Source organism: Myxocyprinus asiaticus, chromosome 8 (assembly GCF_019703515.2).
Source record: "Myxocyprinus asiaticus isolate MX2 ecotype Aquarium Trade chromosome 8, UBuf_Myxa_2, whole genome shotgun sequence".
NCBI lineage: Eukaryota > Metazoa > Chordata > Actinopteri > Cypriniformes > Catostomidae > Myxocyprinus > Myxocyprinus asiaticus.
The window spans coordinates 10,019,999-10,092,087 of NC_059351.1; the positions used below are offsets into that span (position 1 = coordinate 10,019,999).

The 72,089-nt window shown below is 39.2% G+C and overlaps 1 protein-coding gene across 2 annotated transcripts; it reads right to left on the bottom strand.

Moving 5' to 3' along the window:
* Nucleotides 1–386: 386 nt before the first annotated feature.
* On the bottom strand, nucleotides 387–10,958 carry LOC127445407 (nocturnin-like). 2 transcript variants are annotated; one of them, XM_051705459.1, is made up of 3 exons: nucleotides 10,799–10,958; nucleotides 4,213–4,488; nucleotides 387–2,183 (listed from the first exon to the last, which is right to left on the bottom strand). In XM_051705459.1, the coding sequence occupies exons 2-3, from the start codon at nucleotides 4,478–4,480 to the stop codon at nucleotides 1,324–1,326; spliced, it is 1,128 nt and encodes a 375-aa protein (XP_051561419.1). In that variant the 5' UTR covers nucleotides 4,481–4,488; nucleotides 10,799–10,958; the 3' UTR covers nucleotides 387–1,323. The 2 variants fall into 2 exon arrangements, with proteins under 2 accessions (XP_051561419.1, XP_051561418.1); XM_051705458.1 differs by lacking the exon at nucleotides 10,799–10,958 and adding an exon at nucleotides 6,936–10,750.
* Between the last annotated feature and the right edge of the window lie 61,131 nt (nucleotides 10,959–72,089).

The following is a 72,089-nucleotide window of genomic DNA, read 5'->3' on the forward strand; positions in this document are numbered from 1 at the left end:
TTATGTGGGTCTTCTTTTTCTTTACAGTAAGACAGCACCACAAAATCATTTCAACGCTTTCTTATACTGTAGTAGCTTTCTAATAGTCATTAAGTATGTTATACTCTATGATTAAACTATAATATAATATTTTCAATGTGTATTGGAATAGTGGGCTAGCTCTTAGAATGTGTTTTATACTTCAAAGCATAATGGCAGTTTTGAAGAATCTCAATAGCAGGGGTGCACAATCCTAAAACTTTTAAGCAAGTTTGTTAGAGCAGGGCACTTCTTGGGCTGTAGGAAGGCCTACACAGTGAGTGTAATAAAGCGAGGACTGGTGGGTCTATGTATAAGCTAGGGTTAGTGATTGCATTTATTATTGTTAGCCTTCTTGAAGTGGATAATGGAGGACTTTATTCAAAATGAGAAGCTCAGGAGACAGATATTTAGTTCTTGGCATCCATATTAACAACCTGTAATTATTGATAATTTAGACTCTGGTTAAACTAGCCATGAAATAACAATTGAGTATTGTGAACATAGGAAAAGATTCATAAATTAATTAGTAATGCATCATTGTTTAAAGAAATAAAAACCTTCTGTCTGAGTGCATGACAGACAGACACAATCTTTACTTAAATACCTGTTTTCAGATCATGACACCTTCTCAAAAGTACTTTATTTTTTTTTTAACAGTCTGGAAATAACAGAAACACCTATATTATTATGTACAAGTTGGCATATTTCGAACAAGCAATATCTGGAGTAAGTGAATTTCTTGGGAGTAATTTTTAGGAATAAAAATTGATAATTTTTGCTTGTAGACCTATGCACATCAACTGCAGTACATTTAATAAAACAACTTAAGTGTCAAACATCATTCCATAGCCCTAGAAATTAATTTGAAAAAAAAAAAAGAAAAATTCATGTTTACAGTAATGCACCCTCAACAGAAATCTAGGGGCATAGACGTTCTGGTTAGGGTTAACCCTAACCTGCAAACTTGAGTCATGTTAAAACCTACAATGTTTCAGTCCTGTGGTTATACTTTCAAAACTGTATGTCTATTTTAACATTCAGTCTAGTGCAGTACCTTGCCCCCATAGTGCATTACTTTAAAAGTGGTTTTTGTTTGATCTTACAAACTTAGAAATGAATGAAAAAGGTTTTCTGTGGAACAGCAGACCACAGATGCTGTAACTTCTATTGCATCCAGAACATTCCTTCGAGGATGTCCAAACTGAATCACTGATTATTCATGAAACAACAAAAAGAGTATTTAGAAATCTTGTGCCAACACAAGTCTTAACTTGTTTTACGAGATTACCAGTACACCTCTGGTTATTGGGAAGCAAGTGGTAGATCTTTGAAGTTAAAGTCACAGACAAGCGAGAGGTGATCTGAGGGGTAGTTATAGGAAGGCAGCCTGTTTGGGCCAATTTGTTCGGCTGTAGGAAAGTCCAGTACCGCATTTACATTAAACGCTCTATGTGAATACCACACATAATCCAGTGTGTGGCAACTCTCCCCACTAGGACGGATCTTCCATGTTGTGTAAGGCGGCTCAGTTTTTCCATCCATACTCAGACGCTTGTATGCACTGTCCAGTCCAAGACTAGATGTTGCAAAATTTCTATAGACGTCCTCCGATGGCTCAGCATTAAAATCGCCACATACAATCAGTGGAAGGTCAGTCTCTGCATTTTTCTCTGTCTCTAATCTCTGTGCAATGTTCTGCAAGTTCCGCAACAGATCTGAACCTTGTGCACTGCGTAGAACCTCCCAACCACTCCGTGCCTTCAGATGCGTTGATGCAACACAGAACGCCCGTCCTGTTGCTCTGCAATGCAGTGTAGTGATGACTGCAACCTGATTGGTCTTTAGCATCATAGCAGACAATCGTAGGTGCGTTGTGTTTATTAATTGGAAGCGTTTGCGGTTGAAGAACAGAGCGCAGCCATCAGGGCCATTGTTGTTCTCGACATCCAGACAGGGGGACCATGGTTTTGGGCAAAAGCTGCTCTGGTAACCCAAACTAGCCAGAACAGGCTGAAACATGTCAAAGTAGTGATCAACTTCCTGTAGGCACAGGATGTCAGGTCTGTACGTTAGGATCTCCTCCAGGATCAAATACTTCCTTTCAGCCCAGTTCAGAGCATCCATGGGACACTGCACAAAACTGTCCATGCCTTCACCTAATGCTGCAAAGAGACAGATGGAGGTATGGTGAGAAGTTGGAGAAGGTTTTATATAATCTATCATTATTTCCATAATTTGTCCTAATTGAAGCAATGCTGAACATCTTGAACTTTATAAAAACAATTTGGTGCTTGGCTGTAAAAAAGGGTCTGTTACTAGTTATGAAGATCTATGAGAGAAGCTCATTCACAGTGGCTCGAATGTTCACGGGAAAACTTGTATTGTTTAGCGCCAAAAACAATGCAAGTCCTTGCGTGAACATGCATGGCACTGTGAGTGAGCTTCTCTCATGAACTCATTAACGCGCAACAGAGGTCAAGATTTTTCATTGAAAAATTACTTAAAGGGATAGTTCACCCAAAAATTAAAATTCTCTTATCATTTACTCACCCTCATGCGATCCCAGATGTTTCTTTCTTCAGCAGAACACAAACAAAGATGTTTAGAAAAATATCTCAGCTCTGTAGGTCCATACAATGCAAGTGAATAGTGATCAGACCTTTGTAGCTCCAGAAATCACATAAAGGAAACAAAAAAGTAATCCATATGACTCCAGTGGTTAAATCAGTATCTTCAGAAGCAATATAATAGGTGTGGGTGAGAAACAGGACAATATTTAAGTCCCTTTTTTACTCTAAATCTCCACTTTAACTTTTAAATATGAAAGTGAAACTTAACAGGCACCACATGTGACTTTCAGATGTAAAAGTGAAAATTGAGATTTAGAAAAAAGGACTTACATTTGTATCTGTTTCTCAACCACACCTATTATATCGCATCAGACTTATGGATTACTTCTGTTTCCTTTGTGATTTTTTGGAGCTACAAAGGTCTGGTCACCATTCACTTGCATTGTATGGACCTACAGAGCTGAGATATTCTTCTAAAAATCTTTGTTTGTGTTCTGCTAAAGAAAGAAAGTCATACACATCTGGGATGGCATGAGGGTGAGTAAATGCTGAGAGAATTAAAATTTTTGGGTGAACTATCCCTTTAAGCTTTGAGGTTAGTCACAATCAACTGCAATAGAGCACAACAGTCTGGTTCCGGAGGTAAAACCAGTCTATGGAGAATGTAATTTTCTCCATAGACTAATTGATTTTTAACGATTTAACGAACCTTTAAAGAAAGACTTACTGTGAGCTCCGAGGTTGTAAATCGATGGTATATGCTTCTGCTGAAGCCTTCATTCCATGTTATTTCAAATTTGTAAAAACGGCATGTAATAGTGGAATTCCTGATTAAAGACTACACTACCCATATTGTTGAGGAGCAAATACCCACCAATCAAGAGAGTCAAGGTAAAAAAAAAAAAAAAACATGGCAAAAGAGCCTGAACCTCCCACTTTCATGACGCACTATGAATGACGCAATTGAGTCAGTCTCCCTACACTCTCAAACTACGTCTATATTTGTATATATCTGAATATTTTGCAACATAATTACAATATATTTTTTTCAATACTTAATTTCAATAAGTAATTAACAACTTCAAATCAATTTTTTATTTTTTTTGTTTTTACATCATTTTGAATTTGATAACATCAGTCACAATGCTTCATGGGATTGCAATTAATGCCCTCATGAAAGACGTAAAGCACACAGGCTTGTACCTTTGCCTTATTGTCAGATTTTCAAATACTGTACTTTTTTGCTTCATATCAAAGTTTATGCTGTGATTCACCTCAGAGCTGGTTGGTTTGGTTCATGGCTTAGAATTCTTTAATGAAGGATTTTATGTAATCTCTATGGAAAAAAATAACTGGAAATATACTTCCAGAGCCAAGACAGCTAAAAAGAAAATTGGGCAGGCACTGTTGCGCTCTATTGTGTTGAACAGACCTACTGGGATACTCATTAAAAAGCTTTCTTTTTTGGCATAAGAAAGCAGGTCATACTGGTTTGGAAAGATATAAGGGTGAGTGAATTACAACAGAATTTTTATTTTAAGGTGAACTATTCATTTAAGCATGAGTCATATGTAGGTTTTTTAGGTTAGGGTTAGTGATGTATACAGAGTCAGGTTTATACCTTGTGCTAGAACATTCCACTGCATTACTCTGATTGCCGTCTGCCCGGAGTCTTCATGCTCAGTCTGAACAAAAGCTCTGTGCAGCCGGGCTGGCCGGTTTTTCAGAACCTCTTTGCATTCTTGCAACAGCTCCAAAGCATCCACCGGGTCCTGATCTAGATCCAGGTAATTATCCGGATTGTATCCGGATTCATGGGGATGAGGGAGAGCAGGGCTGCTGACAGTCTTAGCCAGGGCACTGTACAGACTGCTAGTGCTGCTGCCCATGGAACATGCTAAAACAAACAAGCTGTCACATTAGGATCTCTCATGAACCCTACCAGGCATATCCTCACAAAAATTCATATTAATGCCTTTTTTTTGCAAATAAAAAAGTTGCTGTTAAATTATTTCAACTTGCGTGACTAGATAGTATGCGACCATCCGAATGGAAGTGATGTATTACAATCAAAACAACGAACACAATGTTTCACAAACTAATTGCAAGTTCGCTTCGACTGCCACTTAGTGGGGAATTGCAAACATCATATCTGAAGGTAATAGACAGTGACAACATGGCAGTATTTAAGCCATCTTTTCACTGGATACCACAGACGACAGTCCGGAAGTCATTCATTTCCACTGGAAATGCATGGAGTTCTGACAATTTGTGAATGTAGAATTTTTTCTTCGTATTTTAGCTCTGGATGCATTAAAATATTTCAACTCGAGTATACTGTATGCAACCGCCCAATCGGATGTGATGCATTCTTTTAAAACTATGAGCGCAAAGTGAGAATTACCAGTGGTATTTGTCTTAAAACTTTATTCTAATTGCCTGCCTTCAGCAGATTGGCCGGTTATGAATGTAGAAGACGGAAAAGATCATTTATGGTGCAAGTATACAACAAAAGGAATTTGTAATTAAATGTGTGATTAAATGTGTAGGGCTATATGTCATTTATTTCTGTAGATGCAAAACCTTCATAATTAAACTATATCTATTAATTTGTACTCTTTAATCACTAATTTAATAATATAATTACAATATAATTATATTGTTATTATTATTATTAATTGGCATGATATAGTTATCAGTGCGTTTCAAGAGTGCCTTCTCCTTTGCAACAAATACAATCCATTGCAAGCACAATTAAAGTTCCTCACGATTCAGATTCTCACTAGGAGGCAAAATGAGACAGTCGTTTGCAAAAGTTGGAGACAGTGAAATGGCGGCTTTACTCAATAGAATCTGACTAGATCAGGAGATGGTCATGCGAGTTCCACCATTTTCACTACCATTGGTAGTCACCACATATAGTCATTGCTCAATTGTATGTAGATAAACTCTGCTCGCCAATGTCAGCTAAAATCGGCAGCTCTCACTGGAAAAAAAAAGGCAACTGATTGTTTAGTCGCTGCAAATTGCTGTCAGAGTGAATGCACCTTTACAATGAGCAGTCGTGCTGAACTGAGACTCTGGGCTAACTTAGGCTTTGCCATCTAATTCCACTTTACTTGATTCTTTCCTGTGTCCTGTCCTCTTCAAATACGGCATGCAAACAAACGGTTAATCCATTTAAAGTTGAGAGCACCACGCAGCACCGATCAGACAGGAGTAGTTAAAACACATCACACTCTGAGCTGAGAGGCGCTCATGCATGTAATAGCTCAGTTGATCTCAAGGTCTCAGTTACATACCATTGCAGACTTTATTTCAATTCAAAAGAATGTCCTGGTTGGTTACACCAGAGGTCTGTGTGTCTAGAGGTCCCTGGTATGACTATCTTGGCCTTAAAGTATTAATCAACCAACCCAACAGTCATTGATTAGCTTTTAACTTAATTGCCTCTCAGCTGCATAGATCACTGAGATTTTTGCTGCTTTCTGTTGCTAAATGATTTAATGCCTGGTGAAACATGATCAGACAGAAAGTCGGCATGTTGTTTCTGAGAGTTCCGGTACCCTAGTTTCGGCCAAATTATGGCAACTAATGGACAAACACCATCTCCAATCACACATTTTTGCATCGACTCCAACAAGGTTACCTTCTCCTGTGGCACAACCGGATGCACAACGCGTCAACAGTGTGGAAGACCCCAGTTCAGATCCCACGTTGAAACCAGGAAGTAATTGCATTTGCATAATCAGTGATGACCACAATACGGAGGGAGCATTTTTCTCTCTAACTTTACATTTTTACTCCACTTATGGTTAGGTTTTGGTTTTGGGTTGGGGGGGGGGGGGGGGTATAGTTTGTAAAATATGCACTCCTCTTTACTGTATTACAGCCTTTACAGCTGAAAACAACTTGCTTCACAACTCGATTTTGCCACCCCTTTCAGGCATTTCACCTGAAAAATTGAGCTCACATGTGCCCATACGCCTAACAACAGTTACCAGTGTTTCAAATTTCGGTAAGCACAGACCTACTGTGTCTGATTTCACTGTGAGATCAGTCTGGAATCTGAAAATATCCATGACTAATTTACTTAAAGAACAAAAGCAAACCTGCTTTCAGGTCAGCACTTACAATTGTTACTACTTTAAATAATGCATATCACTGGGTGACTATACAACTAAACAAATCTAAAAATATTCACTTATCACAAAATAATGATTTTATCCTAAGTCCTTCAAACACATTAAGAGTTTAAGAATCAATATCAATAAACAATACCTTAACCAATTATTCAAGAGTTACAAAGTTTATAACAAAGAAAGAAAAATGTGCTTATCTTACCAACAACTTCCATGACTTTAGATACAGATTTACTTTGTGTGTATGCTGCGAGATTGTACGAGTGGTGTTTCCAACACCAATTCACTACTGGCTGTATGTGTGTGTTAAACTGCTCTTAAAAGACTGAGATTACAGTTTTGATACGTCAGGGACCATATGGACACCCGCAGGTTAGGCGGTTGTTAAAGTGTACATAATGCAACCATTTCACCACATGTGCTTTTATGCACGTCATACAGTCACACTATACTTCTAACCTACTAACATCATTAACAGCACACAAAGACATACGCACACTCTCTTGACCAACAAACCACACTTTTTAATGATAACACATTTCATAGATGGTGTAAGTCTTTAATCGTAAGTGACATCTAACTTGTGCTGCATGGCATTCAGGAAGCCACTTTTGTAACTACTTATGTTACAACATAATTGGTTTGTATCGTCACAACAACCTGAAGCTAAAATTGGCTACAAGCACTTTTGATATTACTTGGTAGGTTATCATCCTAACATGATTGTGGTCCATGGTCAACATATTATAAAATGCATTATTACATTATATTGGTTGATACTAAGGTACTGACATAGTTGTTTTGTACATGTACTATGATAGAATCCTGTCCATTGCCATGGAAAACCTGAAAATATCTAGGAATTTAAAAATTGTGAGTGACTATAAAGCATTTAAATGCTTCTAGTTGCTCTTTTTAAGTGCAATCTCTATAAAATGATTAAAAAAATACAATTCTTATCCAGTAATCACAAAAAATCATGGGAATTAATTGGTGTAGGTACCCTGTATTGTAATAGTAAAGTACCATGGTATTACCTGACACCATCACTGTACCTTTTTTGTAAGGGAAGTGACATTATCCAATATTGGAGGAAACAACTGTGCTAATATACCTCAAAGTTCATGTGGTTTGTATACTGCTCTGCAGAATGGAAATAATGGCCAACCTAATGGCTAAAATATGCACAACAGAATGTTCAATTACAGATAGTAACATCCTGCACTAATATCATGGCAATGAAATCAATGCATCTTCTAACAATCCCTCCATTGCTTTCTGCTTTCAACTAGAAGTTTGGGGTCATGTTTAAAAGTCACGGATCAAAAATAGCTTCAACAAAAACAGTGTGAGGGTAAATTAGAGCTGTAGTGGTACATCAAAGTGATTCTAAAAGGTTAATGTGGTACTGTAAGGGTAAGGTAACCCTAACATTTAACTTGAACTATGACATTTTTTTATTGTGTCTTAGTTGTCCAAACATGACCTGCATGATTTACCTCAGGTAGGGTGGGATGTAGACGAAAACAAAATTGGCCCGTGGCCCTTGCTAGTCTTAATTCGCCCATGAGTGAAAGTGTCCAGGGGCCGGTTGTACCAGCTATACTTAAGATACAACTTAGCCTAGTTGTGGCGTAAATGGGCACTAAGTCACAATTTATGCACTACTAAATATTGGAGTGTTGCACCATTAGACTTGAAATTAAAGGTAGACTGTAACCCTACATATAAACTAAATATTTATGGAAGCATCCAACCAGAAGTAACAGCTGGAATAAAAAAAGCAGACTGATATTTTATGACATCAATGAGTTCATGTTTTGCATGACAAGTTTGACATACAGTATGATGTTGACATTTACACTCGACGAAAAAAAGCCAACTTACTTTTAAGCAGCTCTTCAGCATGAAACCGTTCTAAAGGTGCTGTTTTCAGGGTGTGTCGCCCAGTGTCAAGTTTCAACACATTCAAAATATATACAGGATATATGACTTAGTTACAAACTAACTAGTAAACTCAGCAAAAAAAAGAATCGTCCCAGGACACTGTATTTTAAAGATTATTTTGTAAAAATCCAAATAACTTTTACAGATTTTTATTGTAAAGGGTTTAAACAATGTTTTCCATGCTTGTTCAATGAACTATAAACAATTAATGAACATGCACCTGTGGAACGGTCGTTAAGACAATAATAGCTTACAGATGGTAGGCAATTAAGGTCACAGTTATAAAAACTTAGGACACTAAAGAGACCTTTCTACTGACTCCAAAAAACACCAAAAGAAAAATGCCCAGGGTCCCTGCTCATCTGTGTGAACGTGCCTTAGGCATGCTGCATGGAGGCATGAGGACTGCAGATGTGGCCAGGGCAATAAATTGCAATGTAAGTACTGTGAGATGCCTAAGACAGCGCTACAGGGAGACAGGAAGGACAGCTGATCATCCTCGCAGTGGCAGACCACATGTAACAACACCTGCACAGGATCGGTACATCCGAACATCACACCCGCAGGACAGGTACAGGATGGCAACAACAACTGCCCGAGTTACACCAGGAATGCACAATCCCTCCATCAGTGCTCATACTGTCTGCAATAGGCTGAGAGAGGCTGGACTGAGGGCTTGTAGGCCTGTTGTAAGGCAGGTCCTTACCAGACATCACCGGCAACAACATCACCTATGGGCACAAACCCACCTTCGCTGGACCAGACAGGACTGGCAAAAAGTGCTCTTCACTGATGAGTCACGGTTTTGTCTCACCAGGGGTGATGGTCGGACTCGCGTTTATCATCGAAGGAATGAGCGTTACACCGAGGCCTGTACTCTGGAGCGGGATCGATTTGGAGGTGGAGGGTCCATCATGGTCTGGGGCGGTGTGTCACAGCATCATTGGACTGAGCTTGTTGTCATGGCAGGCGATCTCAATGCTCAATCTCCTCCCTCATGTGGTACCCTTCCTGCAGGCTCAATGTTACATAACCCTCCAGCATGACAATGCCACCAGCCATACTGCTCGTTCTGTGCGTGATTTCTTTTTATGTTCATACAAATATTTACACATGTTAAGTTTGCTGAAAATAAAAGCGGTTGAAAGTGAGAGGACATTTCTTTTTTTGTTGAGTTTAGTTACTAAGCCCTTAGTGTGAACTTTACGTCCCAACTTACGTAAGACCTTAGCTTTTAACAGCTGGTTCAACCCTACCCAGGGTGGTTAGTGAGATTAAGCAAGTAGTATATGGCTGGTCACGTGATCCTAACATGGCAGCCCCCTTGAAGGGACCCTCTCCATGTAAAATAATCCAACTTTTATAAAGCTACTGAAATGACTGGAGTCTTCATCTTATGTGAGTGTTCATGATTTTACACAAACGTTTCAAAATTACAGTTCATTTCTTTAGGAGTAAAACTTTTTTTAATAAGTAAAAAAATACCGTGTGCTCCTTTAAAATGGTTTGTTGCCCGGCTATACTTAGAGATTTCCGATCTATTTTTTAAATTTATTTATTTTTTATAAACCAACAGGCAAAACCAAATAATATTTAAGTATTATTATGTAGGCTAATATTCATTATTACTACTACATATGTAATATGTACTATTTCAGTTATAAAATATGCATAATATCAACTATAATAAGAATATTGTATCGGCTGTGTATCGTTCAAAATGTCTATATCAGGTATACCTGTAAAATGTATTCGTAGCAGACTCATTTGAATTCACGTGTTGTTTTTGATGATCGTTACGTGTAAATGATGTTCATCGACAACAACTGAATTGAGTTGAACGTATATAATAACATATTCTCCGTACTAGAGTCCATTTCTTAAACAGGCCATCACGCAAGCTAGTGGAGCACACACAGCACTTTTACACGATTTGTGATTATGGTTCATTACTTGGTCGTATGGAGAACAGACTGCATTGAGTTTAACTTGCGATCCACCGGACCGATGTGTGAAACAAACAACAAACAAACGGAGAAAAGTGATAAAACGCGACACGACAGCGTAGATATATAAAAGGCAAGTGTTGCTATATGCACAGCCTATTTTGTTACTCACCGGATTGGCGTCAAATAATGAATGCTCCTCTTGTCCGTCAGTTATTGCGTGTATCGATGCAATCTGCCTCAGTGTACGACCATAACTGACCTTCGCAAATGTACACACCGCGCTAACAGAACAGCTGTGAACCAAAGCAAGCAAGGTCACAAGACGGGCTCATTCCTATTCAGTTGAGTTCCATTGCCATCTAACGGAGTGATGCGGTATTGAAAATGCTTTCCACAAGGGGGCACTTTACGTTTTCAAAAACGCAGAATCCTTCATATTATTATTTTGATCTCTCTGGGGACATTTAAACATGAAAAATTAGGTTATCCTAAATATATTAATTCCAAGGATTGCCACATGAGACACAAAAAGACATTCACCCCTGCAATCTCAAGAAATGTTTATGCCCTATCATGTAATCACAGACGACTGTAATTAGTCCACCCCGTCCATCGCCGAGAAAAGCAACTTGTGCCACGTGACCATGCGCTACTCACGTTCGCTTTAGCAGTGGGTTGGATAAATGCTTGCACTACAAAATGTTAATAGCACTACAAAATGTTAATAGCCATTAAATTAATAACACATGACGTATAGTAAATATTATAATAAAACAAGTAATTTCAATATGCTCTTTTTCTGATCGTTGACATCGAGGGCCGCATTCAAACCTTTCTTTTTTCTTAGTGCGCTAGATTAGAAAACATGTTTGTTTAAATTTGTTAATGTAAAGAATACCTGATATGACCTAAGTGAAAATCCTCCGAAATTTCTATGATTTTTATTTATTTATTTATTTATTTATTTATTTATTTATTATTATTAATTTTTATTTTATTTTATTGAAAATTCACATCCAGGACCAGTAGTACAAACAAAACAAAACAACTGTGACTGGTCCATCCTGATCAGCGCTGACTGAGGTAGACAATAATTTACACCTGAATCATGACAGAGCAATTGAAATAGCTTGTGAATTTAAAATACACAGTGAAGAGTTAAAGTGATAGTTCAACCATTACATAATTTACATCCCACATACCAGATATGTATGACTTTTTTTTTTCTTCTACTAAATACAAAGGCTTTTAAAAGAATATTTCAGCTATGTTGGTCCTCACAATGCAAGTAAATGGTGACCAGAACTTTGAAGCTCCAAAATGCACATAAAGGCAGTAGCCTATCAAAGTAAGCCATAATATCCAGTGGTTAAATCCATATCTTCTGAAGTGATATGATAGGTGTTTGTGAGAAACAGATCAATATTTAAGTCATTTTTATCATAAATTCTCCTATCTGCCCAGTAGGGGGCAATATGCATTAAGACTGTGAATCACCAAAAACAGAAGACGTGAAACTGAAGTGGAGATTGACATGGGCTGTTTCTCAACATGAGTTCTTTTGTGTTCTTACATTCTTGTGGACTTGATCTACTTCATCATCCACTGCCGAAGTTCGATTCCAATCCTCAAGAACGCAAATACCGAGGATGCAGGAAATTACCCGGATGTGTCCTTGATTTCAAGGATAATTTTATATATATTAATAAACACATGGAGAAAACAAGTGTTTACAGACTTTATTTTTTTAACGTGTCACTAGTGCTGCAAAACCTTGCTGGTGTGATGATATTAATGCTGTCACTGGTGTGATAATGCCAGTAGTTCTCCCACTGGATTCAAATGTGCTGTGACGGTTAATTGCCCAACAGGAAAATCACAGCACATCTCAAAGCTCGCAATAGATGCGTTCTGCATCCTCCTGTCCTTCCGAGTTAGTTCTTCCAAGGTAGCTTGGCAAGACAAGTCTTCATAAGAACGCAAGTCTGTTCTCTGCGTTCTTAGAATTGAGAAACACCCTGAGTCTCAATATGAAGGATTCTGCATTGTTGAACTGTCAAGTGCCCCTATTTGGATCATATCACTTCAGAAGACATTGATTTAACCACTGGAGTCATCTGGAGTACTTTTATGTTGCCCTTATGTGGATTTTAGAGCTTCAACATTTTGGCACCCATTCACTTACATTGTATGGACCTACAGAGCTGAGAAAATCTCTGTTTGTATTCAGCAGATGAAAGAAAGTCTTACACATCTGGGATGGCATGAGGGTGAGCAAATGATGAGAGAATTTTCATTTTTGGGTGAATTATCCCTTTAATCACTGGAGTCAAATGGATTACTTTTATGCTGTCTTTATGTCCTTTTTGGACCTTCACCTTACACTTGCATTGTTAGGACCTTCAGAGCTGAAATATTCTTCTAAAAATCTTCATTTGTGTTCTGCAGAAGAAAGAAAGTCATACATATCTGGGATAACATGAGGGTGAGTATACGATAAGATAATTAAAATTAAAATTTTTCTGTGAACTATCCTTTAAATAAGTGAATTATTCAGACCCGCCTTACTTGAAAGAATGGTAGGTCAGCACCGCTAGTATTCTGACTTAGTTGAAGCCTTCAGCAAAGCCTCGCAACTACCTCATCGCTCCAGTGATTGTGCCATAGAACTACTACCTGGTTCCTCACCTCCACGAGGCAGAATCTTCCCCTTGTCTAAACCTGAGTCCGAGGCCATGAAGTCATACATTGAGGAGGAACTAGCCAAGGGATTTATTAGACCCTCAACTTCACCTACATCAGCCGGATTCTTCATGAGTAAAAAAAGAGGGCTTCGCCCATGCACTGATTATCATGGTCTCAATGAAATCACTGTAAAGTTTCGTTACCATCTGCCATTGGTTCCAGCTGCCCTTGAACAACTCCGCACTGCCAAGTATTTCACCAAACTCTATCTTCGCAGTGCTTACAATCTCATCTGTATTCGTGAGGTGGACGAGTGGAAGACAGCTTTCTCAACCAGCACAGGCCACTATGAACACAGGGTCATGCCTTTCGGATTAGCCAACAGTCTTTCAGTGTTCCAGGCATTTAATGATGTCTTCCATGATCTACTGAATCAAGGGGTAATCGTATACATCGACATCCTAATATAACTCTTACGAGGAGCATGTCAAACATGTCTGGGCTGTTCTACAACACCTTATCGCCCATCAACTGTACGCCAAGGCTGAGAAATGTGAGTTCCATCAGACCTCAGTGTCATTTCTGGGATATGTCATCAGCCCAGAGTGTGTTGCAATGGATGATAACAAGGTGAGAGCAGTTTTGAAATGGCCACAACCTACCATGTTAAAAGAATTGCAACGTTTCCTGGGTTTAGCCAATTTATACAGGTGCTTCATAAGAGGTTTCAGTACTGTGGCCGTGCCTTTGACGTCTATGCTTAAGAAGAAAAGCTCACGGCTCTGCCTCCCGATTGTCCACCTGACAAAACATATGTTCCAGTCCTACTTCGTGAGAAGGTTATCCAGAGGGTCCACTCTTCGCTCAGCTCTGGTCATCCGGGCATCACTGCTACTCTCCAGTTGGTACGCAACCGGTACCAAGTCTCCAGATGCTCTCCAATCCTTCAAAGATCTCAAAGCTCGTTTCACCACTGCTCCCATTCTTCACCATCCAGATCCTGATTGCCCATTCATTGTCGAAGTAGATGCATCTAACACTGGTATCGGAGCCATCCTCTCTCAGCGGTACGGTACACCTCAAACTCTTCCCCTGTGCCTTTTACTCACGCAAACTCTGCTCCGCTGAACAGAACTATGATGTCGGGAACCGAGAACTACTAGCCATGAAAGCAGCACTCGATGAGTGGCTTCATTGGTTGGAGGGAGCCAGACACCCTTTTCTCATCCTAATGGATCATCGGAACCTAGAGTACTTACACACAGCCAAGAGACTCAACCCAAGACAAGCAAGATGGGCGTTGTTCTTTACTCACTTCAACTTCACAGTCATATATCGTCTAGGCTCTAAGATGTCAAGGCCGACGCCCTCTCACGCCAGTTTGAATACTCGCTTCAAACTCCTACTGAAGAACCCATCTTACCACCCACACTGATCATCGCTCCGGTACGATGGGACATCATGACAGATAACTAATGCTCATTCCAACGATCCACTGCCTCCCGATTGTCCACCTGACAAAACATATGTTCCAGTCCTACTTCGTGAGAAGGTTATCCAGAGGGTCCACTCTTCGCTCAGCTCTGGTCATCCGGGCATCACTGCTACTCTCCAGTTGGTACGCAACCGGTTCTGGTGGTCCACATTGCAGGCAGACACCATCCGTGAGGTCCAGAACTGTTCCATATGCAACATCAACAAGTCATCTTGACAAGTCCCAGCTGGGTTACTGCAGCCTCTACCCATACCTCAATGTCCTTGGTCTCATATCGCCATAGACTTCGTCATGGATCTTCCTCTCTCTCAGGGCACACTACCATTCTCATGGTAGTAGAGCGCTCCTCCAAGGCTTGCTGCTTAATTCCGCTACCCAGGTTACCTACTGTCTTTGAAACCGCTGAGCATCTATGTAATTATGTATTCAGATTTTATGGCCTACCTAAAGACATAGTTTCAGTCCAAGGGCCTCAGTTCACCTCCCACCTATGGACAGCTTTCTTTTGACAACTCAACATTAATGTCAGCCTAACCTCTGGGAACCATCCACAATCCAATGGCCAGACGAAACGCATGAATCAAGAGTTGACCCACTTCCTCAGAACCTACTGCAGTCAGAACCAATCTGACTGGAGCCGCTATCTACTTTGGGCTGAATATGCCCAGAATTCCCTCCGCAAACCATCAACTGGCATGACTCCCTTCCAGTGTGTTCTTGGGTTTCAGCCTCCCCTGTTTCCTTGGTAAGGGGAGCCCACAGACCTTCTTGCTGTCAACGACTGGCTCCTCAGAAGCGAGGCCAACTGGGATCAAGCTCATGTCCATCTTCAACGGGCTGTCAGGAGACAAGAGGAACAAGCCAATCGTCATCGTCGTCCCAATCCTGAATACAACCCCAGTCAATGGGTCTGGCTTTCCACCCATGATCTCAGACTTCATCTACCCTGCAAAAAACTCAGTCCCAGGTACGTTGGTCCTTTCAAAGTGCTTAGACAAATAACTCCTGTATCATACCGCTTTGCCTTGCCTCCCACCTACCGCATCTCTCCCACTTTCCATGTCTCATTGCTCAAGCCCGCTGTTCGGCCAAGAGGGGAGGAGGAGACTGGGGACCAGGGCCCCCCACCCATCATCGTGGATGGCGAGGAGGCATATCGGGTACGAGATCTCTTGGATTCCAGGTGCCGGGGCTGGACACTGCAATACCTCCTCGACTGGGAGGGGTACAGTGTGGAGGAACGGTCCTGGGTCAGTTCTGAAGATATTCTTGACCCCACACTCATTGCAGAGTTTCATAGGACTCACCCGCTTAGACCGGCCCCTCGATCCCGTGGAAGACCCCGGCATCGCTAGCCTTCTCGCTTCAGGAGCCGCTGTGGGGGGGGGATCTGTCACGAATCCTGCCTCTGTAGTTCCTCCCACTCACCACCTGAGGGCTCCATCACCTGAATATTGACTTTTACACTCTGAACTCCATTTCCCATAATCCCTGTACCTGGCACTGATTACCTGCTCACCTGTTCCTCATCTACTCAGCTATTTAAGTCTCACTTGCTATCATTGCGAAGTCTTGTTTTGCCCTGGCTGACATTTCTGAGCTTTCTCTGAGTTTATTGTATTTCCTGTGTATGATCCTGGACTGTTTACCCTGTTTTGACCCGTTGCTGCCTGCCTATTACTGCCTTGTTTACCTGGATATAACCTGTGATTGTCTGCCACCTGCCCTGACCTCTTGCCTGTTTATTGACAACCTCTCTGGATTACCTTGGATATTACTGTTACTGGTGATTGACCCTTGCCTATCTGTATTACTACGTTTATTGTTATTAAAGCTGCACATGGATCTCAACTCCGTTGACTCATCATTACAGCTCTTAGTGACTTAGTGCCCATTTACGCCACAACTAGGCTAAATTGTAACATGCGTATAGCTGGTGCAACCAGCCCCAGGGAACTGGCGAATGCACTCATCCCAGACTGACACAGGATATAGCTGCTGAAAGTGTTCATTGGTACACACACACAAAAGCACTCCAGTCAAATCACTTTATGTATATCACAGTCATTTGAGATTACAAGATAGGGCATTTTATTTAATTTTCTAGAGATTGCTGATGTGGATTTCCATGTGTATGTCAAGTACTAATCCTTGGAACTAGTATATTTAAATAAGCATACTTTTAAAGGGGTCATGACATGAATACAATTTTCCTTAATCTTTTGACATTTAAGAGGTCATTGTACTGTAAAAACAAACTTTAAGTTTCAGAACTCAAAACTTCCTCCTCACAGCATAAAGCATTTGTTGAAACCAAGCCAAAACGACTCATTCACTTTCCCCCATATTGTGATGTTATACTGTGGTAGAAATTAGCATCTGACCGCCTCCACAACATATCAACACCTACTTTACCTTATCACTTCCCTAGCCCTCCCAGTAGCGGTGAGATGGCAAGAGCCAATCACAACAGTGGCCGTTTACTGTCAAGTCTTAAAGGAGAAGCAGCACCAAAACCAAGTGTTTTTGACAGAGGGTGGAAAATGATCATGTTTTACAAAGATATGTCTGTTTTTGTGCAAAAAACTTTACTAGTATTATAAGTGAACTTCAGTATACATATTAAAATAATAAAAAAGGCAAGTCATGACTTTTGTCAGATTTTGCTGTCTGAGGTCTGCAACAAAACCCCTGTATCGCTGCCAAATCGGCGCTCTCTACAATGAAATTATTGCCAATTAATCAGGGGCAGGTATACGATTTCTGAAGCCCCAAGCAACCGACCAACCCGGGGCCCCATTTTGAAAATTTCTGCTTAAAAAAGTACATAAAATTTATTTTAAAACATAATTATAAATTCATCCTGTCAGCCGTTGCAGCCAAGTACATTCAAAATGTTTAATGAAATAAAAATCTAGTTGAAAATGATTAGTGCATGTCTTCCAGTTTTTCCACAATACAGTGATAAAAAAGCAATGTTTACCTACATATCTTTTTACAAAACACTTTTTTTTTTGCTTTTTTAATGAACAGGGTGTGCAAAACCTACTACTTCACTCACTAACATTTTGCAATTCAGTTGTTCTTTAATATTATTTTAACCCCAATTTTTTTTTATTGTTGTCCAGTTTGTCATTATAATATGATACAGTATTATATTATTACTTTAAGGATTTGTTGTATACAATAGTAATATATTTACTAGTATTTACTAGTATTTAATTTAATAGTATTTAGTCTTATTTACTTTACTTTCACCTGGAGCTCATATTGTTACGCTGTAGTGTATTGTTCACCATGTTGCAAAAGGCTGTATTTTATGTACGCATCATAGGCAACATTTGTAACAGTAACAGTAAACATACAAGGCACGGCGTTCCCTCAACACACTAGAGCAGAAGGAAAAAAAAAAAACATTGTTCATGCGCATCTGTGAGTGAGAGCGAGTGGGCAAAACAAGTTTGGAAGGACTGGATATTTTTCATAAATTACAAATCGAACTCCTACTTGAAAAACTGACCCGAACCCAGCGGACCTCTAACGTGAACTGTTCTGAGAGCACTGACAACAGCATATTTGCGTGTGTACCCCGAACAACATGTCGCCCCTCAAATGTTTTTTGTGGAGCTTTCCCCTGCCAGGGCCCCTCTGACGTCCGGGGCCCCACGCAATTGTGTGGTTTGCGTGGTAGTTAAAACTGCTACTGCACTTAATCTTGTAGAGTGAGCGATGCAGTGACAACAGTGAACTGCTCCAGCCAATCACATCTTATCATGCATTTTTATGTACACAATGGACTTGTAATGAGAGCGTGGCTTAAGTTTCAATCCTTTTTGGACTTTAAAAGAAGTTTTGAGTTCTGAAATTTACAGTATTAGAGTTACAGTATGAACTCTGTAAAAAAAATAAAAAAATAAAAAATATATATATATATATATATATATATATATATATATATATATATATATATATATATTTCCTCCATTCCTTTTTGACAGAAGTCCATTTAGATCTTAAAACGTTCTATTGGAGACAGCACAGCAGCACAGAGAAAGATGTAGAGAGGGCGAAAGATGGAAATTAACTGAAAACTATTGCTTTAAGAATTTGCTCAGAGAATTTTTTAAGACCCACATCTAGGCAAATCTACATTCAGCTCAATCAGAGTATACCAGAAGTTTAAAAAAGTATTTGTGTAGTTTTTCTTTCTCTCTTCAGGCACAGACGTCTTTCATCCCCATTCTCTTCTTTTCCAGTGTGTCTCTCTCTTCTTGTCCCTCACAAATTGAAACAGAGTGCGGGGGGCATCAGGTCATCTGGATAGAGTGATAGTGGATCATGGAGGATCTGTAAGATCACAGATTACCTCTACCTGCAGAGTGCACTGCACCCTTATTAACTCTGTCTATGTTTTACTCTGTCCATGCTGGTTAACTCAAGTTCCTCTCCTCTATAGCCACAGCATTATAAGTAGTTCACTTTATCCCAGTGGGAAGGCCAGACATCTATTGGACTATTGTTGAATTAGGATACAAAAAAATCTGTGTCTACTCTCTAGTTTATTGTGAATATTATGAAGAGTGCAAGAAAAAAAAATAAAAAAGAATGTGAAAGTGGAGATTTATAGTAAAAAAATGACTTAAATATGTATCTGTTTTACCCACTCCTATTATGTCACTTCTGAAGACATGGATTTAACCACTGGAGTTGTATGGATTACTTTTATACTGCCTTTATGTGCATTTTGGAGCTTCAGAGTTTGGAGCTATAATGTACGTATGTTACAACTTGCCTAGTTGTGGCGTAAATGGGCACTGAGTCACAATTTATGCACTACTAAATATGTGAGCGTTGCACCATTAAATTTAGGTAGGACCTAACCCTACGTATAAACTAAATATTTACGGAAGCCTCTGACTTGGAGTGGATGGAATAAAAAAGCAGACTCATTTAATGACATCAATGAGCTCATGTTTTGGTTGACAGGCTTCAGTCCTTTCGACATATATGATGATGTTGGCATTTACACTCGTTTACATTTACGGGAGAAAACATTATGTAAAAAACGTACTTCTTCAGCATGAAACCGACCTTTCCTTTGTACTCCACCTGGTGTCAAGCTTCAACATATATACGAAATAGATATTCAAATTAATAAATGTCTATTTTTTCAGCCTGTTGTATTAGTACTTATTTATTGCCCCTTATTCATTTTAGATACAGTTATTAAATATTGTTATTTATATAGGCTAAATATATCATTAATGAAATCTTGTTTTGTTACGTATTATATTTTAATGGGGATATAATTTATTACAGCTTACAGTTATGTGAGCAAACAAGGTTTGAACAACCGTAACAAGATCAAACTAAAATTCATGGCTTTTTAACACTTCTGTGTCAAATTTGAAGGCTGTTTATTGGATCAGTTAAGGTAAACGGCATATTATGTGACTACGCATCACTTTACGGAGAGCGTACGACCTACTAGCTAAGTCTTGCCTTAAGAACAGGTGGTGCAACCAAAATTAAGCACTGACTTAGTTACAAACTAACTAGTAGCTGCTAATGAAGGTAGGCCTTAAAATACATCCACAGGTACACCTCCAATTGACTCCAATTAGCCAATTAGCCTATCATAAGCTAATTGGCTGATTGCCTAAAGGCTTGACATCATTTTCTGGAATTTTCCAAGCTGCTTAAAGGCACAGTTAACTTCTGACCCACTGGAATTGTGATATAGTCAATTAAAAGTGAAACAATCTGTCTGTGAACAATTGTTGGAAAAATCACTCGTGTCACGCACAAAGTAGATGTCCTAAACGACTCGCCAAAACTATAGTTTGCTATATGAAATCTGTGCAGTGGTTAAAAAATTTGTTTTAATGACTTCAACTAAGTGTATGTAAACTTCTGACTTTGACTGTATATTCCATGGTGCATGAATACGGTACTGCAGGTTGTACCATGTTAATACTATCATCTGGTACCATCACTGTACGATGGTACTGCCACAGCAGGCTACTTTTTTGAAACAGAATTTTGAGAACCTTAACTAATGCTGTCATTTGAATATAATCTTGAGTAATGCCTTGTCAAAGTGCTTTATTCATGAGTATTAACTAGTATATAAATGTTAACATTCATTTAACCTGTTATATTTTTAATCTTTATCATATACAGTACTGTGCAAAAGTTTTAGGCACTTGTGAAAAATGTTGCATAGTGAGGATTTCTTCAAAAATGCTGCCATAATTTGTTTTAATTTTTCAATTAACATCATCCAAAGTCTAGTAAACATAAAAAAAGCTAAATCAATATTGGGTATGACCAACTTTGCCTTCAAAACAGCACCAATTCTCCTAGAGACACCTGGACACAGTATTTCTTGGTTGTTGGCAGATAGGATGTTTCTTGGAGAATTCGCCACAGTTCTTCTATCTATTTAGGCTGTCTCAAATCTCTTCATGCAATCCCAGACTGACACGATGTTCAGTGGGGGTCACTGTGGGGCCATGGCATCTGTTGCAGGGCTACATGTTCTTCTATTCTATTCTATTTGCAGAAGGAATGTTTGGGAGTCTAAAATGTATATTACCTAATGACACACTACAGCAGGGATAGGCAACTTTGAAGGGGGCGAGGGCCAAAATTTTTTCTCCATTCTACCAAGGGGCCGGATTACAAATCTGAACTCTAACAATGTTCACCCCTTTACTCAATTTCCTCATTATTGTGGGTAATCTATGCACAACTAATGCAATGTTCTTTTAAAGATTTTGTTACCTATATTAAAATGTTTATTTAACAATATATATAAAAACTAATCTAATTATTTTGTAACTTGCATTTTTACTAAAACATGCCATTCACATGTACAAATTAATGTTCAATTGACAAGCAATATACTTCAGACTTACATTTTCAAGAAAATTTATCTCATTTGCATTGTCTACATTTGCAACAGACAAACACTGAAATGAACAGACAACATTTTCAAACCCACCTCATAAAACAGCTTATAGGTATTAGTTAAAATCTAAATATTATCATCAATAACAATACTGGAGCTAAAGATATAAATAACCATCTTAAGACAAATGTTTTTGTTAAACATCTAACAAGACTTTTGGACAGTACTGTACATATTCATCCTAATAAATAGAAAAGATTAATAGAGTCTCTTGTAAGAAAAAGTTTTACTGAGTGTTTGATACTGTTGATTACACACTGATGTATATTGTCCTTCTTCTGTGCTTTACCAAATCCATGATGTTGATTGTATTCAAGAAGGCGAGCCTGTCCCATGCTCAAGTCTAGTCTGTGATGAAAGACTCTTCCTATCTGGCCTGAAAATCTTCCTTTCTGCTGTGGAGAAATTTAGCTTTTCCCTCTGATTCAACCTAAAAGTAAGTGCACTAATTACATTAAATACCTGGTTAGTAGGACAATATAATTGTCATAGTCATTGTGGTTTGTGTTGTATGTTGAATGTAAAGGACACCACAAGCAGAGTCAGTACTAGGATGCGGTCTTTAGGGGTTGCATTATGATCTCTAGGGGGCACAACAGGTAGTTAGTGGAAGTGTATGTTTTTATACTCAGTTTTTCAAAAAAATAATTTCAAATGTAGTTTATATAGCCTATTTTATCCATATGATGTCAAATTACATAATAATGATATGTTTCATGTTAGCTACACATTTTAACACTAAATTCACAACATTGGAAGATAAAATGTAAAATTGAATTCCACATCTAACATTCAAGTGATGATACTATGTAAGTGCATTGTGTCTGTCCAGAGACTATTTAGTAGAGACGGGCCACTTCTGTTAAAATGAATGGGAGATATTGGAACGCCCAATGGCCAACGAGTGTAGAAAGGAACTCCCGCCTTAGAGGTAATAGAGCCAATCACCTTTTAGATACGGACATCACCTGTCAATCAACTTGAGAATGCGCATGCGCATTAGCAAAACAAGCTGGTAAAATTGCGGTATGACTGGAAATAGCCTCCCAGGAGCGTTCCAAAGATGGCCGCCAGTGGACTGACTTGCTAGAAAGACCTTGGCCTGTCTTAGTTGTTTGAATGTGACCTGCAATGGCCGATTTACCTCAGTGGGTGTCAGGAAATTAACATTTACAGTGACAGCAAAAAACCTCACATGACTTTCCATGTGCCACGCATAGAAATTGGATCAGCTTCAGCTTCTTTCGTCTTGTAACTGAAATTTTCATTTGGGCATGTCTAACTTGCGCTAACTGACAGGACGACAGAGAGAAGCAGCAAGTGCATGATGTAATTTTCAGGGTAACCAGGTTCATTGCAAGCTGATTTGCTGAGATAGTAGAATGAAGTATCAGTAATCAACACTCAATGGCAAAGAAACAGATTTTGTTCTCTGCACAAGAAAAATTAAGGTCGTATCCTCAATCTGGAGAGTTTTCACCTCTCCAAATCATTGTCAGGCAGAAAAATATAGTAAAATAAGAACAGCGGATACCAACAGTAATCCGTAGTAAACTACTGTAAGCTACTGTGATGTCTGTTTCTCTTGTAATTTGTGCGAAAGAGATAGGGGAGATCAGGGTTTGTGGTCACAGGGAAGTTGTTACAACTAGAGCTATATCTCAGTGTGGCAGCGGGGGCGTGGTCAAGCATCTCTCCGGAGAGAGAGAAAGCGGTAAGGGCGCTTACACCTGAGCTAAATTATGTCTAACACCTGTCTCTAATTTCAGTGAGTACGGGGAGAGCGGCATAAATAGGGCCACGCAGCACTCAGACGAGAGAGAGAGACTGGACACGAAAAAGCCGAGCCAGAACCAAGATTTTGGAATATGAAAGTTTACTTGTGAAACAGTGTGTGATAGTGTTTAGCTTAGTGTTTTAGGAAAGACTGTGTATCGGTGCTGTGAAAAGGGAATAATAAAGCCTCACCCTAAGAAAAAAGCTGCTTCTTGCCTCCTCTTTTACACTCAGCAACAATAACGTTTTGAGTCAAAAGTCCAATTACACAAAAATGTGTTTTCTGTAGTGGTTTTTAATGTTTGTTCAAACACCTACATCATAAGCCTGTTAAATTAGAATCATATTTGTGAGTAATAGCTGTTGGGTAAACAAGTGAACACAATTAAACCAAACTGGCATACATTCAGGCAGGGTTCAGCTATGATGAAGGCAATGATTCATAAATGTCAGGTCGAGACAAGTTGTATTGGGGGAGGTTGTCACTGTATTTTCTTTACTGCATGTGGCAAAAAGCCATTTTTTGCTTTATTTTTCTCAGTACTCCTAAACCATTAGTATATTTTAGCAGCTTTGAGTGAACCAGCTGCCAATATGGTTGGACATGTGCCACCCTGGCTCATGTGTGCTTTATTCTTTGCATGCCAATCAAAAGTTTCTCTCTCTCTCTCTCTCTCTCTCTCTCTCTCTCTCTCTCTCTCTCTCTCTCTCTCATTTGTCTTTCTCTCCCTGTCACCACATCTCAATTCCTCTTGGTGGTAATCAATATATGATGCTGTTGCCACTGGCTATATCAGCTGAGCTTCTATATAAGCTGTCTTGACTTCCTCATGTCACTAGTTAAACCCGTCTCTTAAGGATGGCAGTAATTGACTGACACACACACACACACACACACACACACACACACACACACTCTTCATTACTCTTTCACACTCTTGAACCAGAGCATCCGTCTATGAATGACAAGGCTTTTATTTTCAAATGCAGACACTCATGTTTTGGTATTTACTTGCCTGAGGCCAACCGCCATTCTGAAACTGACAGGCCCTCAGGCTGGATTAGAGTTTTTGATAAACTAAATGTTTAATTTGCCTGACATTTGTAAGACAAACTGAGTGGAGTGTTTGAGAGCTTAACAAAGTTGTACACCAGCTGAGACATCTCTCACTTTCTCGTTCATTTCATCTGCTAAATGTACTTTTGTAAGCTAATAAAAAATAAATCAGTTCAAATAAATGTTCTCTACCATTATCGTAGTTTTGCATTGTTCGGCCTTGATTCCTAAAGCCTTTTGTGTGGAATCAAAAAGCTTTTATTCCAACATCAGTCACTGTTAATGATGCTTTGGAATCAGTGTGAAATTAAACCGCAAGGTGGTGAAATCTGTTGGGGATTGTTTTTCTTTTTAATTTTTCAATAAAAACTGACTTCCTGCAAAGAAAAAAGGCTTAGATCCTTTCACTCTTGTTCGTTCATAATACATTTTTAATTTGTACCTGCAGAGGGCACTGCAGGCTTAAAAGAGTCCCAACCTGTTTATTCCTTACCTATGCTATTGCCCTGTCTTCTCTCCTCTACTCTTACACTACATCTTTCTTCCTTTCTCATTAACTACTATTTCTCTGTAATTTATTCAGTTCAGTAAGCCTCAATGCAGTGTCTCTATGACCCTTAAATCTTTCATCTAGCTTCTCTTATGCCCTCCTTCTCATTCTCGTCCTCTCTTTTCTCTGTCATTAAAACTTTACACTGTCTCTTCTGCCCTGGGTCATCTCTGTTTCCATCTTTAAAAAGCCATCAGTGTCATTCTCTTTCTACCTCTCTTTTTTGCCCAATTTTTCCCTTGTTCTTCCTCCAACTCTCCCATCTGACCCCATGACCTCTCTCTAGTCAGCTTTTTGATGTACCCCTCTATTAGTTTGTTTTCTCTTGCCCCTATATCTTGTTTATCTTTCAGGCTTTCTTGCAGCTTTCATTCATACCAAGTCTGTCTGATTTGGAGCATTTAGACACAAATGCATAGACGACTGAAAATAATTAAAGACACAGAGAGAGAGAGAGAGAGAGAGAGAGAGAGAGAGAGAGAGAGAGATGGCATGCATCACTTTTAATATTGCTCATACTTTGGGTTAGGGATTTGATCAAACTCCTAACTAATTTTAGGACTAAAAAAAGGACTCTAAGACTAAAATTTTTCATCTAAGAGTAATTCATGAAGCATTTTAACAATAAAAATAGCTCCTAAACCCACGACAGTCCTCCTGAGGAATCCCTAAGAGTGACTCACAAATGATCCGAAGCATGCCTGCTGTCGTCAGTCCACATTAAAAATGTTTTAGAATATTATTATGACATAAACCTTTTAAAAAGGGATGAATCACAATTATGTATTTTAATAATATAACATTATAATATTAATATTATAATATTGACATTGACCTTTAAAAAATGTATCGTCTGAACTGAGAGGGCGTTTTTATTATTGCAAAGTTAGTTAGAGATGCAGTAAACTCTCCCACGAACTGAAACAACCAAAGTACAGTGGAGATAAAGGTTTTTGACAACTCTGCGCTCTCTGGCCACATGCAAAATTAAGCTGTGTTGCACAGATGAATTGGGAATTTCTGTCATCCGTCAGCAGAATCATCTACCAAACTATTTATGCCCTCTCCAGACACCACATCATCCGCCAATTCACAGCATATGTTTTCCTGCTGATGCGCGCTTGATGCAGAGAAAAAAAGGCTGCAGTCATGGCCATCACACGGCTCACCGGTGTAGCTGATACAGTAGATGGGACGCATGCTTGTTTCATTGCACCAACACAAGATTTACAAATATCTATCTCTCTATCTGTCTGTCTGTCTGTCTGTCTGTCTGTCTATCTGAAATATATATCCTGCTGTCTGTCTATGAAGAATTTGTTGACAAATTGCGCTTCCCTGTCTATCACTGTAGCCGATTTAAAAGAGTGCGCTCAATTCTGCCTTACTCTTACATTAAGATTTGCTTAATAAAACTTGCTCTTAGCAGTTTTGTGAATAGCTTTTAAACAAAAACTCTTAGCTAGTAACTCTTTGGAAAACTCCTAGTGGTAAGATCAAAATCTTTGTGAATACGGGACCAGGTTTTACTATCCTTGTGGGTACACCCCACACCTGGCCCTCCTACACAGAGGGATACTATATCAAATCTCTCCCCAAAAAATTCTGGCTTGTGGCAGCTTTGTCAGGTGTGCATCTAGATTAAAAGATTTGTGTGTGTGGTAGAAAGATTTTTTGCCATGCTTCGACTCATTGCAGGTTATATAAGTGATTACAATTTAATCTTTTTCTTCGACATGAGACTTTTTGTGATTGGGTGTGTGTGCTTTTGCTGGAGAGAGTGGAACAGAAAGGCAGTATAGATTAAGAGTTTCCCTGGCTGTGATTTAATCTTTCACTTTTTGGAACCAATGTGTTGCAAGAGTGAGTGGGTGGGACGGATTTTGATTGGTCATTTCTTGTCTGCCAGCATGTGTATTGCTTAGGACAGACTCTGGGTCTGATCCTGGGACTGACAGCTGGCATGTACACACACACACACACACACACACACACACACACACACACACACACACACACACACACACACACACACATGTTGGTGCGGCTATCCTTATGAGGACTCTCCATAGACATAATGATTTTTATACTGTACGAACTATAGATTCTATCCTCTAATCATACCCCTAAACCTAACCCTCACAAAAACCGTTCTGCATTTTTAAATTTTCAAAAAAACATTGTTTAGTTTTAAGCGATTTGAATTATGGGGACACTAGAAATGTCCCCATAAACCAAATTTATAGCATAATACCCTTGTAATTACCAGTTTGTAATCTAAAAAAAATGTCCTCGTAAACCACACACACTATATTTTTCCACATCTCTTTCTCTCCCTCTCTCTGTCTTCCTCTCTTCTCAGAGCTGGCCATTTTTACGTTTGGCAGCTTTTCACTTTTTCGACAGCTCTATCCCCAGAGGAAACTTTTATTGCTCAGAGGCTGCTTGTTCATAGCTCAGAAAACTTAACGATGTTATGTTCTTAATGGAGTCTCAACTTCGTCTCAGATGTTTCTTCTATAACACCTAACCCTGTAGAGAAATGTATACCTATAGAAAAGAGAGACAACTGGTTTCTCCGCCATTAGTTGCACCATGTGTAATTGCTAAAATTAAGTTTCGAAACAGGTTTCCAATCAGTAGGAATTCTCCCTATCTGTTGTTGTTCGATTAAACAGGTAGTCCCCCCCAAACTTACAAGAACTGGTTGAGTCAATGGTGCTGTGTCTGGACGCTCAAATAGTGGAATGTTTCCGTCGGGTTTCAGAACGGGTTCGGGTCAGGTTTGGGTTTGTAGTTAATAAAAAATAAATAGGCCTACCTGACTTGCACTCTCATTCACAGATGCTCGCAAGCAGACGAGTTAGGGGTGTTTACACTGAACGTGTTTTTGCATGCATCTGCAATGTTTTTCAATTGTTTTCCTGTGTGAACACGCACTGGATGGACGTCTTTAACCATTGCACTGCGTCTCACTCTTTCTTCAGCATTTCTCACAAGACTGCCACATTTTTTGTACACAGTGTCAAGTTAAAAAGAACTTGATTTTTTATAGACCCATCTCAAGATACCTGTGTTCTATGTCATTCATTGCAATGTGTCTAGCTTTTTTAGCATAGGTGTCACAAAGATTCTGCGTTCTGAAGGAGTTCAGTTTGTGTTGTTACACTGTTATACATGATCTCAGATTGTTCTGCACCCAGCAAAGTTTCAGTGGGTCTTGTTTGGGCTTAAAAACGGACAGGTTGGGCCGGGTTTGGGCTTAAAATCTGACGCTACTGGTTGGGTCGGGTCACACTGTCTCAGGTATGGGTTGGGTTTGAGCTTCATTTTAAGGTCCGTCCAGACCTCTAAGCCCTACTAAGAAGACCAACGTATGCCAGTGTAATGGGAGCCAGCTGGTACGTGATAGCTGTGCAGTATGTGAAAACCTCACTCCTTTGGCCTCAAGAGGTGCACTTGCGACTGACGCTAGAGGCTATAACCTTTAGCGTCCTCATTAGCATGCCCGTCTCCCATGCCGGCTGTCGCCGGTTCGAATCCCGCTCGTAGAGGGTCTAGCAGGACCGGTTACAGTGGTGCCGTGACCCAGATGGGAGTGAGGTTTAGGAGGGTGAGTGTAATGGGAGCCAGCTGGTACATGGTAGCTGTGTGGTATGTGTAAACCTCACTCCCCTGGCCTCAAGAGGCACACTAGCGACTGACACTAGAGGATGTACCCTTTAGCCTCCTTTTTTAGCACGACCGCCTCTCATGCCGGCTCATGCCAGTTCGAATCCCGCTCGGAACAGGCCGACCAGGACTGGTTACACCAGCATGAGTTTCCATGTTGGTTTATGTGGATAGTGCCAGTTTAGTGCTGGTCTAGCCAGTGGACCAGTATAGCCAGAGACTATTTAGCAGAGACGAGTCACTTCTAATAAAATGAATGGTAGAAATTGGAAAGGCCAACGGTCACCAAAGGTGAACAGATGTAGAAAGGAAGTCCAGTCTTTAGGTAAAAGAGCCAATCACCTTTTAGATACAGACATCGTCTGTCAATCAACTCGAGAACGAGCATGCGCATTAGCTATACAAGCCGGGAAAATTTAGCTTTTTAGCGTAATCTGAGGTAAAGAAGCACAATTTATGATGCCAGTGTAGTCAGATTTAACTACTGATTTGAAATATGTCTTTGATCATAATCAAAGTTCGGTCTTTCCCCATTCAAGTAGATAGGAGCTGCACTGGCATGCTGCTTGTTTACACAGAAAAATAGCCGCCCATGTGTGTTCCAAAGATGGCCGCCGAGTGACCTGACTTCCTAAAAAGACTTTGGCCATGCTGTTCACTAGCAAAACTTATGGTGAACTGGTCAACCAGTATGGTCTTTCTGGTAAAGCTGGCTTTTCCTTTCCTACAGGTCCATTCCCTTTTCAAAAAATCCTCTTCCTGTCCATCCTCTTCACTTCTCTACAGTCTTTTTTCAGTTGGATAAGGTTTCAATGCTTATGTATCACAGGTGTAAACTAAACAAGGGAGATCAGTAACCAGCTGCAGGTTTGTGATATGATACATGCCTACCAAGGATTAGTCGGCTTTGTTGAAAAAACAAACAAACATAGTACAAGACAGTAAAACAGGTTTCAGACCATCAGGCCAGAGTCGTATCTGTCAATGCTTTGTTGCTGTGCTGTTAGCAAACAAGAACTTCTCCTGAGAGCCTACTTGAAGAAGATTCACTCTGCCAACAAATTAGCAAATGCCTGAGCCGCTTGGCGGGCATGTGTCTGTGTGTGTGTCTTGACAGAATTAATTTATGGAAGTGTTTTGTGGCACTGCATCTGTGCCAAAATCTCAGCTAGGCTTTTGGCAATGCACAGATGTGTGTGTGCGCGAGACAGTGCAAGGATTTTCGCTTGGCTCTCAGGGGAATGTGCCCATGGACGTCTGCATCTATAAATGTATGTGGGAACCTGTTTTGTTCTGTGAATGTGTGTTTATTCTCTGTGATGGAAGTTGGAGGTGGGTGAGGGCTGGTTGGTGTTGTTGGGCAGAGTCGGACAAACAAACACACACACACTGACCGAGCCATCTGCTTTGGAGCTCCTCGAATCAGACCAAGGCATTTTTGTGTGCGTGTTGCCACCACAAGCAGTTCGGAAGGAGACTTTGGATCCAAATTCTCTGCCTTAGGCTACTGATCCCTTCTCCTCGGATTTCTCTTTTCTCTGTCTTCTAAAACACCAACAGACACTTTCATTTTCACTCTTGGTTGGGACATACACACAGCATGCTCTCACATGAGTGTTTGTCATTATTATTGTTGTCTTGTTTGTAGTAACTGATGCTCCTCCTTGTAATTGGTCCCTAGGTGAGGTGTTATTGTTATTGATGCAGGTGCTTAATTATCTTTGTTTGGTTTTCCCTCTATTACCCTCTTTACTGCTGCACCACTTTGCAATCAACCTTTTTATAATGCCACCGTTTAACCTTTATCCTGGGTTTCGTGAAACAGGTCCTGCTTTTTTTTGTTGTTTCTTCATTATTGCCATCCTGGTGCATCCTTTTCTTTTTTTCCTTTTTTTCTGTGCTATTAATGGAGGCTTTACGTTCATAATGTCACTAAATTAATTTCTTTTTCTGTATCATTTTTGCCTGATTAACAAATGTCTGCAAGCTATCCAAGCTTTCAGAAATCAAAAGGGAAAGAGAGGTAGACAAGCATGTAAGACAGCTGTCTCTCTCTTTCTAGAGTCTTCCCACCATTTCACTGAGCTGATGGCAACATGGCTCTTTTTCAGCACACCCAAATACACTGGCTATTTCATGAGATGTTTGTCAAATATAGCATATTTTGCCATCTTTCTTATCTCATACCAGTAGAAAAAACCTGTTGGAAAGCTACACATAGACACTGCATGCAACCCCCACCCCCCACACACAGTCCCCGAATTACTTGATGGTGAATGCAAGAAAAGCTACATGCATTCTCTTTCAAGCATAGCATTTTTTTAAGCTCTTACAAAACCAGGACAAGTTGATCTTTGTCTGAACTGATTACATATGCAGACTTGGAGACATGGATTTGCATACAGAGACATTCTGGCTTGTTTAGGATTTGAGATCATTTTAGGATTGTACTAGTAGGACGAGGAATCTAAACTGAATTGGACTGACTATATTATTAATAATATTAAATTTCTTTTTTTTTTTTTAAAGAATTCCCAAGCTGTTCTTTTTCAAACAACAAAAGCATATAATGACTTCCAAGACCTGGATCTGTCATCCTCCAAAAATGACAACAAAAAGCTATATACACTCAGTGACCACTTTATTTCATACTCCTGTACACCTACTTATTCATGCAATTCTCTAATCAGCCAATTGTGTGGCAGCAGTGCAATGCATAAAATCAAGCAGATACGGGTCAGGAGCTCTAATGTTAGTGTTCACATCAACCATCAGAATGGGGAAAAATGTGATCTCAGTGATTTCGACAGTGGCATGATTGTTGGAGTTAGATGGGCTGGTTTGTGTATTTCTGTAACTGCTGATCTCCTGGAATTTTCATGCACAACAGTCTCTAGAATGGTGCTCAGAATGGTGCCAGAAACAAAAAACATACAGTGAGTGGCTGTTCTGTGGATGGGAACGCCTTGTTGATGAGTGAGGTAAACGGAGAACGGCCAGACTGGTTTGAGCAGACAGAAAGGCTACACTAACTCAGATAACCACTCAGTACAATTATATTGAGCAGAATAGCATCTCAGAATGCACAACATGTCAAACCATGAGGTGAATGGGCGACAACAGCAGAAGACCACGTCGGGTTCCAATTCTGTCAACCAAGAATAGAAAGCTGAGGCTGCAGTGGGCTCAGGCTCACCAAAACTGGACAGTTAAAGACTGGAAAAACACAGCCTGGTCTGATGAATCTTGATTTCTGCTGAGATACATAGATGGTTGGCTCTCTGGTGGTTTTTGTATTCATTTAATTAATTGATTATGCCATTGGTCCTCGCATGTCTTATAACTAACTGCAATGTGGCAAGTTTTTGTGCAGACGCGAATGAGATTTCAGAGATAGGAGGGTAAAGATTTTCAATGACAAATTAGCAATCGTATGGCTTCAGAAGACTTTGATTATAGTGCAAGAGTCATATAGACAACTTTAATTATAATTTATGGTGCGTTTTGTCCTTTTCTGAGTTTTTCAGCTACTGGTCACCATTTGCTTGGAAAAGAGAAGGGTGAAAATTCTTGAAGCTATTTTTTTTTTTTTTGTGCTTTACCAAAGAAAGAAAGTCAAACAGGTGTGGAATGGCATGAGGGTGAGTAAATGTCAGAATTTTAATTTCTGGGTGCACTATTCCATTAAGGGCTTATTCCACCAGCTAATAGGTTGGAGGTTCAACCCCAAGGTTATGAGGGGTGGAGGTGTGCAAGGGGACTCATAATTCGCTGTAGAGCTATTGTGCCCTTGAGGAAGATAGTTGCTGCAGGGAGATTCATTTAGTTTGCCTACTGTAAATTGCACTGAATAATTGAATATGTGTCTGCTAAATGGCAAATCCAACAATTGTATGATATTTCCTAACCTGTGCTGGGTAAACTATAATTTCATCCATGCGGATTGCAAATATATACCAAGAGATTGTGTTTGTGTGTACATGTGTGAAAACAAAACATCCTCGTATCTAATCCATTCTGAATCCATTCGCAATGCTGTTTTTCTCTCACTCATTCTTTTCTGTTTGCTTTCTAATCTCAGTTATCCATCTCTTAATTAGCCTCTGCGTCCTGACCGCTCTGACAAACGCGAAGGCTTGATCTCATTTCATGCTTCCTTTCTTGTTTTTCATCCCTTCCCTCCTTTTCCTGTTCTCCTCTCGACGCTGACTCTCCAATGTGCTGCCCGTGCGAACGGCTGCCAGTGCTGTCAGCCTGGTTAATGGGGAATGTGGCGCCGTTCCCAAGGACAGTTTAGCCCAAGCGCGGATCATCCCGCTCACACAGGCTCGGAGCATCACAGTCACCTGGACAAAGACCAGAGAAACAGATTTGTCCCTTTCTCTCCTGCTCACCGGCTCTTTATCTCTTTTAATGTAACGCCGTCCCATGGGCCTTGTGTGCTTTGATAGAAACCAGAGAAATGTGCTTTCACATGACAGGGACTGATGGGAACTTGGAGTATAGATAATGCATTTTCCTGTCAAGGTGCTTTAGCAGACACATATGATCACGGTGCTCTTAGAAACTCCGGAAGAAAGGCTAGTATTATTGCTTGGTGGAGGCTTTCACACAGAGAGAGAGCTGCAGTGGGAGAGGTAATTAAGTGTTGGTCTCATGGCTGAGATACAGTAATGAGGTAGTGAATGGGGAATATAGAAATGAAGAGGTGTTGTCTCAAATGATCACACACACTCTGAGCGCAGATACACAGTTGTTAACTAAGGCCCTATGAGACCGCATTTGAGCCTAATGATAACATAATATCGCACTCTCTCTCTCTCACTTTTTTGTTTTTACCCTCTCTCCCTCGTTCTTTCCCCAACATATTATAATATTCTCTTTTCAACTGCTATTTTTACACTCCCTCCTCTCTTTCAGCCTAAAGGGCATGTGACTTCTACAAATATACACCCCCAAAGAAGAGCAAACAAGTCCCTCACTGTTATTTTTCAGTGACTGCTGTGTTTTTGTTTGTATGTGTGTGATATTTGGGCTCTCTGTTTTCTCGGTTTGTGCTATTTTGCTGTCTGTTCCGCCGTCTCTCTGGTGCTACTGATCTCTATTAGAGGTTCCATACTTCAATCACTCCTGCTTCACAAGAAAAAAAACAAAATACCCTTGAATGCCGACCCCTCAGCAATCCTACTTACTTCCTTTCGAAAATGCCTCTTTTACTTCCAGAAAGAGTGAAAAAAATAGAAAGAAATGGTCTCCATCTTTAAAGGGATAGTTCACCCAAAAAAATAAAATTGTCAGGATATTCTCACCCTCGATGTCACTTGAACACATATACTACTGAGTAATACAAATGGAGTTAGGTAACGTAAGTAGCAGACTGTAGCAGAATGTCAAGGCTTCTCTTTTCCATATAGTGGAGCTAAATTGTGACAAAGAGGCTGTCAAGCTCCGTAAAAGTACCGTAAAAGAAGTCCATGCAACTTGCACGTTATCTTCTTCTAAAGCTGTAGCTTAATGTGAGGAACACACAAGTTTAAGTTGTTTTCTATTGCCAATTTTGCCTTATGTATTAATTTAAAAGTTTAATGAATTGATATAGTGGTAGGGATTAACTAAACGTAGGGATGCCCCGGCCTGAATTGGGCAGGGGAGGAGTGTGATGAGGATGTGGCCGGGCCGTGAGGGTGCATGGCTGGTGCTGAATCAGCTGATCAGCGGGAGAGCGAGATAAAGGGGAGCCGGAGGCGCCAGTTCGAGAAAGAGAGAGACGCATGCAGCCACGCTGCATGTGTGTCTGTGTTCGTTTATGTTTTATGTTGTTTTAAGTTCATTTCTATCATTAAACCATTATGTTGACTGTTCAGCCGGTTCCCGCCTCCTCCTTGCCCATCCTTATACTGTTACAACAGCTTACATGAAGCCTATTCAAGGCTACATTTAGAGAAATTGCATAATAAACGTTGCCCTTTCTAATCTGTCAGTTTGCGCAGATACATCTTTTCTTTGCAAACACATCAACGTCACTTCGTTCATTCTTAAGAACCGCAAAAGCCTTCATATGTAACTTGTCTGTACAATGATTAGATTCACTGTTTTAAACTGCCACTCTTATGAAACAATGCTTGTGGGATAACTGTGCTTTGAACTATCAGTGACGTGACCAGGCTTGGCACTTCTCACCCAGCGTGCGACCGACTTAACATGACAAAGCACTACATCACTGGTTTTAATGTCATATGAACAAAAAGAGGCTGAAGAATCAAACATACTCTCAAGTAGCATTTGGAAATCAGATTTGTTTTATTGAGTGTAGATAGCTATGTTTTGTTATGATCATTTAAAATTATGAGTAGCTTAAAGCATGGAAAGCTGCAGTTTCAAAGAAGCTTCAACAACACTGATGTATAGTTTATGAGTGGCCCATTAAGCTAAACGTAAACTGAATGATATTTGTATCTGAATGAGAAATCCTCCTCACAACATAACCTTTTCTAAGTGAATTGGAAAATACTCAGGCAGTATTTCAACCTCTCAAAGTCCCTAAATGTATAAAGTACCATTATATCTCAATGTCCTGGTCTTGCTATTTTCTCAAATGGAAATTCTACCCATGTCCTCCAGCAGGGGTTAGATACAAGATCAATGCTTTCCAACTCAACCCACTGCACAATTGTGTTCCGTACTTCACAGAAGATCCAGAGGATTAAACCATGCCTTAACAGATATCATCTATCCTGACAGCAGAGCAAAGTAACATTACTATCATGCAATAACCCAGAATTTCACATGTGGGAAAAGCAATAATATATTAATGAATGTTATGCAAGTTGAATCAAGCACTACTGGACATGTTAATGCTACATTGTCAATCTGATTTTGAAGGTCTTGCTTTGTCTTGTCTGAAAATCGTGTTATCACAGTCAAAGCATGTTTTAATGCAGTGTAGATATAATGCCTGCAAGACAGCACTGTATTGAGATCACTCAAACATTCTGGTTAGTGGTTTGCTTTTTCTGCCTTAGGTTTACTATTGTTTTGGACTTTAACTAACTTTGTAAGTAATTGAAGATTAAAGTTTCAAAATCTCCCATTAACTGACATTAATAGAACATTCGACAGTCAAAATCGTGCCGTCAGCTATGGCATCATTTGCATACCAGCCTTCTTTTTTTGCATACTGAATTATAATTGGTCTATGTCTTGTTTCATGTGCATAGCCAATAGAAAATAAGTAGTGTGCTGTGTGTCATGACATACTGTAAAACTTTAGTGGTAACTCTTTATAGTACGGTGTATACATTAACATTAGTCAACACAATATACATTTTTCAATGTCGGTGTTACACAAATATATATTAAAGGAATATTCATATATATTCATATATTATAAGTTAAGCTCAGTCGACAGCATTTGTGGCCTAATGTTGATTACCACAAAAATTAATTTCGACTCATCTCTCCTTTTTTTTTTTTTTTTTTAATAAATAAGGTTACAATGAGGCACTTACAATGGAAATTAATGTGGCCAATTTTGGTATGTTTAAAGGCAGAAATGTAAAGCTTATAATTTTATAAAAGCACTTACATTAATTCTTCTGTTACAATTATCTATTATTTTAGCTGTAAAGTTGTTTAAACTGTAATTTGTACAGTTATTTTAAGGGTTTAGGGTTTGTTGACTACATTGTCATGGCAACAAAGTTGTAAAATTGGCTATAATTTTACATTGAAAAGGCTAGTAAGTGATTTTATCACACTAAAATCATGTTAAAACGCAAATTATTTATGTCTTGTGGCTTTACTTTTGAAATAGTGAGTATTTTAACGTTCAAAAATGTGTCCCCATTCATTTCCATTGTAAGTGATTCACTGTAACCCAGATTTTTGCTTTTTTTTAAAGAAAAGGAGGGGCAAGTCAAAATGAAATTTGTGGTAATCAACATTGTTACAAATGCTGTCGATTTAGCTTGTATTGAACTTGGAATATTCCTTTAATAAAATTAATTACTAGAGTAATAACTCCAACAATGTGTACTAACATGTAGCTGCACAAAACATTACACATGCATTACTGCACATTACTTGCTACTTACCTGTGTAAATAAAAATTAAAGCAGACTGTAAAATAAAGTGTCCAATTATTATAAAATAATGTTGCATATATTATCATTGTTTAATGCATTATGAACTAATGTCAACTCGCAATGTGCAGTTTTGTATTTATAAATTATCATTAACCAAGATTAACATATGCTGTAAACATTTCTCATTGTTATTTCATGGCATCTAATGAATTAATGTCAACATACTGTTTAGAACCCTATTGTAAAGTGTTGCCACTTTAAAACTTTTCTTTTTCTACCTTGCAAGCACAGGTGTTTCCTTCAGGAATTGAAAATCATTTGAATTTATAATCTTTTCTAGTTCTTTATTTAACATTAGCACGGTAGACACTGTATGAGTATGAGTCTAGGGCTTTCCCCTGACCCAGATCTATTTAACCTTGGGGATTAGCTCTTGAGATAAAGTATATATGCACTATTTCTGTTTTTAAGAACTGTTCAGCATGCAGTCTGACCTTATCAAAAGCAATGCATTCGTCTTAAACCCCCGTCTCCCATTTTCTCTTTCTGTGCGTGTGAGTGTATAAGTGTTAAGGGAGAAGTGAATAAAATGACTTACAAAAGCGAGATTTTCTGTTCGCCCTGAGCTTCTTTGCAATGCTGGAATGATTCGGAGAGGTGGAGGAATGAAACAGTAAGTGAGAGAGGGGAAGAGAGAGAAGGAAAGGAAAAAAGGGGGTGAATGAAAGTACTCTATCCCTACTCTGTGGAGACCAGAGTGTGTTTGGACTTCTGTGGTTAAACCCTTTGCTCCTCTCTCTTATCAGCTTAAACTATTGACAGCCATTTTCACTGCACACACCAAATAGGATTAACAGTCTAGAGACTTTCTCTCTCACTGGCATAAAACAGCTATTCAGAAACATGAATAATGTGTTATCAGAGTCGCTTTCATATCTGTCTCGCACTTGCACGCTTGCACATTCGCAGTCAAATTCTGGAGCCATAGAGTCAAGAACCACTAGAGATTTCTTTGGAGTCCCAAAATACACGGACCTACCTTTAAGATCGTCATTCTAGAAGCCAGTAACACCATCTTGAAGTCAGTATATCATATTAAAGGGACAGTCCATCATTTACTCACCCTCATGTTGCTTCAAACCTGCATGACTTTCTGTCTTTTGTGGAACACAAAAGGAGGTATTAGACAAAATGTTAATCTTCTTTAACGTCTTATGTGGCTTATGGGAAGAAAGAAAGTCTTATAGGTTTGGAACACCATGACAGTGAACAAATGATGACAGAATTTTCATTTTTAGGTGAAATATCCCTTTAAGCAGTCTCATGCAAGCAATTGCACTTAATAGGTAAATATTTATTTGTGTTAGTCTATTAAGCAATCATTTGGATGAGTAGACTCTTCTCCGTAATGATAGGGTGAGAGGGACATTAAACAGGAAGTTATGAATTTTGACAAGGCCGTGTTAGGGCAGCTTAGTTTAGCATCCCCTAATAAACTCCGGGTAAACATCATGGAAATTAGTCAATAAATAATTTAAGCAAAATTCATAAGTCATTTGATTTCAGTTAACGAGAGAGCGATGAGCTACAGGCGCCATTGTTGACCAGTAGGGGGAGCTCTTGATACACGAAAACCATGGCGGTGAATGAATGAGCGAGAGAGAGGGAGGGAGAGCAAGAGGGGCACTTCCAAGAAATGAGTGCTAAAAGCTGTTTTGAAAGAAGACACCCTCCCTTATCGAAGAGGTTTTGTATGCACCAGCTTTAGAGAATGGTTTGGGTGTTGTTCACAGCCTTTTGCTCTGGATGTGCATGTGAGAGAAAGACAGAAGAGAGGAAAAGAGGCAAAGAGGGCAAAAACGGGTACATGCCTGTGACCATTTCTCTTATATATAACAGCAGAACAATTGATTTTTGTGATTTGAGATGTGTGTGTGTGTGTGGTGTGTGTGTGTGTGTGTGTGTGCATGTACATGTTTATACTACACTGTGGAGACCAAATGTCCCCACTATGATAGTAAAACCTGAGATCACCTAACTTGTGGGGCCCAGCCAGTGGTCCCCACGAGGGAAATGGCTTATTAAACATACTAAACTATGTTTTTTTGAAAATGTAAAAATGCAAAAAGGTTTCTGTGAGGGTTCGGTTTAAGGGTAGGGTTAGGGTTAGGGGATAGAAATTATCGTTATCTGTATAAAATCCATAAAATGCATGGAAGTCTATGGAGAGTCCCCACAATAATATAAAAACAAGTTTGTGTGTGTGTGTGTGTATGTATGCGAGAGAAAGAGAGTCTACTTAGTGGTCAGTTGACTGTAACAAGGCAATTCTTCTCAGTGTGTGGGCAAATCATTACAGAACCCCCACAACCCCCCAAAACACACACATTCACATTATTAAGACATAAGACCACTGGTGAACAGCATCAAGTTTGTTGCAAACTTTATCTATCTATCTATGTGGCTGTCTGTCTGTCCTTCTGTCCATCCGTCCATCCATTGTCCGTGTGTCTGTCCATCCGTCAGTCTGCCATCTGTCTGTCTGTCTATCTGTTTGTCTGTCTGTCTGTCTGTCGAGTAGTCTGTCTGTCTGCAATTCTATCTGTCTATCTGTCCATCTGTCCATCCGTCCATCTGTTATTTATCTATCTATGTATCTATCTATTTGTCCGTCCATCCGTCCATTGTCTGTCTGTCTGTCTGTCTGTCAGTCTACACAAACTCTCTGCTTTAATGCAAGTGTATTGTTTTGTGCATTTATGCATTTGTGTCCATTTTAAACACCAACAACCTCCCAAAACACACACACACACACACACACTCACATTATTAAGACATAAAACCACTGATTAGCAGCATCAAGTTTGTTGCAAACTTTATCTATCTATCTGTGTAGCTGTCTGTCTGTCCTTCTGTCAGTCCATCAATCCATTTGTCCGTGTGTCTGTCCATCCATCAGTCTGCCATATGTCTGTCTGTGTATCTGTCTGTAATCTATCTATCTATCTATCTATCTATCTATCTATCTATCTATCTATCTATCTATTTGAAATATATATCCCGCTGTCTGTCTATGAAGAATTTGCTGACAAATTAAGCTTCCCTGTCTATCACTGTGGTCGATTTAAAAGAGCGCGCTCATAAAGTGTGACGTCATCAATAGCAACAAGGTCAACTCCGCCTTACTCTTACATTAAGATTTGCTTAGTAAAACTTGCTCTTAGCAGTTTTGTGAAAAGCTTTTAAGCAAAAACTCTTAGCCAGTAACTCTTTGGAGAACTCCTAGTGGTAAGATAAAAATCTTTGTGAATACCGGGCCAGGTTTTACTATCTGTCTGTCTGTCTGTCTGTCTGTCGAGTGGTCTGTTTGTCTGTGCAGTTCTATCTATCTATCTGTCCGTCCGTCTGTTATTTATCTATCTATCTGTCCATCTGTCCGTCCGTTGTCTGTCTGTCTGTCTACACAAACTCTCTGCTTTAATGCAAGTATATTGTTTTGTGCATTTATGCATTTGTGTCCATTTCCCCTGTTGCTCCTGTGTCATTCTATAGGGAATTCAAACAAACCCAGTGATAAATGGATCACATATGGCAGCCATCAATCCTGTCGCTGACTACAATTCCCAGAGTGCATTGCATCACTAGTGCGAAGCAGCAGATTAAATGCTCTGTAAATCCAAGCACTTCATTACAGAATTGCACTGCTGCTGACAGACAAGTTTGGACACAATGGGCCTACAAGTGCCTGCCAATAATTTACAGACAAAACTGACTACAACAACCTGTTTGGTTCTTTCTGACAAGCTGTGATTTTGTGCAACACACACGCCTTGCTATTAATTCCAACCATCAAGAGCTCCACAGTAACTTCCTGCACACAAATTAAGACTCAAGGTGGATTCAGAATGGCATTCTACTTGCTTATATTAAAGAAAGTAGCATCTAATGTGTATGTATATTGTGCACAGTATGTGAAATGGCATACTACATAATATTATTGAAACAGTAGTGGGCAATGTGTATTGTGCACTGTATGTGAAATGACAACACATAATATTATTCAGAATACCATGCAGCATGTATAATGGGCACAGTATGTGAAATGGCATATTACATAATATTATTCAAAGAGTAACCTGCAACATGAGTACTCCGCAAGGTATGCGAAATGGCATACTGCATACTATTTAAAATAAAAGTAGCATGCAATATGTATTATTTCTGTTTGCATGGAATAACAACACAGATGACATACAACTTTTGCCAAAATGAGCAGTATACAACCAGAATTGGTTTTTAAATACTTTTTTGATCAAACTGCCTAAAGTTAAGACATTTTTACACAAAATTGGATACAAAAGCTAAATAACTGTAACAATAAATGAATACCAGACACTACTGAATTAACCCTTTCATACATTGGTTAATAACTTGGCCCTATGTGTTAATAACACTATGTGGGGACACATACTGTATGTGTTTCTGCAACAGCTAGTTACGTTACAAGCTGTCAGATTCAATTCGGCTTTCACACCGACACAGAATACGTTTATTTTTAAACCACAGAATAAGTTTATTTTATATACATACATCCAACTCATCACCAAAGTACCACAATAAAAAGTTTACAGCTCTTATACGCACAGTCAATACATAAAATGCGATCTTCCTCCGATGTGTGCTGCCATTTGTTCACACAAACAGCGACTCAAAGAGTCTTTTCAAGAACATAATATGTTTATTTTACGTAACAAACAGCCTAATTGTCACCAAAGTACCACAGTAACAGTTCACAGCATATACAGGTGCATCTCAATAAATTAGAATGTTGTGGAAAAGTTCATTTATTTCAATAATTCAACTCAAATTGTGAAACTCGTGTATTAAATAAATTCAATGCACACAGACTGAAGTAGTTTAAGTCTTTGGTTCTTTTAATTGTGATGATTTTGGCTCACATTTAACAAAAACCCACCAATTCACTATCTCAAAAAATTAGAATACATCATAAGACCAATAAAAAAAACCATTTTTATTGAATTGTTGGCCTTCTGGAAAGTATGTTAATTTACTGTATATGTACTCAATACTTGGTAGGGGCTCCTTTTGCTTTAATTACTGCCTCAATTTGGCATGGCATGGAGGTGATCAGTTTGTGGCACTGACGAGGTGGTATGGAAGCCCAGGTTTCTTTGACAGTGGCCTTCAGCTCATCTGCATTTTTTGGTCTCTTGTTTCTCATTTTCCTCTTGACAATACCCCATAGATTCTCTATGGGGTTCAGGTCTGGTGAGTTTGCTGGCCAGTCAAGCACACCAACACCATGGTCATTTAACCAACTTTTGGTGCTTTTGGCAGTGTGGGCAGGTGCCAAATCCTGCTGGAAAATGAAATCAGCATCTTTAAAAAGCTGGTCAGCAGAAGGAAGCATGAAGTGCTCCAAAATTTCTTGGTAAACGGGTGCAGTGACTTTGGTTTTCAAAAAACACAATGGATTAACACCAGCAGATGACATTGCACCCCAAATCATCACAGACTGTGGAAACTTAACACTGGACTTCAAGCAACTTGGGCTATGAGCTTCTCCACCCTTCCTCCAGACTCTAGGACCTTGGTTTCCAAATGAAATACAAAACTTGCTCTCATCTGAAAAGAGGACTTTGGACCACTGGGCAACAGTCCAGTTCTTCTTCTCCTTAGCCCAGGTAAGACGCCTCTGACGTTGTCTGTGGTTCAGGAGTGGCTTAACAAGAGGAATACGACAACTGTAGCCAAATTCCTTGACATGTCTGTGTGTGGTGGCTCTTGATGCCTCTTGATGCTTGACAATCCTCATAAGGCTGCGGTTCTCTCGGTTGGTTGTGCATCTTTTTCTTCAACACTTTTTCCTTCCACTAAACTTTCTGTTAACATGCTTGGATACAGCACTCTGTGAACAGCCAGCTTCTTTGGCAGTGAATGTTTGTGGCTTACCCTCCTTGTGAAGGGTGTCAATGATTGTCTTCTGGACAGCTGTCAGATCAGCAGTCTTCCCCATGATTGTGTAGCCTAGTGAACCAAACTGAGAGACCATTTTGAAGGCTCAGGAAACCTTTGCAGGTGTTTTGAGTTGATTAACTGATTGGCATGTCACCATATTCTAATTTTTTGAGATAGTGAATTGGTGGATTTTTGTTAAATGTGAGCCAAAATCATCACAATTAAAAGAACCAGAGACTTAAACTACTTCAGTCTGTGCGCATTGAATTTATTTAATACACAAGTTTCACAATTTGAATTGAATTACTGAAATAAATGAACTTTTCCACGACATTCTAATTTATTGAGATGCACCTGTACAGTATTTTATTTTTATTTTTTTAATGACAAGAAATCAATAATAATAATAATAATAATAATAATAATAAAAAGTGTCTACACCTCTGCCCACCTGTGCAGTGTCACGTGCAAAAATGACTCACTTCGGGGGGCACTGCAGGGGAATTTAGATCCTACTCATGAAAAAGTTAAACATGCCAGTGAGCAGTATGTCAGCTTTCCATTCAGCCTCACTCTGAAGCAGAACTTAGGAGAATCATAATGGATTATGAAACTGTCATGACAGATGCATGACAGAGCATAACCCTGCCTTATGTTACAGTCTGTACTTGGCAGATGTTTTAACAGAAGCTTTTTCCCTATAAAGCAAAGAGGGGTGTATTTAGGTGAAAATAGAGAAGATACATATGAGTTTGTCTTCTCTGAGAGATATAGAGAACATCAGTCTGCCTCAGTGACAGTGATTCAGCAATCCAATTTGCTTGGATGAATTGACAGATGAAACCTCTTTTCTCTGGAGAAGAATCAGATGTTTATATGAGTTCAGTGTTGCAGACAAGCGCTTAAAACGGCAAACAAATCAATGTCTCCAATCAAATAAATTATATATACAGTATAAATATACACCCTATATGCATATAGGGTATATTGGGTATACTGGGTATACTCTTTTCCCCCCTCTCTCTATCTGTGTAAGTTTGTTACACCTGTAAAATTGAGCCAGTTGGAATTTCTTTTTAGTAGAAAAGATGGTCAGCCTTCTCATATAGCCTTCTTCCATGTCAGATACACAGAAGATGTGTGTGTATGGGCACATGTATTAGATGTATTATCTCTGGTAATACCCACTGTTGATTCTTGTAATTATCACGTTTTGGATTGCCCAGATACAATGGAAGATGGCTGATCTCCTGTTTACAGTGTGTGTTCTCTGCTTGTTAGATTATCACCATCCTTCTTTCCCCCTTGTCTTTATCAATTCAATTTTTCAATTCAATTTCAGTTTCAATTGCTTTATTGGTATGACTGTATGCTACAATGTTGCCATAACACAAGTTATAATCAAATCAAACAGAGCAGAAACATTAATCAACAGATTTAAACTGTGGAATTTAGAACACAGTAATGAACAAACAAATAAACAAATGCATTGTATGTAAATATTTTAAATCACATGCAACTGATACACAGTAATATACAGTATATATAATTGAAATAATATATGAACTAATGTATAATTTAAATAAAAAAGTTTGGTTTAGTGGCTCAGAATTCTTTCTCTCAGGTTATGTGACATATTTAGCAGCTGTAGGGGCCATACGTTCTTTCCAAATATGATTTAAATTTGTTCAATTTCAGGCAGTTCACATATTTCAGGTATAGATTAACTGCATTTTGTGAGGAGCATTTTTCTAATTAATTTATATTTTCCACAGTGGAGGAGAAAGTTGTGAGAGTGAACACGTCCTGTTTTCTCTGGGGAGCCAAGACATTTTTAAGTCTCCATCTTTCTATGGCGAGGTTATGATCACTCAGCCTGGATTTGGTCAGGATGTGCCTCTGTTTTACATCTCCGACGGTGGACAGATAAATTGGCAATTCATATTATATTTATAGGCTTCTATAGCATTCTAATTTGTGTTGTGATGTAGTTTCATTCTCCCAATGTTCCAAATAGGTATTTTTATTGTGCTTTATGATTTGGCTGAATTTGATATGTTTTATTTCAGGAGTACTGGTCTGTAACTGGTTTGAGCTGGTGAGTTTGAGGACCAGCTGGCTGAGAGGACTGCTTTTGGGGTTCAGCTCTTGGTCTAATCTGCTTCATGTGGAGCGTTTGATGGGGGCTTGATTTAAAGTATTTCCAAAATTTAATAGATCTCTTTAGAATGTGTAAAATTAATGGGTATCTGCCTAGTTTGGCTCGGCATGCATTATTTGGCATTTTCTTTTGGACTCTTAAAACGTTCTTACAGAATTCTGTATGGAGAGTCTCAACAGGGTGTTTATCCCATTTAGTGAAGTCGTGACTACAGAGGGGTCCCCAGATCTTACTTCCATACAGGGCGACAGGTAAAGTGACACTTTCAAATGTTTTGTTCCAGGTTTTGATTGGGATTTCTATGTTATGACATTTTCTTTCAATGGCATAGAATGCTCTCCTTGCATTCTCCTTCAGAGTGATAACAGCCAGACCAAAGCCACCTGATGCACTCATATTTAGTCCAAGATAGTCGTAATTTAGTGTGTGTTCTAGGGTGGTGTTGCCTAGTGTGAACATATATTTGTTATCTTGAAGTCTGGCTTTCTTTTGAAAAATCATAATTTTGGTTTTAATAGGATTGACTGCCAGGGCCAAGTTGTGGCAGTACTACAAAATTTTCAACTGAGACTGACAAATGTTAATTCGTTTTTGGGGAGAAAATAGTCAGAGATTATGGTTCTCTCTGTCTTTGAAATCCTTGCTTATTTAGAGCTAAAAAAATAAAAATAAATAAACCTTAAACCTTCATATTTTAGCAGATAGTACCTTATAAAATAACAGACCAATCATAGCATTTGTTTGTCAAATCATTTTAGACATAAAATCTCTTTTTTAAAATCTAGTGAGTTGCCTTGCTTTCTACTGTCAACATAAGCAGCTTTTTATGACAGCATCTATGAGCATCCTAACTGACATCAGTGACTGATTTGAAACAACTCCGCATGGGACATGAACAGCGCTCATCTAGTAATACATGTAGGAGACTTGACTAATTAATTTCAATAGATTTTGACATTAGCATTTTGCTAAGATACAAATGCAATTTTCTAAGCATCAAGAATACAAAGCACACACATTTTGGGTAAAATAATCCATTTTAATTGGACTTAATTGTTCATTATTGATAATTTTTGGGTATTAAATTAAATGTTATATCTGCAAAAAACTGAATGCCAGTTGTTCATACAATTTTACACATCGACCACAATTTACATGTTTGTTTATTAATTACTTTGGCTGATTTTGGCTAATTATAATCATGTTTTCAGCTACCAATATGACTCAGGGCTCAAGACTGCGACTTAAATGGTCGCAAATGTGACAGAAAATAAATGATTGCGACAATACTTTAAAATGTAGTCGCTGTAGGATCGGAGTAGCTTAGGAAATTAAGAAGAATTATAACAGAATTACACCAAGATGACCTATGACACCAGAAACTCCTCGAAGCATTAAGAAGCTAAAAAAATTCAGACTGTCGCAACCGAGTCTGAGCTGATCTGCATCTGACTAATGAAACTGTCACAAAACAAGGGAGGTTGTCCAGGAAAACCCAACCTTTTCCCCAAAATTCCTCAATGTTGTAAATGAAAGACTTTGCTTGATGACGCCCAACAGTCTACAAAAATGTCCTGGTTACTTTTGTAACCTCCATTCCCTGATGAAGGGAACGAGACATTGTGTCACTGTAGTGACACTAGGGGTCACTTTTGGGAGCCCCAAACACCTCTGACGACACAACGTCTCGTTCCCTCCATCAGGGAACGGAGGTTACGAAAGTAATCAGGATGTTCCCTGTCTGTCACTCACTCGACGTTGTGTCGATGTAGTGACACTAGGGGTCCCTATATGAAATGACACAATAAGCTGAACTGTGTTACGTGGACTGGTGGTGCGAGACAGGCAGACCATTGTGTGCCTCGTAGCCAGCGCAACAGGCCGTCATGTAACCTCCCCCAACGCTTTTATGAGCGTCGAATGGTCCTTTGGGAACAAGTCGACTTGCCCAACAAATAGGGACAGGCTAGTCTCTTTTCCTCTTTTTTATCCCCAAAAAGAGTGGAATTTTGTTCCGGGGGGGGGGGGAGGTGTCACTCCCAAGGGGAAGACACCACAGGGGGGTATTTTTAGTGGAAATACGTCACATGGTCTTACCGAGTTTTGTCGGAAGTATGTCATGTGGAAAAGTCCCATGGTAGGTCCTACCCAAAGGGGGAGGAGCTCTATATACACGGTGACCGGGGGCAGAGGAACCTCTGCCCAAGGAAGATGCAGTTTACCGACAGGGAAACGATTTAGTGGAAGATATATCACATGGGGTCACCTATGGGGAACCAGCACATGTGGAGCACCTACCCCAGTACAGGGCTTAGTTAGCACATGTACTGGGCTGGCAGCGAGTTTCTCTGCAAACTCATCTGCCACAGGGCTAAGGAGGAAAATCATCCAGGGATCACAACTTGTGAACAGGACTGGGAGTCAAAAGCGCATGTCTTCACCTCAGGGGAGCGGAAAGGCGCTATACCTGCTCGTACCTGACAATACACGGGATGAGACCGGCTCAACCCGGAGATTGTAGAACCTCGCAAAGGTGTTGGGAGTTGCCCAGCCTGCTGCTCTGCAGATGTCTGCCAAAGAGGCGCCATTGGTCAGGGCCCAGGAGGCCAGCATACTCCTAGTAGAGTGGGCTCATAACCCCACAGGGAGCGGCATGTCCTGAGTGTGATATGCCTTAAGGATGGCATCAATGACCCAATGGGCAATCCTCTGTTTGGAGACAGCGCTCCCTTTCCTCTGTCCACCAAAGCAGACAAAGAGCTGCTCGGAATCCTAAAGCTCTGTGTGTGATCCAAATAGATGCGTAAATCACACACCGGACACAGCAATGCCAAGGCTGGGTCTGCCTCTTCCCAGGGCAGTGCTTGCAGGTTCGCCACCTGAACCCTAAACGGGGTCGTGGGAACCTTGGGCACATAGCCTACCCTCCCTCTTGATGGAAGTGAGCGCAGTCAGGAGGGCAGTCTTCAAAGAGAGTGCCTTAAGCTCAACTAACTCTAGGGGCTCGAAGGGAGCTCCCTGTAGACCCTGAAGGACTACAGAGAGGTCCCACGAGGGGATGAGGCACGGTCTAGAGGGATTAAACCTCCTAGCGCCTCTCAGGAACCTGATGATCAAGTCGTGCTTCCCCAAACACTTATCATCTATTGCAGCATGATGTGCCGAAATGGCAGCTACATACACCTTCAAGGTGGAGGGGGACAGCCGCCCCTCCAGCCTCTCCTGCAGGAAGGAAAGCACCGATCCGACTGCGCAACTCTGGGGGTCTTCGCATCGGGAAGATCACCACTTAGCGAACAGATGCCACTTCAAGGCATACAGGCACCTCGTAGAGGGAGCCCTAGCCTGAGTGATCGTGTCTACCACCGCAGTTGTGAGGAGCATGAGGTCCGAGAACCATGTCTGTCTCAAGTCTGAAGCCAGTGTTGAAGCGGTTTCATATGCATCAACCCGAGCGGTGTGGCCACTGCTGAGGATGCCACATGCCCCAGGAGCCTCTGAAAATGTTTCAGTGGAACCGCTGTCCTCCATCTTAACGCCTTCAGACAGTTCAGCACCGATTGAGCATGCTTGTTCGTGAGGTGCGCCGTCATCGAGACTGAGTTCAACTCCAAACCGAGAACAGAGATGTCTGTACCGGGGAAAGCTTGCTCTTTTCCCAGTTGACCTGAAGCCCCAGCCGGCTGAGATGCATGAGCACCAGGTCCCTGTGCACACACAACACATCCCGAGAGTGAGCTAGGATAAGCCAGTCGTCGAGATAGTTGAGGATGCGGATGCCCACTTCCCTTAGCGGGGCAAGGGCTGCCTCTGCGACAAGGACATGGGGGGACAAGGACAGGCTGAGGGGACAAGGACAGACCGAAGGGGAGGACCTTGTACTGGTACGTCCGGCCCTCGAAAGCAGTTCCTGCATCAGTTCCGGGTCAGAACTACCCTCGTGCAGCTCTTTTAGCACCTTAGCTTGGTGTACCTGCAGAAGAGCCATGGCGTGCAGGGCGGAGGCGGCTTGTCCAGCTGCACCATAGGCCTTAGTCGTCAGAGACGACGTAAACCTACAGGCCCTGGACAGGAGCTTCGGGTGCCCGCGCCAGGTGGTGGTGCTCTGTAGGCACAGGCACCTTATCCACCTGGGGGATCACCGAATACCCCCCTGGCTGACCCACCATCAAGGGTAGTGAGAGCGGGGGAGCTGAAACAGTGGGATCTGGTAGTAAAAGGTGCCCCCACGATCTCGTTAGCTCCTCATGCACCTCTGGGAAGAAAGGGACAGGGGCGGGGCACGGCCGTGAGCGGCGCTCTGGGCCCAGAAACAAATCATCGAGCCACAAGGGTTCAGGGGAGAGTGGAGGGTTCCACTCTAGCCCGACACTCGCGGCCGCCCGGGAAAGCATGTCCGTCAACTCCGTGTCGGCCTGAGACTGGACGACCATGCACGAAGAAGGAATCCCTACCGAAGCCACCACATCAGACTGGACGAACCCATTCTCTGATGCTGCAATCGAGAGCTCATCGTCTTCCTGGGCTCCGAATAAGAGGTTGAACTCACCCTGAGACGAGCCGGCGGTCTCATCCAAGAGCCTGATCAGGGCAAGCGAGCGTGCTGAGGAATGGGAGGTCCGTGGGGGGTTACCCGGCGGAGGTGCTCCCATTGAAGTCCCCAAATCGGCCCCAGTGCTAACCGATGCGGCCTCATACCCATAGGTAGAAGGACTGAGGCGGGGAGCCACTGGGGTGCCCTCTTACGAAGGAAAGCCGCGACCGCAACATTGCCATAGTCATGTTCTCGCAATAAGGACATGACACATCCACGAACGATGTCTCCGCGTGGGCAGCGCCCAGACACGTAAGACAGCGATCATGGCCGTCAGAAGCGGAGCGATAACGACCGCAACCAGGGATAATACACAAACGGAAAGGAATCTTTAAAAAGACGTTCCGTGAGTGCCACTCTTTTAGATAGAAAATATACACTTTTTGTTCTGCCAAAGCGCCCAAGGGCGATCTCTGCACTCAACGAGTGTAGAGGGGGAGAAGCCGCTGAAATGCGCCATAGATCCAGCAATTTTATGTGAGTATTGGAGGGATTGAATTCAGTGCACTGAATGCAACCGCTCGGCTCCGATGAGAAAATCTGAATGAGTGGTTGCGAGCCAGCTCCTTTTATACCCGTATGTCCAGGGGAGTGGCATTCAAATTCCTCTCGCCAATTCCCATTGGCCTTTTTTCAAAATCAGAGGTGATTGAGGCTCCCAAGAGTGAACCCTAGTGTCACTACATCGACCCAGTGTCGAGTGAGTGACAGATAGGGAACCCCTATTGTCCTTTGATATAACCAATTTGACACAATCACAAAACTAACTTTTCTTGGGTTTTAACAGTGCCTATACATGTATTATGAGCTATAACATTATCAAAAGACTTCACTGTATCATTCTATACTGCACAATGCACAGTCTATTTTTGATAGTAAAATTTTATCTTACACAAATGATTGTAGCCTGATGTAACCTTTAAAATATGTGTAGTGATTTGTAATCACTTATAACTGACAAATTGAGGATTATAATCTTTAATCTTGTTTTATTCATGTCATATTACAAGAATGGTAACCATTCATGATAGAGCACACCATGTTTACTATCGTTGAGTTTCTTTCGGCATTTCAGGAATGTTTATGTTAATTATTTTTTTATATATTCAGTTGTATCCAAGATATAAAAGGTCATGATTAAACACTGCCCTATTTTGAGCGGGAAACGGTAATCTTCAGAGACAAAGACTCATTAATCACCTTCAGAAGGAGGGACAGGGAGATGATCACATGATATCTGAAAAGACACTTCTGATTGGCTCAAGACACCTTTGGGGTGCGGCCAACCTCAACTGTGCAAAGCCTCCCTGCCTAGGATGAATGCTCTCTTCTTCTTCGTTTTCTCTCTTCTGCATGCTCTTGCATCCTCGCTTCTTCTCTTTTCCCTAGTGGCTCTTAGCCCTTCATCAGCTGGCTTCGCGTCGGCACCACTCTGCCAGGTTCCGCACAATGTAGAGTCCAGGAAAGCTTAGAATGAAAAGTTCAGAGGAAGCCTTTCTCTTCTCTGAGCTACGACTCACCAACATGACGGGGAGTCGCGAGTCTCCCTTGCGGGAGGCCTCGCTTCAAAGCCCTACCTCATTCCAATCCACGATCTAAACAGAGGTCCAAAACATCGATGGAACAAACTTTCTACAAAGAGCCAAAGAACCAAAGCAATGCAAGGAAACACAAGTACATCCCCAACTTTCGCTGAAAGTGCTGGTGTCTCTTTAATATAATTTGAGTAACCTGATTGCAAATCGAGGTATTTATTCTAAATGGAAATTGATGGTTCTCAAGGCAGTGTTGTAGTCAAGACCACCTAAACCGAGACCAAGTCAAGACCAAGACCAGATTGTATCGAGACCGAGACAAGACCAAGACTTTGGGGGATTGAGACCAAGTCAAGACCAAGGCAGGGCGAGACTGAGTCAAGACCAAGACCAGACCAGTGCGAGTCCCACACTGCATGACACACTTACGATAAAATGTTGAACATGCAAACCATAGGCACCCCTCAAATTGATCTGAAAGATCCACATTCCCATAAAAACACCCACAGAAATGAAGATTCCTCTTCATTCACCTCTTTTATTGCCATTATATATATATATATATATATATATATATATATATATATATATATATATATATTTGTGTGTGTGTGTGTGTGTCAGTGTACCATGAGAAATGTCTTGATAAAATAATCAAAAGCATTGCAGAGTTGAACTGTATGTGTGTGAATTTTCCTTTATTTTCTATGAGCAAACAAATACAAACAAACTCCAAGTAGCTGAAATCAACTTAACCATCTTTATTCAACACTCCTTTTCCAAGTTTTACCATCCACCTAAAACAATAAAAATGTTGTGCAAGCATTGCATCAGGTTTTCTGGATGACGCTTCCCCTAGAAACCATCAAGTACACAATATATCAAACAGTTATTCAATATTTAAGTCTTCACATTTCTCTTGTCTTTTCTTAAACAATATAGTAACTTTCCGAGTTGAATGGAATGCAGCAAGAGGCAGATTGCTAAAGTTAGCTAGTTAGCTTTTCTAGCATCACTTGCATTTAGCTTACCTTTCTTTATGCTTCCTTTCTAAGTGCCGATAGCAGTTTGACATGGTCCCAGCCATCTCGGTAAGCATTGCATTGCAGAATTTACATACTGCTGTGTGTTTTCTTTTGGACACTTTTTTGCAGATGAACACTTTGTGGTTTAGGTCAGTATTTCCCAACCTTTTTTCTGCCACAGCACACTTTTTACGATTAAAAAATCCCATGGCACACCACTAACCCACATAACCATCATCGACTGTTTTCCTTTTCAAGAACTTGTCCATGTTGTTTGTCTTAGTAGCGTGAACTCGTAATGTTTGAAATTCGGCTATGCAAAAAACACATGTAACATAGGTACGCTGTATAATGAGGTCACAGATGCCAAGAGTGCTAATTGGATAATGAAAAACCAATAAATTAGTGTCTTTTCCAATTTGTAGATTTGTTCTTGCTAATTAATTCTTGCAACTGCACAGCAAATAATTGTTTTTTATTATTTATTTATTTTCTGTATTTTCCGGAAATAAAGTCGCACCTGACTATAAGTCACACCGGGTCAAAATCGCGTTGTTGATAGAATCGCACTGATTCATGAACAAATGATTCTTTTGAACCGGACCTCTTGAATGAATCAGCCAAAAAGATTCACAAAACAGTTTTGAAGTCGCACTGACAGAGTTTGTATCTGGCAGGCACTAGGACCCGGGAGCAGCCGCCTGGCTTCCATTCACTGGTTCAGATGTCAAATGCGCTCCATGAAGATTACAGTACTAATAAAAATCTACACATCATATCGCGGTGTTTTTGGACTTGTTTAAAACAGGAGAATTTAGTTTTAGTAATTGTATGTAACAGTTTCTCATATTCTTTTTATGTTTCATGATAGAAACGCAACAAGTAAGCCACATCTGTTCATAACATTTGTAACTCTATGCTGTGCACAAATAAACAGCTTTTAGTCTGTGAGTAAAACAAAAAATACACCTGTTGTATTCTATTCATTCATTCAGTTCACTGACTGAATGTTTTTACTACAGGTGTGATGATGAAGCATCATTTTGTGGGCATGTTGAGTTGCGTTTGACAGTGGACTAGAGTTTGTTAGAACAATAATGTTATTGTGGACAAAATATTTAAACTGATTGCCTAAAATACATTGTAATGGAATGTATACTGAATTGGCAACTTTAAAACTCTTCTACCATCTCTATGCCTTCACTAAAATACTGGGGGAAAAAAATGGTATTTATTTATTTTGAGGAATTTGATCATTTTCCATGGCACACTTAACAATCTTTCATGGCACACTAGTGGGCACAGTAGTTGGGAAACACTGGTTTAGGTAGCCAAATGGTATTACAGAAGATTTGGCTGACAGCCACAGTTTCGTCTCCTGCATTCACTTTCTTGGATTGTGTGTGAGGGGGTGCAGGGAGGGGTGACAGCCGTTAACTGTAAAAAAAAATTCTAATTAGAAATGAGTAAAGTTATTGCTTGCATTTGAAGCAGGAAGTTTTACATCCAATCACAGTAATGATGTTAACAAATAAATCAGACAATGCACAGGCAATTTAGTGATATCCCCGCAGTTGTGGTCATGACCGGTCTTAAAATAATTGACCCGAGTCCTCTTTGTCTGAGACCAAGACAAGACAGATTAAAAATGTGGTCGATTTTGAGACGAGACCGAGACCTTCAAAAAGTAAGACCGATCTCGAGTACTACAACATTGTCTCAAGGCATTGTCTATAGACTCCATAAAGTTCAGTTTCTCAGTACAGATAATTTCATTCACCTTCTGTTACATTGCTCACCAACATGTTTGTCAATGTGTTTAGTTTAGCAATAAAGTCTTGTTTGTATTCAAAGTTAATTTAACTGTGGTATATTTTTGATAAATAATCTCATCACTTGATTTTTTAAAAGATCTGCACTCCGAGCTCGAACCATAATGTTTAGATATTTGTGATATTATTTTCAATAGCCATGAGAATAGTATTACTCTAAAGAGTTCACAGCTGCATCATATCAACTCAGCATGGCCGAGTGATTAGACGTATACCATAATTCTTTCAATGAGTGAATTCATCATAATTCCTAAAGCTAATTCCTTACATATTAACTGTGATTGGATACAATGAGCCTGTTGTATTACTTTTTATATGGTGGAGAATCTTTATTTGGATTTCTAATTGGATCATTTGTCATTTATCCTTCTTTTAATGGTGGTTAAACATGGCTAATTCCATTATACAATTTCCTACATATTACTGGTGAAGGTACGCGGGCACTTTAATCCATATTGTGTACATTTATACTACCAAATTTCCCTACAGTCGTTTATGTGGCTTCGTCAGATATCATCTTGTGAGTTGAATTACATATTTTGTGTGTGTGCTTTTATGTCTTACACCACTTTTCACCCTTTCTGTTTAGTTGAGCTCGCTGCGTGCAACAACAAACACAAATGTCTTGAATTTCATGAAAAAATTATTCTTTTGAACCGGGTTTCTTGAATAAATCAGCCAAAAAGATTCACAAAACAGTTTTAAACTCAGGAGCTCAAGTTAGCAGTTTAAATCAGTCACTTTCTCAGCCAATAATTTCTTGAATCAGCCATCTGTATGTTCACTACTACCGGATTACTGGACATTTATAACATGCAATTGCTGATGATCTACTGTTAAATGATAAATTACTGCTCATTTTGTTATATTAAAATGTTCATTGTGTTGTGTTTATATGCATATTTTTGCATATTTAGTTTCCCTTATCTGTTTGTGATAGCACCTGGGAGCTCAGGCATTTCAAAATAAGAGTGCTTGTGTAATTTTGGCTTGTTTATAATTAAAAGTTCTGCGTTATGTACCAAATTGTTTTCTTTTCTGTTTTTTTTTTCTTTTTCTGTGTTTACCCAGGGTAAAATGCCATTGTTTATTTAATATGTTTATATTTACATTTATTTTATCCAAAGCGACTTACAAGAATAGGAAGAATACAACATAAGCGATTCTTCTTAAGGAGACAGTAGTACCAAAAGTGCTGCACTGCAAAGTTTCAGTTACATAAAAAAATACTATCCAAGACAGAGATTAGATTAGTTTTATTTACACCGTCATCATCGGTGGATTTGCGATGCAGAAACATAGCAGCAGTAAAGTTGCACCTCTCCCAGATGACACAGAGCATTCAGTGTCAAGATGCTCATTAGTAACAAAAACAAGCTTATTCAAGAATCTGACAACGTAAGAAACCCCGATTACATAAGACATATTCTCTGGTTTTGATGTTGAAATGTAAACAGGTATGAGTACACTTGCACACATGTTATGAGCCAGTAATAACGGCAGTAAAGTTTACATGCAACGTGAAACTGGGGGAAGATGCCAAAAAAAAAAAAAAAAACAATTATAAATAATTTAAACATTTTACGTGTGCTGATTAGTTTTTGCTCCAAGTAATATTGGATTATGTACATACATATATATACAGTACTGTGCAAAAGTCTTAGGCACATAAGGTGTTTCACAAAAGCATTTGTCTTAAGATGGTTATTTATATCTTCAGCTTTAGTGTGTCAATAGGAAATATAAATGTTAGACTCCCAAACATTACTTTTGCAAATAGAAAAGATTAGAATAGAAGAACAGGGAGCCCTGCAACAGATGTCATGGCCCCCCCACTGAACATTGTATCAGTCTGAGATTACATAAAGAGACAGAAGCAATTGAGACTAAACAGATAGAAGAACTATGGTGAATTCTCCAAGAAGCTTGGAACATCTTATCTGCCAACAACCAAGCAAAACTGTGTTCAGGTGTACCTAGGATAATTGGTGCTGTTTTAAAGGCAAAGGTGGTCACACTGAATATTGATTTTAGCTTTTTTATGTTTACTGGACTTTGTATGACATTAAGTGATAAATGAAAACTATTCATGTCATTGTTTTTGAAGACATCCTCACTATGCAACATTTTTCACAAGTACCTTAAACTTTTGCACAGTACTGTATCTTTTATTTCACCACAACATAACATTGAAAGAAGTTTTTTCATTGCTACAGTCTCTTTTTCCTTGCTCTCTGGGGGCTTTAAGACATTAAGGCATGATTTTCTATAGAGCTGCTTTGAAACTATGTATATTGTGAAATGTGCTATTCAAATATAAATGACTTCAGTGTAGACAAACTGATTTTTCTCATGGAAAATATGTAAATTGTGAGTTCATATGAGTTTTTCTCTTTAAAATTAAACAAAATAAATGCAGTGCTGTTTAAATTACTTTATTATAGATTATAGTATAGAGCTCTACTTTTTATTGCCAATGTCAGATACTGTTGTGTCATTTATGATTTAAAAGACATTTATCTTGAATCCTTGAATAAGTTTGAGCTAAACATTTGTGGGCGCTGTTATGTAAAAAAAAAAAAATCGTATCGCATCATGAGGCTTTGCATCGTATTGTATCGTGAAATTTGTGTATTGTTGCATGCCTATATATATATATATATATATATATATATATATATATATATATATATATATATATATATATATATATAGGCATGCAACAATATAATATATATATATATGTAAAAACACACTGGCGGCCAAAAGTTTGGAATAATGTACAGATTTTGCTTTTTCGGAAGGAAATTGATACTTTAATTCACCAAAGTGGCATTCATCTGATCACAAAGTATAGTCAGGACATTCCTGATGTAAAAAACAGCACCATCGCTATTTGAAAAAAGTAATTTTTGATCAAATCTACGACAGGCCCCATTTCCAGCAGCCATCACTCCAACACCTTATCCTTGAGTAAATCATGCTTAATTGCTAATTTGGTACAAAATCACTTGCCATTATATCAAACACAGTTGAAAGCTATTTGGTTCGTTAAATGAAGCTTAACATCATCTTTGTGTTTGTTTTTGAGTTGCCACAGTATGCAATAGACTGGCATGTCTTAAGGTCAATATTAGGTCAAAAATAGCAAAAAAGAAACCGCTTTCTCTAGAAACTCATCAGTCAATCATTGTTCTGAGGAATGAAGTCTATACAATGTTTGAAACTGCCAAAAAACTGAAGATTTCATACAAAGGTGTACACTACAGTCTCCAAAGACAAAGGACAACTGGCTCTAACAAGGACAGAAAGAGATGTGGAAGGCCAGATGTACAACTAAACAAGAGGATAAGTACATCAGAGTCTCTAGTTTGAGAAATATATGTCACATGTCCTCAGCTGACAGCTTCATTGAATTCTACATGCTCAACACCAGTTTCATGTACAACAGTAAAGAGAAGACTCAGGGGTGTAGGCCTTATTGGAAGAATTGCAAAGAAAAAGCCACTTTTGAAACAGAAAAACAAAAAGAAAAGGTTAGAGTGGGCAAAGAAACACAGACATTGGACAACAGATCATTGGAAAAGAGTGTTATGGATCTTAACCCTATTGAGCTTTTGTGGGATCACCTAGACTGTAAGGTGTGTTAGAAGTGCCCGACAAGACAGCCACATCTATGGCAAGTGCTACAGGAAATGTGGGGTGAAATGTCACCTGAGTATCTGGACAAACTGACAGCTAGAATGCCAAGGATCTACAAAGCTGTCATTGCTGCATGTGGAGGATTTCTTTGCTGAGAACTCTTTGAAGTAGTTTAAGAAGTTCAGATTTTTTTTTTTTTTTTCAAATTGTCATTTATGTAAGTTATTAATGTCCTGACTATACATTGTGATCAGCTGAATGCCACTTTGGTGAATAAAGTACCAATTTCTTTCCATAAGAGCACAATCTGTACATTATTCCAAACTTTTGGCTGCCAGCGTATATATATATATATATATATATATATATATATATATATATATATATATATATATATATATATATATATACACACACACACACACACACAGTAGAATACCAAATATCTGCAGGAATGCTTTTAAGCTGGAGCAGACCCAGTGACTGTTTGTATGCCAGAATCAGAGCCTTGAACTTGGTATGTGCAGCATCCAGCCGCCAGTGTTTATATTTAACCTTTTAAAAAAAGGAGTGTGCTCAATAGCATAATAGCATATTATCCATTTTTACTGTGGTATTGAATTTTCAAAACAAGAATTGTGAAATTTTATTGGTATTTGTACTAACTAAAATGTGTGAGAGAGAGATTTTTAAAACTATTTGCTGATAATTTGCCATCTTTCTTTTCCTTTCTTTTTTTACATTTTTTATTTTATTTCTTTTTTTGTCTGGATTCCTGTGACTGGAGCACTTTTACAATGTTTAAATCCCTTCCACAGAATTGTGTAATTGTTCACAAAACTTAATAAAAGTTACCATGAGTAGAAATAGGCCTATTTTTTTGTTATCATGAAGCAGTGATTTCATTGCATTGTGATCTCTTTTTTTATTCAGTTTAAGCACTGTCTGGGGGTTTATGGATAACTGTTCTCAGTGGTAGGTTAGCATTAAAAGGAAAGTGGATCAGTGTCTCTATGTGGAAGTTGTCTCAATCAAAGCGACCTGAACTGCATCTGGCCCTCTGATGTTGGGACAATGGGGGGAAAAAGACAAGAGGAAAAGGAGCGAGAAGACACTAATGTCCCAGAACTCAGTGAAAAGTAATGAATGCTGTTATAACTTTATTGCTCCAAATCTGGACTTGCTCAGAGAAGAAAAAAGGGAACAAAAATTAAATCAGTTCTGCCTGGTGATTTCCTCTCCCACTTTGCAAGATTAAAAGATCCAATTCTCTGAGCCCAGTACAGCTCATCATACGCATCAGTCGTGTTTTGGGCAAAACGCGTTGCACTGAGATGCTCAGGTCTGCTGGGGTTTCCAATGAGGAGAAAGTGATCCGTGTTATATCTTTCCTCTGCATGTCTGTGTCCGAGCACGAGTCTTGTCTTTGCAGCCAAGGACGAGCAATTTTTGAGGATAATTAACCTTGGATGGTTTCTTCTCATGTTAATGAAAAAGTTGTGGAGTAAAATTTATTTACAGAAAGGACACCGTGTATCCTTCACATTTTTTTCCACTCTTCATCACACTTTTTCCACAGCACAGTTTTCTACCCACTGCATGAAGTATTTTAGGTGCTAAAAATAAAAGCATTTCGAAATCTACTGTCAATCACAGCTACCTGCTGCTTGCCAATCATGTACCCTAGCCAGTTTCTTTCCATTGTCTTATCTTTGTCTTCAGGCTAAGCTAATGCGAGATGTTTTTCTTTGCCCTACCACTGCAGCAGTGAATAGCTTGGTCTTATATTAGTTCAGAAAACCATAGGGAGTAGTTGCTCAATGATTCCAGACAGTGTTTCTACTTTAAGGTAGATGTGAATTTCACGATTCGCTGTGCTGTACTTCTGCACCAGTGTGTCTGTGTTTCAGCTCTAATAATGAGTGTAAAAGTGACTGCATTTCCCAGGACCTTGCCACATTTTATTAAACAACATTGCAGGGGCACTATGTTAAAATGAAAGACTGCACTTCTTAAATTCAGGTTATTTGAATGTACAATGATTGGTATGTATGCCCTTGTAGAGTTGAGGGTCTGTAAGAACTTATTTTCTGTAGAATATTGTAGATATTTTACTCTGTTGATGCCTCTTTCCTTTCCAATAAGTATCTCGGAATACATTGTGTTGAGGTGGATGGAAAATGCTTTTTGGTTTGAGCTTTTTTTTTTCTTCTCTTTTAAGAGTATTTGGAGAGCTTGTTGAATGTGAATAATGTTTTAAGGGTTGGTGTCCTTGGCCATGTAATGTACTGTTTAACCTATGTTAAACTGCAGCTTTCTTTTATGGCCTATACAAACAAATTTTCAAAAGACAGTGCAAGTGTCATTTCACCATCACCCATATACATATCATTTGTATATTTCCAACAATGGCAGGTCATTTAGTTCATCTTTAATAAGATTGCTTTTATAACACGACTTTTAGATGAGCCCACCTTTACGTAAGCTGTAGGCGTAGCTGACCTTTGTATGAGTGGTGTTAGGCATAAAAGAATGTTCATTCACGGTGGTGGAACCGAATGCAACTTGGTATTTGAGATTGGACCAAAGCTCAAATGTCACATCATTCCCCAGTAATCATTTTCACGCTTTTTCGTCATCTATAAAAACTTTCTGCCTGCGAGTGAAACGGCAAGAAGGAAGAAAATTCAGGTTGGAAGATTGGCATGCTGAGGTATTTGAACTTGCTAAATTGAAGTCAGATGAAGAGATGGCACCCGCAGTTTCGGATAGTTAATGGGGCTTCGCTGCTTAACCAGTAGGAGGCAGTTATCTACACAAAGATAAGTCATCTCTAAATTGCTATCTCTTCAAGACATCCCAGGCCTAGTAATCAGGAGCAATTTTGTGCAACTTTTCCTGATTCCTTTTAAGCTCTTCTTCAGATTGGAGCAGGAGTCCTTGTATGTTTTTGAGGTAAATGCAGAGGGCTAGGTGTTTATTTGACCAATCATGTTGCCAAAAGGATTTTAAGTGGCCTGAAGGTGCTAAATGGTAAATAAGTTTTAAATAAATACAGGTATGTACTTATATCAAGACACATAGAAAATCACAAATGTACCCATACTTTTCACTGGGACACGCTCTTGGCTGTGAGGCATAGATTGAAAGATCAAGTGGAATAGTGCAGTAGAGCACAAAGTGGCTGTGTGCTTTTTTCCTCTCAGGGACAAGATTGATTGTTTTTGTTGTCTCCCAACTAAAAGCAGGAAGATAGTTGTTCTCTGCTAGGCCTTTCTCAAGTGCTGACCAACAAGCCTAATACAGCATTTCCACAGTCTACAAGCTGCCTTTAGCTTTTGTAGAATGGTGGAAAAAATCAATAGGAGACATTTAAGAGTGTTGGCTTCTTTTGGAGAGATTCTGGACTGACGTAGACATTAGGAAACATCAAGTGGGCATTGGCAGAAGATGTCAACATTGCAACATCAATTAGCCCTAGATGGAGATCAATAATCAATAATTTTCAGTTTAAATAAAAGAGATCACAGTTAGCCACTGGAGACCAGTGAGTCACCCAGAGATGATGCTTTTCAAAACAGGACGAATCTCTGCTGTATGTGTATTTGCTTTCCTGTTTTCACCTTCTCCTTCCTTTGCTTCATATTTATTTCACATCAACCTCTCCTTTATTCCTCTCTTTCTATTCCTCTATTCCAAAACCTTGTTTTGCCTATGTAGACAGCATTTTAAGACATCACAGCCACGCTAATGTTATGAAGGCTGTTACAAAAGATACCTTCTTTTGGCCAAATTCTAAAGCACTTCCTTCATGAAGAAGGCAATCTAAGAATGCTTTGTGATGAACTTTGTGAAAAAAGTCAAGACAATTCGAGAAAAAAATGTATTGTAAGAATCGGTGTTGGGGAAGTAGTTAACTAAAAGTAGCGACACTACTAACTTAACTAAATTTTTCAGTAACTTGACAATAGCTCAGCTCAGTGCTGTTGCGTCATAAAACACTACATTTGTCACACTGTATTGCGAACGCAGCAATGGAGCTGATGGAGTAAACAAAGAACTCCCCTAAGCCATCCTCTCTCTCTCTCTCTCTCTCTCTCTCTCTCTCTCTCTCTCTCTCTCTCTCTCTCTCATGTAGAGCTTTAAAATCTAAATCTTTTAGGTGAATATGTTTTTTCAGTGAACTGGGTAAAATAAACTATTTCCTTATATTTATTGTCGTGAACTCTGATTCATTTAGCGAGTCAGTTCTTTCAGATGGTTCATGAAAATTAACTGGTTCACAAAAATTATTCACTTCAGCCTCATGCAACCTTAAAAACACTGTGACAGAAGTCACTGTTTTCTTTTTTAAAGTGAAATATTTAAAGTATTGCTGTTGTTTATCACTATATTTCAATTCATTTATATAAAATAAGGTATTTTCAAGCTTTATTAGTGTTTTTTTCATATACACTTATCAGTGCATATTAAAGGAATGTTCTGGGTTCAATACATGTTAAGCTCAATCGACAGCATTTGTAACATAATGTTGATTACCACAACAATTTATTCTGACTTGTTCCCCACTTTTCTTGAAAAAAAAAAAAAAAAAATGCAAAAATCGAGGTTACAGTGAGGCACTTACAATGAAAGTGAATGTGGCCAATTTCTGGAGAGTTTAAACGGAAACATGAAGCTTATAATTTTGTAAAAGCACTTACATTAATTCTTCTTTTAAAACTCGTGTATTATTTGAGCTGTAAAGTTGTATAAATTGTTTTAGGGTTTGTTGACATTACATCATCATGGTAACAAGATTGTAAAATTGGCAATAACTTTACACAGAAAAGGTTTGTAAGTGATTTTATGACACTATAATCATGTTTACATGCATATCTTTTATGTCTTGTGGCTATAGTTTTGAAATAGTGAGTATTTTAACCTTCAAAAATTGTCCACATTCACTTCCATTGTAAGTGCTTCACTGGAACCAAGATTTTTGCTTTTTTTAAAGAAAAGGAGAGACGAGTCAAAGTTAATTTTGTGGTAATCAATATGATGTCACAAATGCTGTCGATTGAGCTTAACTTGTATTGAACCCAGAATATTCCTTTAAGTATAAATTTAAGTTGAATTTAATGTTGTCACCCTATTTATTTAATGCCACCCTAATTAAATATATAACTGTCAGGTGATATAATTGAATTTTGCATTAAGAACTTTTGATGGCAGAATTAAAAAAAAAAACATCATCCAGTTGTTATATATTTAAAAATATTTTCTTCTTGAAATAGCTTTAATGAAGTTAGCAACTTTTTGTTAGTAGCTTGTAGTGTAGCTAACTACTTTTTAAAAAGAGTATCTTGACTGTAGTTTAATTACTTTTTATGAGTAGTTTATAGCTTGGGAAGCTACAGTTTCAAAGTTGCCTCCCCAACGCTGGTAAATAAACAATTCAATACAAAAATTATTGTTAAAAATGTAATACTTCACCAACATTTGTGTATATTATGTATTTTTATGCTTATTAGAGTTTTGCGTTGTTAGCTTATAGCAACATGCTACCGTAGAACTAGACCACTTGAAGAAAAACGGAAATTGCAAAAATTGCTATATGATTGGAAGAACAGCCTTTCAGTTAAAGGCACAATCACGTTTTTAATAGAGCAGTGGTTTTCAACACTGCACATTTAGTATATCTCCCTTTTCTGACACACCCAGTTCTGGTCTTGGAGTCTCCACTAAGGAGCTGATGAGTTGAATCTGGTGTGTTTGTAGTGTTGGGGTGCCTCCAGGAACAGGGTTAAGAACCACTGTAATAGAGTAATCACCTGTTTTTGGCATGCTCATTAGCTGGGCCAAGCTTTTAGTGTGATTTTGCTAAAGAAAATAAACAGATGATATCATTGTAGTCACATAGCTGTATTTGCAGAGCTATTTGTGTGACATGCAAAGTTGCTGCCTGAGTAAAACTTTTGAAATCTGTCACTTATGTGATTCCATTCAAGTTAGACTGCTGCCTTAGAAGTCAGCTGCCCGTGAAGGCAGTAGATAGCAGTGCTTACTAGGATTTGGAACAGATTTTATATCTTCCTTTCCTTGATTTATCGTCTCTACTTTTATCTTGTGGGTCTCTCTCCCTCTCTCTCTCTCTCTCTCTGAGAGCAGGTGACTGGGTCTTACCTCCACTGGGCAACCCATCGTCATCTTTCATCTCCCTTGCATACATTAGCACTGTTTTCATGGTGCTGACCGGTGTACGGTTGTCGTAGGGACAGACTACCATCTCTCAGACCCTGGAGCAGGTGATCAGTGAGTGACAGGAGCCCCCAAGGATGGGGGCCCCCATCCCTCACTTCGGGACAGAGTGCTAGGGATGAGGAGAACTGATAAACAACAGATGTTTCAACAAGGGAGAGAGTAAGAGGGAGAGAAGGATTGTGGGGAGAAAGGAAAGAGAGGGAGCTAGAGCGTGAAGGGAGACAAAGGAAGAGAGGAAGAGGACTGAAGAGGTTTAAAATAATTAAAGAGGGTGGAATTCTCTAGAGAGAGTGAAGCAGAGGTGTTCCATCTGCTGAAAGCAAAGTGCTGCCACAGCACCATGAAACTTCACAAATGTGTAAAAAAAAAAAAAGGTTGGACACTCATGGACAGAGTGAGGAAGTTTGTGGCCTCATGTACTGAATCAAAAAATCTTAAGTAGATTTTAGAGGACTTTTTTTTCACATAATTATCCCCGGAGGAGGAGAGATCAAATATAGCAGTAGGCAGTTTCCAATGAATAGGGTTCAGATTGGTGTCCCATTGTTTCTTTGAAGCATAAAAGGCACAAATCCAATTTCCTTTGGACAGAGAGCACTATCTCTAAACTCTCTAAACTATTATCTAATCTAAAATTAGCATAGTATGAAAAGTAGCTGATTTTGAACACTTCAAATGTCTAAGTCCCTGATTGTGCTTCAACACCTCTTGTCTTTAGTCTCTAGTCTTGTCCTTGTACCCAACAATTAAAAGCATAGTTAGCCTGTTAATGAGCACCCCCATTTTGAACAGAAATCCAAGAAAAATGACATCCCAAACTAAAATGGTTGCAGTTCTTAAAGCCTTACAGGAATAACTGTGGTCTATTTTGTAGGTGCTGTAAGCAATTTTAGCATTCTGAAACTTTCACATGACTGAGCCGTTGAATTAGCCAAGCCCCTCATTCCAAAATCTATTTGTACTTTCATCCCTGTCCATTCCCACTTGTGTAAACTAACACTTCTCTAATGCTGTTAAATGACAACACAATTGTACTGGTAGTGGTACAATTGGCAGTACGTGGCTTTATATCTGTACTCAACTTGTATCTTTAACTCACTGCTTAATTATCACAAACAGTTTTATACTTTCTTTAAGTTGCTCTGAGAAGAATGATGCTGCCAAGAACATAAAAGAAAATGTAAATACATAGCCTAAAGTTAGTGTTTGTGTGCGTATGAACATGACCAATTTATGAAGCTAGTTTAGATTAATCAGATGAACGGTAGAACATATTCTAGCACTCTGCCGAGACACAAGAGACACTTGATTTATCTTAGATGTGTGAGTGTGTTTGTGTGCTTACGTGTGTGTGTTTGTGTGCTGTAAAGTATGACATGCCTGAAGACACATATACATAATTCATACATATTCAGAGCTGTGGGGCTTTATTAACAAGGGAGGTGGGATTTCGCTACAAGATTTTTTCTTGCTGTCTGTCTCTTGCTCTTAGAGAGCTTTGAGTGTGTGCGTTTGAATATTTTGGTGTGTGTGTGTGTACATCAGGATGCCTCAGTAGCATAAAGTTGACCTCTTTGCTTTGCCTGTAACCCACAGAGATTCACACAGATTTATGATTTGTGTATGTGCATGTCATTTGGGCTTTTGTGTTGTCGTTTTGGGCTTTAGCAACTGTGTAGTGATTGTGTTTAAAGGGTAGTTCACCCCAAAAAGAAAATGTTGCTGTCATTTACTCACCCTCATGTCGTTCCAGATTCGTATGGATTGTTTTCATCTGTACAACACAAGGAGACTGGAGGACTGAGGCTGTCAATCACTATCATTCTGCCTAACATATTTTGTTTTCCATTTAAGAAAGTCATACTGGTTTGGAACAAACTGTGGGGTGAGTAAATCGTGATAGACTTTTGAATTATTTGGGTGAACTATCCCTTTGTGTGCAGGCAGTGTGATCTCAGCAAATATGACTTTGGTTTATTACGTGATTGCAATTAATTAATATATAACATAATTACTTTTTTGCATTTCATGTTTACATTGGATATGAGTTGGATATTTTTTTAATCATCTAAGCATCTGGAACCTTTTGAATTCAACAAGGTGCAGTGTAATATCAAACTTCATTAACACCAACAAAATGTAATAAATGCCTTAATTCTATAGGACTAGTTATAATATTCTGACTGTACCCATAAGTAGACCACTTTACTGAGTTGGGAATGTGCTCCAAAACAGATATTGTTTTCCTCTGATCAGGCTTTTAGGACTTAGAGGTCCAGACGTAAAAGGGATAGTTCACCCCAAAATGATAATTCTCTCATCATTAACTCTCCCTGATGCCGTCTCAACCTTGTATAACTTTCTTTCTTCTGAAGAACACAAAAAAGATATTTTGAAGCCTGCATGATTTGCATTTTGTCCATACAGTGAAAGTCAATGGGGTCCAAAACTTTCAAGCTCCAGAAAGGACATAAAAGCAGTATAAAAGTAATTTATACGACTCCAGTTGTTTAATCAATGTCTTCTGAAGTGATGCAATCACTTAGGTTGAGAAACAGACACAAATTTAAGTCCTTAGTCACTACAGTACTTCACATCTGGCCTGTTGGAACGCAGTGCATGCAGGCATCATGTCGGTGCAGTTACCAGGTTATTAATCATGATATCATTAAACATAAACAAGATGTTGCATTTTCTTTTCATAGTGTTTATTATCTTACAACCATTTAAAAGTTTTTGGCTGCTAAAACAAATACTCCATATAGTAACCAAGAAATCCCTTTATTTTCTCTACAGATCAGAAAATACACAGTTGTTACGCAGCGGAAACACTGTCAGTGTAAAATACAGCACAAGCCTTCTGTTGCAGTTACTGTATGCTGCTGCTCCGCTTAAATGCTGCTTGCATGTGCAGTCTGAAACAGGCTACACAGTGAATCCAGCTGTTTCCAATCACAATTTCAGTTACATTCCTTTATTTCTGTCTCATTTCCACCCCTTAGATGCTGTATTCTTACTGTTTATGTAAAATATGTCACACCTGCAGCTAACACACCGGAGCAATCCACTTTTCACAATCTTTCTCCCACCACTGGGTTTAGAAATGATTCCAGTATGTTTGAGGAGGGAAAGCAGAGCGCAGAGCTTTAGTATGTAATACATTGTGGTGTTTTGTTTGTGTATGCGTCTGTGAGAGAGAGGAAGAGCTTTACGTGTTAAGTTTGAAGTGTCATGTTTTAGCACAAAGGCGTTGGTCTCCTGTGTCCAATTAGAGAACTCTATCGGCTCTTGATGGCTCAGTTGGCACATGTGAATCTGTGACATATAAAGACAAGTGACATGAGAGGAAGAGTGAGAATTAGCCGTGGAGTTGTATATTACAGAGGAGAGGCAAACAGGGATGGTGATCCATTCTCCCGAATGACGTTTATGTGCCACAGGTTGTTGGCTTACAAGTTGCTCCCCCGATGGGATAAAAATGATACATAGTTTTTGGTTGTTGCTTTGATTTTTCTTTTTCAATTTTTCTTTCAGTCTGTCTCTCACTTGCCCCCTTGTTTCATTATGTTATTTTGTACAAACATTGTTTTTGAATAAGAAAAATCATGGGCATCCACAGGGAGAACAGCCTTCAAAAAAAGGTTTTTGCGTTACAGCTCAAGAATATCCTCCTAATAGTTATTATTATTTTTATTTTATTTTTTTCACCTATATCTCCATTTTAGTCTTCGGTTCATTCCTTCTTGCTCTCAAATTTTGTGCTACAGACATGAATGATACATCAAACAGTGAGGACTGTTGAAGAGATTTGTGCTATTACTTTTCTACGCATCTGGTTCAATACAAGTTAAGCTCAATCGACAGCATTTGTGGCATAATGTTGAATACTACAAAAATTAATTTAGACTTATCATTTCTTTTCTTTAAAAAAAGCAAAAATCGAGGTTAAATTGAGGCACTTACAATGGAAGTGAATTGGGCCAATTTTTAGAGGGTTTAAAGGCAGAAATGTGAATCTTATAATTTTATAAAAGCACTTACATAAATTCTTCTGTTAAAACTCATGTATTATTTGAGCTGTAAAGTTGTTTAAATAGACAATTTTACAGTCATTTTAGGGTTTTAAAGTTTGTTGACATTACATTGTCAAGGCAACAAAGTTTAAAATTGGCTATAACTTTACACAGAAAAGGTTAGTAAGAGATTTTATCACACTTAAATCATGTCAACTCACATATTGTTTATGTCTTGTGGCTATAATTTTGAAATAGTATTATATCCTTCAAAAATTGGTCCCCATTCACTTCCGTTGTAAGTGATTCACTGTAACCTAGATTTTTGCTTTTTTTAAAGAAAAGGAGGGGCAAGTTAAAATAACTTTTTGTGGTCATCAATATTATGCCACAAATGCTGTCGATTGAGCTTAACTTGTACTGAACTTGGAATATTCCTTTAAGCTTTGCGCATGGGGAACCATAAAAATCCAATAGACTTGAATTGAAGGAAGGACTCATTATCTTGAGACCAGAATCAGAATCAGAATGAGCTTTATTGCCAAGTATACTTACACATACAAGGAATTTGTCTTGGTGACAGAAGCTTCCAGTGCACAAACAATACAACAACAAGACAAAGACAATGAAAAAAATGGAATAAAAATGAAAAGCGAAGTACATATAGAAATACACAATAAGACAATATATATATATATATATATATATATATATATATATATATATATATATATATATATAAGCAATATCACACGAGCAAGAGTGTGATATGGCCCTACATCAGCACTGCTGTGATTCGGCCGCAGGCCGAGTGCCATAGGTAATCACAGCAGTGCTGATTTAGAGCCATATAGCATGATTGTGAGTGTGATATTGCATATATACAACAGTTCAATGAACAAGTAAATTTAAAAAAATTAGGAAAAACTGAGTACGGTCATAAAAACGCATTTGTGCATGGAACTACTTTCTTACGCGACGGATCAGAATCTGTCGTTGCTGGTTCAAACCAAATGATGCATCCAAGACTCCATTAGTAATTAAAAAATCTCACTTCAGAAATAGTATCACTGCTTGTGCTGTTTCTAACAAGTTATTGGATAAACAAGGATGGATGGATGGATGTGTGTGTGTCTATGTGTGTGTGTGTGAGAGAGAGAGAGAGAGAGAGAAAGACGGAGCATGTGCGATCACCTGTTGCCACACCCAAGCAGAGATGCTGTCAGCTTTCTGAAGATCAGCTTTCTCTGTGTTAAATAGCCGTTCAAGTGGAGTATTCCTCTCTATTTCATGGTAGCCGATGCGCAAGAGTCATTCACTCTAGAAACCGCGATCTCCTCCACCATTTTGAACAGTATTTTCTCTCCAATGTGGAAACTCCGGTAAGAGGTAAGCACCTTGAGTTTGTGTAATCAATCAGTCTGTTGTGTCTCTCAGCTGTGATGAGCCATAATGCTAAAGTTGTTTGTTTAAAGCCATTTAAAGCTATTTCCTAGCTTTAGTAGTGTAGTAGTGATCACGGAGTGCTGTTGTATGTAAACAGTGGCTGACGCTGGTTCACTTTACGTCACCAACTGGCTCATATTACACACAAAAATGCAAAAATATGCACTGCTCTTACACTTTAGTTTAGAACGGCACGAACACAAGCGGAGTGATACACACAGTGAAGCGTTTGAGTGCTGATGGTGTCAGACCATCAGTGCTCATGGAACGTCTCTCGTCCAATCAGATTCGAGGACCGGAACTAACTATTGTGTGTGTGTGTATATATATATATATATATATATATATATATATATATATATATATATATATATATATATATATATATATATATACGTATGTACAAATACAAATCTGTTATATACAGATAGTGCAGGGGAATGTAATGCAAATAGACTAAGCTGTGTATTGCACATAATTATTGCTCAATGGGGCAGTTTTAACTGTTCATGAGATGGATTTTCCTGAGGAAAAAATCTGTTCTTGTGCCTGACGGTTCTGGTGCTCAGTGCTCTGTAGTGCCGGCCAGAAGGCAACAGTTCAGAGAGGTAGTGGGCAGGGTGAGTGGGGTCCAGAGTGATTATTCCAGCCTTTTTCCTCACTCTAGAAGTGTACAGTTCTTGAAGAGTGGGTAGGGGGCAACCAATAATTCGCTCAACAGTCCGAACTGTCCTTTGTAGTCTTCTGATGTCCAGATTCGTAGCTGAACCAAACCAGACTGTTATTGAAGTGCAGAGGACAGACTCAGTGACTGCTGAGTAGAACTGTATCAGCAGCGCCTAAGGCAGGTTGACCTTCCTCAACTGGCGTAGGAAGTACAACCTCTGCTGGGCCTTTTTCACAGTGGAGTCCATGTAGGTCTCCCACTTCAGGTCCAATGAGATGGTAGAGCCCAGGAAACTGAATGACTCCACTGCTGCCACAGTGCTGTTCAGAATGGTGAGCGGGGTCAATGTTGGGGTGTTCCTCCTAAAGTCCACTATCATCTCCACTGTTTTGAGCATAATATTTATCAATCACCTAGAATTCCCTAGCAACCACAGAACAATGAAATATTAACATTTAGAACTCCTTAGTAACAACTTGGCAACCACACATAATACCCTAGCATTGTGCCAACAAGTTTTACACAGGCAAGCGCCACAGAAAAATCTAGTATATTTAGGCCTATTTACTCTTTTCATGTGCCTCACTTTCCATCAGTCTTGTCAAGTAAATGTCTGTTTCTTATTGGGTCTCTCTCTCTCCCATTGTTTAAAGAAAAAAGTTATTGGTTTCTCAGATTAACTGCCTTAATGATTTTGTAGTAACAAATTGATGAATACACATCCATACACATCCTCACACGTGTAAGATACTACTAAAGCATGAAGCATATACAAATTAAAACTACTATTAGACATGCAATATGCATCTATAGTGCTTAATACATTGGTTCACATACTGTAAATAATAGTATTTTACTTATTCTATATTCAAATAAATTGCACTCACATACAAAATAAATGCTAAGACATATTTTATAAGTATGACATTATTTTTATTTGCATATCCTTTCACAAACACTAAACCGTGTCTGGTTCGTCCAGTTCAGTCTTACATGGTGGTCTTAAGCCATCTTTACACTGCAAAGGTGGCAAAGAAGCTGCATCTGAAGTGACAGTTTAATGCTGCTCAGAGGTGGCATTAATGCATTTACACAGCAATTACAATTGCGTACATAAAGATAATAAGATAAGATAAAGGTTCATGTTTTAAATATAAAATGATTGAATATTGAAATATGAAATTAATGAAAATATGAAATTATACTTTTGAAATATGAAACTAAATTCTGAAATATATGCTCTATCATGACAACAACAAAATTTAAGGCTGCTCTATGCTGCATTTAATTTACACAGAACCAAAGCTGCATCAAAACTGCTTTGATACTAGGGGCTGAGGTGGAACAGAGCAGGCATTATTTAGTCTGGCTTTTAAATCAACACTGCATCTTTACACAGAATTTTGAGCAGGCACAGAGCAGGCATAAACAAGACCATTCACGTGAATTATTGCTTATTTCTAATCGTTACACTGCTCTAGCTAGGAGAAAGCTGGATTTCCTACACTATTTTGCTCTGTTTTCTCCTTCTGCACCAATATTCACTTGCTATCTTTCACTCTTATTCTTATTCCTGCATTTCTTCTTTCTCATTCTATTGCTCCTGTTCATCAGAACTCTCTCTCTCTCCACCCCCCTTCAATGGGTCAGCTCACCTCCGCAAACTTTACTGGGATGTATTGGAACATATTGCCGCACTAAGTGTTAGCGACAGCCTTGGCTGATTTACAGTTTCATGGGCCCTCCTCTCCACCATCTGAGGCCCCCTGTGAGTAGCCCTGGTCTCGGGGAAGAGATGAGCTTGCATGCTCTGTCTGGTTTAGTGTACTTCAGGATGACTATGGTGAGCTAGGCATGGAACCAGGGCTCCATTCTCTTTTACACTCAGACAGGTCCATTGATTCTGCTGTCTGTGTAACGGTATAGCCAGCTGGTAGGTAGCTGTGCAGTGTGTAAACCTCACTCCCCTGGCCTCAAGAGGCATACTAGCAACTGATGCTAGAGGCGACGCTTAGCCTCCTAGTTAGCGTA

Bases quoted from the DNA above. Each gene is read 5' to 3' on its own strand.
- LOC127445407 (XM_051705458.1), bottom strand. The intron at 2,184-4,212 runs GTATAAACCTGA...GTCTCTTTGCAG, and splicing joins GTGGAATGTTCTAGCACAAG to CATTAGGTGAAGGCATGGAC.